The 68,058-nt window shown below is 39.0% G+C and overlaps 10 protein-coding genes across 18 annotated transcripts; 2 read left to right on the top strand and 8 right to left on the bottom strand.

Annotated features, from left to right (window-relative positions):
• Positions 1 to 13,556: 13,556 nt before the first annotated feature.
• LOC121050150 (glutamate receptor 2.1-like) lies at positions 13,557 to 15,788 on the bottom strand. Its single transcript, XM_040509322.1, has 3 exons — positions 15,348 to 15,788; positions 14,770 to 15,214; positions 13,557 to 14,647 (listed from the first exon to the last, which is right to left on the bottom strand). The coding sequence occupies exons 2-3, from the start codon at positions 14,930 to 14,932 to the stop codon at positions 14,226 to 14,228; spliced, it is 585 nt and encodes a 194-aa protein (XP_040365256.1). The 5' UTR covers positions 14,933 to 15,214; positions 15,348 to 15,788; the 3' UTR covers positions 13,557 to 14,225.
• A 4,359-nt stretch (positions 15,789 to 20,147) lies between these two features.
• Positions 20,148 to 22,686, bottom strand: LOC112171756. Its single transcript, XM_024308889.1, has 3 exons — positions 22,662 to 22,686; positions 20,442 to 21,075; positions 20,148 to 20,214 (listed from the first exon to the last, which is right to left on the bottom strand). Exons 1-3 carry the CDS (start codon positions 22,684 to 22,686, stop codon positions 20,148 to 20,150), a joined length of 726 nt encoding a protein of 241 aa, XP_024164657.1.
• An 879-nt stretch (positions 22,687 to 23,565) lies between these two features.
• On the bottom strand, positions 23,566 to 29,151 carry LOC112169397 (glutamate receptor 2.8). 2 transcript variants are annotated; one of them, XR_005801435.1, is made up of 6 exons: positions 28,792 to 29,151; positions 25,595 to 26,952; positions 25,192 to 25,504; positions 24,607 to 25,013; positions 23,915 to 24,497; positions 23,566 to 23,781 (listed from the first exon to the last, which is right to left on the bottom strand). XR_005801435.1 is itself a non-coding variant. In XM_024306420.2 (5 exons), exons 1-5 carry the CDS (start codon positions 29,066 to 29,068, stop codon positions 23,973 to 23,975), a joined length of 2,880 nt encoding a protein of 959 aa, XP_024162188.1. In that variant the 5' UTR covers positions 29,069 to 29,151; the 3' UTR covers positions 23,566 to 23,972. The 2 variants fall into 2 exon arrangements, 1 of the variants encoding a protein (XP_024162188.1); XM_024306420.2 differs by having other exon boundaries at positions 23,566 to 24,497.
• Positions 29,152 to 32,401: 3,250 nt separating this feature from the next.
• LOC112172826 (pheophytinase, chloroplastic) lies at positions 32,402 to 34,693 on the top strand. Of its 2 annotated transcripts, none has more exons than XM_024310316.2 (6): positions 32,402 to 32,999; positions 33,322 to 33,433; positions 33,579 to 33,672; positions 33,785 to 33,962; positions 34,039 to 34,108; positions 34,308 to 34,693. In XM_024310316.2, the coding sequence occupies exons 1-6, from the start codon at positions 32,524 to 32,526 to the stop codon at positions 34,629 to 34,631; spliced, it is 1,254 nt and encodes a 417-aa protein (XP_024166084.1). In that variant the 5' UTR covers positions 32,402 to 32,523; the 3' UTR covers positions 34,632 to 34,693. The 2 variants fall into 2 exon arrangements, with proteins under 2 accessions (XP_024166084.1, XP_024166085.1); XM_024310317.2 differs by having other exon boundaries at positions 32,785 to 32,999; positions 33,390 to 33,433.
• Positions 34,694 to 35,882: 1,189 nt separating this feature from the next.
• On the top strand, positions 35,883 to 39,884 carry LOC112172325. Of its 2 annotated transcripts, XM_024309618.2 has the most exons (10): positions 35,883 to 36,081; positions 36,591 to 36,700; positions 36,909 to 37,050; positions 37,248 to 37,325; positions 37,589 to 37,958; positions 38,123 to 38,235; positions 38,454 to 38,618; positions 38,729 to 38,868; positions 39,324 to 39,416; positions 39,505 to 39,884. In XM_024309618.2, the coding sequence occupies exons 2-10, from the start codon at positions 36,615 to 36,617 to the stop codon at positions 39,662 to 39,664; spliced, it is 1,347 nt and encodes a 448-aa protein (XP_024165386.1). In that variant the 5' UTR covers positions 35,883 to 36,081; positions 36,591 to 36,614; the 3' UTR covers positions 39,665 to 39,884. The 2 variants fall into 2 exon arrangements, with proteins under 2 accessions (XP_024165386.1, XP_024165387.1); XM_024309619.1 differs by lacking the exons at positions 35,883 to 36,081; positions 36,909 to 37,050 and having other exon boundaries at positions 36,088 to 36,700.
• A 398-nt stretch (positions 39,885 to 40,282) lies between these two features.
• Positions 40,283 to 46,645, bottom strand: LOC112172327 (mitochondrial pyruvate carrier 4). 4 transcript variants are annotated; one of them, XM_024309622.2, is made up of 6 exons: positions 45,551 to 46,645; positions 44,897 to 45,451; positions 44,008 to 44,106; positions 43,772 to 43,824; positions 43,099 to 43,172; positions 42,400 to 42,908 (listed from the first exon to the last, which is right to left on the bottom strand). In XM_024309622.2, the coding sequence occupies exons 2-6, from the start codon at positions 44,949 to 44,951 to the stop codon at positions 42,863 to 42,865; spliced, it is 327 nt and encodes a 108-aa protein (XP_024165390.1). In that variant the 5' UTR covers positions 44,952 to 45,451; positions 45,551 to 46,645; the 3' UTR covers positions 42,400 to 42,862. The 4 variants fall into 4 exon arrangements, with proteins under 4 accessions (XP_024165388.1, XP_024165390.1, XP_024165389.1 ...); XM_024309620.2 differs by lacking the exons at positions 43,099 to 43,172; positions 44,897 to 45,451; positions 45,551 to 46,645 and having other exon boundaries at positions 40,283 to 42,908; positions 44,008 to 44,092; XM_024309621.2 differs by lacking the exons at positions 42,400 to 42,908; positions 43,099 to 43,172; positions 43,772 to 43,824; positions 44,008 to 44,106 and having other exon boundaries at positions 44,947 to 45,451.
• Positions 46,646 to 46,792: 147 nt separating this feature from the next.
• Positions 46,793 to 49,564, bottom strand: LOC112172328 (mitochondrial pyruvate carrier 4). Its single transcript, XM_024309623.2, has 5 exons — positions 49,408 to 49,564; positions 48,622 to 48,720; positions 48,385 to 48,437; positions 47,295 to 47,368; positions 46,793 to 47,104 (listed from the first exon to the last, which is right to left on the bottom strand). The coding sequence occupies exons 1-5, from the start codon at positions 49,460 to 49,462 to the stop codon at positions 47,059 to 47,061; spliced, it is 327 nt and encodes a 108-aa protein (XP_024165391.1). The 5' UTR covers positions 49,463 to 49,564; the 3' UTR covers positions 46,793 to 47,058.
• Positions 49,565 to 49,694: 130 nt separating this feature from the next.
• LOC112172324 (protein root UVB sensitive 1, chloroplastic) lies at positions 49,695 to 53,902 on the bottom strand. The gene is made up of 7 exons (XM_024309616.2): positions 53,161 to 53,902; positions 52,786 to 53,061; positions 52,457 to 52,513; positions 52,177 to 52,375; positions 51,623 to 51,738; positions 50,935 to 51,111; positions 49,695 to 50,698 (listed from the first exon to the last, which is right to left on the bottom strand). The coding sequence occupies exons 1-7, from the start codon at positions 53,851 to 53,853 to the stop codon at positions 50,414 to 50,416; spliced, it is 1,803 nt and encodes a 600-aa protein (XP_024165384.1). The 5' UTR covers positions 53,854 to 53,902; the 3' UTR covers positions 49,695 to 50,413.
• Positions 53,903 to 56,504: 2,602 nt separating this feature from the next.
• On the bottom strand, positions 56,505 to 60,905 carry LOC112170003 (probable apyrase 7). 3 transcript variants are annotated; one of them, XM_024307147.2, is made up of 3 exons: positions 58,400 to 60,905; positions 57,579 to 57,913; positions 56,505 to 56,962 (listed from the first exon to the last, which is right to left on the bottom strand). In XM_024307147.2, exons 1-2 carry the CDS (start codon positions 60,384 to 60,386, stop codon positions 57,603 to 57,605), a joined length of 2,298 nt encoding a protein of 765 aa, XP_024162915.1. In that variant the 5' UTR covers positions 60,387 to 60,905; the 3' UTR covers positions 56,505 to 56,962; positions 57,579 to 57,602. The 3 variants fall into 3 exon arrangements, with proteins under 3 accessions (XP_024162915.1, XP_024162917.1, XP_040364113.1); XM_024307149.2 differs by having other exon boundaries at positions 56,505 to 56,950; XM_040508179.1 differs by lacking the exon at positions 56,505 to 56,962 and adding an exon at positions 57,013 to 57,462.
• Positions 60,906 to 65,756: 4,851 nt separating this feature from the next.
• Positions 65,757 to 66,446, bottom strand: LOC112171755. The gene has a single exon (XM_024308888.1). The coding sequence runs from the start codon at positions 66,444 to 66,446 to the stop codon at positions 65,757 to 65,759; it is 690 nt and encodes a 229-aa protein (XP_024164656.1).
• Positions 66,447 to 68,058: the final 1,612 nt, after the last annotated feature.

The following is a 68,058-nucleotide window of genomic DNA, read 5'->3' as shown; positions in this document are numbered from 1 at the left end:
TACAACCACCATAAAACATTACAATCTCTCCATCGAGCGGTTGGTTTCTCCGAATTCATTTTCCACTTCATGGTTGCTTTAGAATGAACTTAAACAATTTAAATGCAATATATAAGTCATACAACTTTAGGAATAAAATTGGTATATACCAATGTGTTTGTAACAAAAATTAATTTTTTTTATCTTATGTCCACGCACATCCATCGATTGAATATATACAAACGTGATGTGAAAAAATAAGCACGTTTTGCGGTTGTCAAGCCATCGGTCAACCAATAAAACATATAAGTGACTACGGTTGACCAATCCGATCGGATTTGAAAATATGGTGAAATTGGCTAAATTTTTTACCACACTCATAATTTATTGTAATAAACTCATCCAACGGTCGGTTTTTCCATTTTCTTTGAATTGATAGGGGTTGCTCTTTGGAGTGTATGATATATAAATATAGGTTTATAAGAGTAACTACATTTGACCTAGTTGATCGAATTCGAAACGAGAACCAAATTCGTTGGATTTTCTACAACCACCATAAAACATTAAAATCTCTCCATCGAGCGGTTGGTTTCTCCGAATTCATTTTCCACTTCATGGTTGCTTTAGAATGAACTTAAACAATTTAAATGCAATGTACAAGTTATACGACTCTAGCAATAAAATTGGTATAGTCCAATGTATTTGTAATTAAAATTAATTTTTTTTATCTTTTGTCCACGCACATCCATCGATGGAATATATACAAATGTGATGTGAAAAAATAAGCACGTTTTGCGGTTGTCACGCCATCGGTCAACCAATAAAACATATAAGTGGTTACGGTTGACCAATCCGATCGGATTCGAAAATATGGTGAAATTGGCTAAATTTTTTCCCACACTCATAATTTATTGTAATAAACTCATCCAACGGTCGGTTTTTCCATTTTCTTTGAATTGATAGGGGTTGCTCTTTGGAGTGTATGATATATAAATATAGGTTTATAAGAGTAACTACGTTTGACCTAGTTGATCGAATTCGAAACGAGAACCAAATTGGCTGGATTTTCTACAACCACCATAAAACATTAAAATCTCTCCATCGAGCGGTTGGTTTCTCCGAATTCATTTTCCATTTCATGGTTGCTTTAGAATGAACTTAAACAATTTAAATGCAATGTACAAGTCATACAACTTTAGGAATAAAATTGGTATAGTCCAATGTGTTTGTAATTAAAATTAATTTTTTTTATCTTATGTCCAGCACATCCATCGATTGAATATATACAAACGTGATGTGAAAAAATAAGCACGTTTCGCGGTTGCCATACCATCGGTCAACCAATAAAACATATAAGTGACTACGGTTGACCAATCCGATCGGATTCGAAAATACGGTGAAATTGGCTAAATTTTTTACCACACTCATAATTTATTGTAATAAACTCATCCAACGGTCGGTTTTTACATTTTCTTTGAATTGATAGGGGTTGCTCTTTGAAGTGTATGATATATAAATATAGATTTATAAAAAATTAGTGTCTTTAAAAATTTATTTATCAATAAATTAGTATCTATATATAAATATAGATTTTTTTTGGTACAATATAGTTATATAGATCTATTATCTTTGGTTGTATTTGATCATTATCCATTGAATTTCCAAAGCTTGATTAAAAAAAAAAATACTTGTGTCTTTAAATATTTATTTATAAATAAAGCCCGCAAGGCCCGACCCAAAAAAGCCCGCAAGGCCAAGCCCGGCCCGGCCCGAAAAAGCCCGCAAGGCCCGCTTTATATGGACAGGCTTGGATCCTTTGATTTTTAATAAAGTCCGGCCCGGCCCGGCCCGCAATTATTTAAAAATATAGCAAGGCCCGGCTCAGCCTGGCCCAAGCCCGCTATGGTGCTACCTTGACGGCTGGTGTTGCCGTATCCACCTCTCCCACGTGTGGCGTTGCCATCACGTGTGCCCGCTCTAAAGTTACGGTTTCCTTCCTTATTGGGGCGGTTATATGGACCCATACGTCCCTCAAGTCCCCCTTTTTTTGGGTACACATGTCCCCTATTATTAGGGTACTGCTCCTTGCGCCCTCTTTTGGGTGCATTATAATTCGCCTCATGAACGCTTTTAGTTCCAATGGGCCTTGAATTATAATTCTTCACGAGGATGTTGTCATGTTTTTCAGCTACAGACATAACATTGATGAGCTGATTAAACCTCGTAATTCGTCCAGCATTGACTTCAGTAATTCGTCCAGCATTGACTTCAGTAAGATATTGCTTTGATAGCAAAAGTGCTGCGACGGGGAAGGTGGAGAGAGTCTTCTCAATTAGCTCTTGATCTGTGAGAGGTTTTCACAAAACCTCAACATGGATTTGAGGCGAAGAGCTTCTGAATTATATTCAGCAACAGACTTGAAGTCGGCGAAGCGTATATTGTTCCATTGAACCTTCAAGTCAGGGAGGAGGGAATCTTCGATATTGCCAAAGCGCTCTTCTAGCGCTACCCATAGGTCTCTTGCATCCTTGATCGACATGTACTCCAATCTGAGTGATTTATCCATGTGGCATCGCATCAAGATAAGTGCTTGAGCATGCTTTGTAGGTGTTCGTTGGAACACAAAACCCTGGTTAGGTGCTTGGATTATGGGTAATATCCCTTTTGAAGTGAGATGGTTCTCAACGTCAGTTATCTAGCTATGGTATTCCGAGCCTGTTGAGTCAAGCATGGGAAAGTCGAGTCTTGGTTCATTCGACATCCTGAAGATAACAAGAGAAGATATATTAGTTTCGGAGTTTAAACTTCCACGAAAACTAAAATAATAAGATTTCCCAGCTATGCTACCAAGAAATCAATTTCCAAGAATATTTAGATTAGACCGAAACAATGATGTTTAATATGGTCATAAATTGATGCTTGTGGACGCTCTTAGTCCGAATATTATGAACACTCTTAGTTCATTGATTACTAACGCTCTTAGTTCGTTTAGCGTAAATTCCTATAATTCCGCTTTTTGATTGCAAGTCCCCGAGAAAAAGAAGAAAAAGGAATAAAAACTCAAAAACGGGAACTTTAATCTTTAAAACTTACTTGTTGAAATTCGAAGCAAATTCGCTTCTGAACATATCCCACTTCAAATGGTGTACAAGTCTCAAAACGACTCCAACAGGGCTGAAATTTGGAGGTCAGATAGAAGAGACAGAGATGAACAACTTTGATGAAGAAAGGATTTTGATTAGAGGTCCCTAAAAAGTCGTTTCTCGGCTTGCAAGAAGGCTGATATGCACAGGAACTAGCGTGCTGAACAGCTCCCACTTCGAATAGTGTACAGGTCTCAAAAGGACTCCAACAGGGCCAAAATTTGGAGGTTAGATAAAAGAGACAGAGATGAACAACTTTTATGAAGAAAGTATTTTGATTAGAGGTCCCAAAAAATGTCGTTTCTCGGCTTGCAAGAAGGCTGATATGCACAGAAAAGAGCGTGCTGAACAGCTCCCACTTTAAATAGTGTACAGGTCTCAAAAGGACTCCAACGGGGCTGAAATTTGGAGGTCAGATAGAAGAGACAGAGATGAACAACTTTGATGAATAAATGATTTTGATCAAAGGTCCTAAACAAGATGTTTCGGGGTGTGCAAGCAGGCTGATTTGCACAGGAACGAGCGCAGGGGCAGCGCACGGTATGGCTAGCAAGAGCTAGGAGCTCGTGCTGATAATGTGTTGTAGAATGAACATAAATTAACAGAGAGAGGGAGGGAGTTTAGATGCAGAGAATAGAGTATATTGTATGTTATTCTTCTCTCAAAGGAGGGTTTATATAGGAGTACAAGATAGTGTGAATGCTATAGGAATAAGTCCATTGTTGTGGCTACATTAATTACAGCTGTAACTCCCCATGGTGACTGCAATGGTGGTTGCTGCCATGCTTGTTGCTTCCCCATATGTTTTATGCCACACAAGTCTTCATACCTATATCTATACACTCATGTATCTATTTACATGATATAGCCATTATACTACAACAAAACAAATGCACTAGAAGAGACTAGGTCTTACAAAGGCAAGACCATCAGTTTTAAACAACGGTCTAGTACTCATTGCATATTTGTTGCAGTATTTTGCAAGGAAAAGCTTCATGCTGGGAGTTTCATCCACAACAACAGCAACTCCGCCATTTGCACTCCCTTTTGAAAGAGCATCATCAATTTCTTCCATGGTTTTAAGATGCTGAAGTTTGGACTCATGAAAACCTGCTTGTATCAGGACATCGCGAAGATAATTCCTTACATGCATGGCCGATGTTATGCCCACTTGTTAATAGATCGTTTAGAACTGTAACAATTGGCCCGACTTGTTCGATTGTATATGTTGTAAATATTAATGTGGCTATTCATGTAATAACAATTAGTGTTGCGTGATATACGCCAATTAAGATTGATTGGTGATTAACAGAATATAATTAGCGATTGATTGATTGTAATCAGACGAGTGATTGATGTAATCGTTAAATAGTTACATTTTGTAAACCTGAGGTACTCCTATATAAACCTCATTGTGAGATGAATAGAATCACTTCATTTCTCATACTTCATTCTTGGTGCCTAAACTCTCGCTCTCTCAAATTCTTTTACTATCGTTTTACAACACGTTATCAGCACGAAGCTCTAACCCAACCCCTAGCCAGAGAAAAAAAACCCCCCCTGCTGCAGCCTGTTTGCACCCCCCGAAACCTCTTGATCAAAACCTCAGATCAAAATCTTTCCTTCATCAAAGTTGTTCGTCTCTGCCTCTTCTATTTGCCCTCCAAATTTCAGCCTTATTGGAGTCATTTTGAGACCAGTACACCATTCAAAGTGGGAGCTGTTCAGAAGAGAATCTGCTCCGTGTTCATGACTAGCTCTAAGATTTGGATCAAATAGCTTTGAGATTCGGGATTTCCTACCAAAAGAGGCGAATAGCTCTTGGATTGGCTGAGAAGACAACCTTCTAAGTTCTGCACAAATAAGATAAAGATTCATCCGTTCTACATTGAGTTAAGTTCTCCAAATTCTAATTTTAATTCATGTTTTCAAACTTGATTATATGAACAATCACCATGATGCATGAACCCCCAAATTTACTTTATTAATTTATTTGGTTGATTCATATATATCTGTCGTATATATTTGTTCATGTTTTTGGATTTGATTGACATATACCATGACACATTCACATGTAGGATTCCTATTTAATATTACTATAATGCCAGAAGCGTTTATTCAAATCATTGCCATAATAATGTGCATCATTTCCTGTTAATGCCGTATATTACGCTCATCACCATAATGATTTCATTATTGACTTTATGATATTTATTTACTTCATTACAATTTCTTAATGCTGTACATTAAGTTTATTGCCATAATGATTATGTAATATTTATGGGGTTAATGAAGCGTTAATGCTAAAAGCATTTAAGAAAAAAAAGAAGACAGGTTAATGGTGAATATTAAATGAGGCTGAGTCAGAAGCTCAAATCAAGCCCAAAGTCATAACAACAAATTCGAGCCAGAAGCTCAGGCCCAAGTTGCAAGGCCAGAATAGAAGCTCACTACATGTTACTATGACAAAAGTTATGAATCTTCTCAAACTAGGCTCATCCAGTTGGATGCGATGTCTAGAAAAGGTTCAGATGAGGCCGTGTACTTAAGCGAACCTCGCTCCACCTAAACCTCATCTTTCCTTACCTGGTCGTATTCAATTGGAGTTACCGAAAGGGTTGAGTATTAACTTTTCATTCCTTGGTAGACTAGCCTGAGCCCAGCAGGCCCACTCTCCCTCTGCAGGACCTAGCAGCCCAGTAGGCCTCACATACTCTTTGACTTACGCATGAAAGCCCGGGTCACAAGCCCGCAGACTAAGCCCGATAGGTTTCACTATCAAGCCCACTCCTTCTTTGGTCCAGCAGAATCAAAAATAAAAGGAAAAATGATTTCATATTGTAAATAGATTCACCATATTTAATATGTGTAATTAATTGCCAGAAGCATTTATTCACATAATTGTGTGATAATTAATCTGTTAAATTAGTAGCATGCAATTAATATCTCAATTGATTTGTGATTTTTATTTATCCAAATTTGTGAGATTATTTCAATTTGCTCAATTCAATATTATTGTGTTACTTGTCTAAATTTTCGCACTAGAATATATGTGTACAAAATACAGGTAACTAATGAACTAGAAGTTCTAAATAAACCAGTAGTTCATATATAAATCGAACTTGTAGTTTCGATAATGTCATTTAAGAAACTTGAAGTTTCCTTCATAAATTTACCACACATGATAAAACTAGTAGCTTTTACATGTCTAATCCGATTTTTCATACCATATTATAGAACCTGAAGTTCTCATTACTTGCTTATGGATGATATTACCCAAAGCAGTAATATTATTTGTTCCTTTCCTATAAGAAATGTCAAATCTCAACATGTTTGACTTTGTTGCTTTGGAGGTCTCAAGAAGAAACTATCTAAAGTGAACTCAAGATGTGAAAATTCATCTGACTACCAAGAAGATGAGATCAACAATCGATACTCATGACAATGTCATCACTGAGGCTTTTAAGGCGAGTGCCATAATGTTCATAAATAAACATATGAAGAAAGCACTCCAAGTTGAGTATCCGATGAAGAGGATCCACAGACTCTTTGGGTCGCTCTGGAAGAGTACTTTAACCACCAAATGACCATTTTCTTGCCTGAAACAAGACATGATTAGCAAGATATTGAACAAGCCCATCTGCCCAAAAGAATATAAGGAGAGGCACTTTATTAATTCTCAGAATTGATCACTATCTTGTTGTTCACTGAAATGAACAACAACCTCCTGTTGAGGAATGATCAAGCCAAGCCCATCGGTACCTGAGCAGCACTTTTGCTTGAAGGAATTGATGTTGCTCATCGCAAACCTAATCTCGAAAGGAGAGATTGTGACCGTGGAAGGGACAAAGAGTCTGTTCTTTTTAGACAAGTAAAGAGAGGTGGGCCCATACATGGGCCATATAACCGGCCCAAAACATGGTCCCATGTTATAGTGCCCCTGCCTAACAAGTCAGAGTGGAAAGGAATACTGGTTCGGCCCGCCTCCACCAAAATCAGCATGATCTTTGTTATCGATGTGGAGGAATTAATTGTTGGTGCCGCACCTGCTGTGCGATAGCCGAAGCAGTAGATGAGTATTACGCTGGTCGCGGAACTCGAAATACCAACTTTGTTGAAGGGTCATTTTCCATCGATTCCACACTAGAGATCATGGATTTTCAGGCAGTTACTAAACATACCGAGAATTAGAACTCGAAGACATGGGTATAATTTGTCCCTTGTGTCATATCTATTTCATCTTAATGAATGAAACATCTTCGGATTATTTTTAGTGATTTATGTTTTCAATCATTTTGGATTATGAAAATGTGGTTGTGTTCGAATATATTTAATTCAATAAAATTATTTATACATGTGATCCATTGAATTAAATAAATGAATAGGCATATTTTGTGGGGAAGTTTGTTGTCTGGTTAAAAGTGCTATTACACACACCATACTCCCAGATCGGAGATATTTTTCAAACTTATTGTCTATTCATACCTCTGTGACAACCGTATCAGGGCAATCCAACCTGATAGAGGGCTATGGCAACGCCTACTCTATGTTGTCCAATGGTACTGAACTTACCATTAATGAGGCCTTATATTCTCCACGTTCCAGAAGAACGTTATTGAGTGTTAAGGATATTCGAACCAACAGTTACCACATTAAAACCACTGAGAAAAAAGAGTGGAATATCTTTGCATAACCTCTGAGTGTGCGGCCAGAAGCGTACATTGGAGAAATTGAAATCTGTTAGCGAGAAGATAACTAATTCAAGCAAATACTTGCTATGGCATGACCGTTTGGGACACCTAGGTCACAGTATGATGCACTGTATCCTCAACTCATCGCAGGTGCATCCCCTTCTGAATAAGGGTCCTGTATATAATGACACACTATGCCATACTCGTTAAGAATATTTAATACTAGACCATCATATTCAAAGACTAGTACATACACCACCATTTTTCTGCACAGAATGCAAGGGAAATTTGTGGACATATCCAACCAACATGTGGACCAGTTAAATATTAATGGTTTTGGTTGATGTATCGACAAAGTGATCACATGTAACACTATTGTCCACAAGAAAACGCTGCTTTTGCTAAACTCTCGCCCAGATCATGAAATTAAGGGCTCACCACTCGGATTATCTTATAAAGTCCATAAGACTTGATAATACCGGAGAGTTTACATCGAAGTCTTTCGATGATTATTGCATATCCTTTGGGATTGATGTTGAACATTTAGTTCCCTATGTTCACACCCAAGATGGTCTCGCAAATAGAATCTTGGTAATGCGCACCAAGCTTCTAATTTCTGCATGGAGCTATGCAATCTTGCATGCAGTTATGTTGGTCCCTTTGAGGCCCACTGCTACCAACCTTACTCCGCATTACAGCTGGTGACTGGGTACGAACCTGATGTTTCGCACTTACACACATTTGGGTATGCAGTCCTCGTGCCAATTGTGCCGTCACAACGTACAAAATTGGGTCCTCAACAAAGGATGGGCATACATGTCGATTATGAATCTCATCCATTATGTGCTCTTTCGAGCCCTTGACAGGCGATCTCTTTACCGCTAGATTTGCGGATTGTCACTTTGATGAGACAGTCTTCCCACCGTTAGGGGGAGATAAGAACGTTACCATTCCTGATGAACGACGTGAATTGACGTGGAATGTCCCCACTATGTCTCATCTTGATCCCCGAACCGCACAATGTGATAATGAAGTGCGGAGAATTATAGATCTACAGAGTGTAGCCCAAAATATGCCAGACGCTTTCTCTGATCTAGCTAAAGTGACGAGATCATATATACCTGCTGCAAATGTGCCTGCAATGATAGACGTCCCTGTAGGATGTGTCGTCCCAGATGGACGAGGTAGGACTATGGCGGCTAACCAGTCATATGTCCCTGCCCTGAAGTGAGGTAGACCATTAGGTTCGAAGGATTCTTATCCCTAGAAGAGGATAAACTTGGCACAAACAAATCCTCTTGACATCGCAATCTCAAACTGATTCATCTCACGAGATAAATCCGGATTATGGGTACATCCTAGAAGAGACTATGTTGGGGGACGCTCCAACATTTGAACCCACTCCCGAGAATAGAGAAATCTTGGTAAATTTAGTGAAATTTGGAATCGGGTTGAGATTATCATCGATGATATATTAGTATTTGCGGTGGCCACCGAAACTATAATATGCGATGACCTCGAACCTTGCTTTGTTGATCAATATCAATGAAGAGACGACTGGCTAAAAAGGGAAATAAGCAATCCAGGTCGAATTATATTCCTTGACAAAGAGAAAGGTGTTTGGACCTGTTGTTCCCACACCTCCCCATGTTAAACCCGTAGAATTTAAATGGGTATTTGTAAGGAATCGTAATGAGAAAAACGAGATTGTGATACACAAGGCTCGTCTAGTTGCGCAAGAATTTTCTCAACGCTCTGTGATTGATTACGAGGAGGCGTATTCTCCCGTAATGGACGTCATAACGTTCCGCTACCTTATCAGTTTGGTAGTTTCCGAAAAACTGAATATGCAGCTTATGAATGTGGTCGTAACTTATCTCTATGGGGATCACGATACAGAGATATACATGAAAGTTCCTGAAGGACTTATGATACCCGATGCAAATAGTTCTAGACCACAGAACACGCTCTCCATTAGTTTTGAGGCGTTCACTTTATGGATTGAAACAATCCAGACGGAGGTGGTATAACAGTCTAAGTGAATAATTAATCGGGATGGGATATGTGAATAATAAACTATGCCCATGCGTGTTTATTAAGGAAACAAGTTCCTAATTTGGAATTGTGGCGGTCTATGTCAATGACATGAATTTGATTGATACTCCAGAAGAGATCAAGGAAATCGCAAAGCACCTGAAGTTGGAATTTGAGGTGAAAGGCCTTGGGAGAATAAATTATTGTCTCGACCTGGAGCCCGAGCACAGTGCAGATGAAATTTTGGTCCATCAACCAAATTACAAATCCAGAAGATGTTAAGATGCTTTAATGAGGACAAAAGCAAGCACACCCATGGTAGTCTGAAGTCTAGAGAGAATCGTATCGTCCTGCAGATGATAATGAAGAGATATTGATGCCAGAAGTCCCATATCTAAGTGCAATAGGCGCATTATTGTACTTGGCTCAATGCCCTAAATAGGACATCTCATTCGATGTGAACTTGTTAGCTAGATATGGCTCTGCGCCAACACGTTGCCACTGGAATGGCATAAAAGACATTTTTCGCTACCTTAGAGGTACAGCGGATATGGGCTTATTCTATCCCTACGCATCAAGGAATGGATCAAACCCCCTTGATCCTCAGAATGATGCTCGCCTTGTTGGATATGCTGATATAGACTATCTATCAGACCCGCACAAGGCACGTTCCCAAACTGGTTATGTCTTTACCATTGGGAATACTACAATTTCTTGGAGGTATACGAAATAGACACTTGTTGCTACCTCTTCAAATCATGCTGAGATACTAGCTCTTCACGAAGCAGTATGTGAATGTACATAGCTAAAAGCCTTTACAAAGCATGTTCGAAGCACATGTGGACTGCATTCCACCACTGATGAACCAACCATTATCTACGAGGATAGTGCTGCTTACATAGAGCAGATAAAGACGAGTTTTATCAAAGGAGACAACACCAAACATATTGTACAGAAGTTCTCCTTCAATTAGCAACAACAGGAGCATTAGAAGATTGAAGTTAAGCAGATTTGATTTGAAGACAATCGTGCAGACCTCTTCACCAAGTCACTACCAAAGTCTACATTCCAAAAGCATGTCCAAGGTATTGGTCTACGTAAACTATTTGAATTACCTAACATGTAATTTTCAGGGGGAGTCGAAATCAGGGGGAGTATCCTGAAGCATACTCGTTTGACCATGTGTACTCTTTTTGTCCTTCGTCCAGGGTTATTTTGTCCCACTGGGTTTTGTTACCTGGCAAGGTTTTAACGAGGCACATCTTTAGCATGGTCACCCCAATTATAGTACATCCTGAAGATGCTTTGATTCGACATATATATGCATTTGCTCATCTTTTTCCTTCGACCACGGGTTTCTCCCACTGGGTTTACCGGGCAAGGTTTTGGTGTAGTAATTCTAATGCATCCCTCTCATAGACATACTACCTACTTATGGTGCTGATAAGAAGACTCCACCTATCTTTGAACCTGTGATACTGCTACTCCACACTCAAGCGCGTTGTGCTCTTTTTCTCCTTCGACCAAGGTTGTCTTTTCCCACAGGGTTTTTATTACTTGGCAAGGTTTTTGACGAGGCAACTTAGAAGCGCATAGCATGGGCAACACTATTGACATGTAATATCCAAGGGGGAGTGTTGTAAATATTAATGTGGCTATTCATGTAATAACAATTAGTGTTGCGTGATATACGCCAATTAAGATTGATTGGTGATTAACAGAATATAATTAGCGATTGATTGATTGTAATCAGACGAATGATATATTGATGTAATCGTTAAATAGTTACCTTTTGTAAACATGAGGTACTCCTATATAAACCTCATTGTGAGATGAATAGAATCACTCCATTTCTCATACTTCATTCTTGGTGCCTAAACTCTCCCTCTCTCAAATTCTTTTACTATCGTTTTACAACAGTTTATAATATATATTGATGTTAGACTGGCTGTATAACTTACTGTCAATAAGAGTACAGCAAATATCCATAAAGCCATCTCAAATTTTGTCCAATTGCTAAGTACTCTTTCAGCTGCATGTTCAAGGAACAAGGAAGTACTGTAAATTAAATATAAACAATAATAATAAATATATAATTGAAATACGAGTCAACTTATACAAACAATATCTAAAGATCTAATGGTTTGAGAATTATCGAAATTACTCTCTGAAAAAACCAAGGTTGAGAAGGAGAACCAGACACTGGTTTCAACTTGACGTGAGGGAGAGCCCTGAAAATGCTTATTTTTTCGATGTTCAAGAACCCAAACCACAAAACTCATAAGAGGAAGAAACAACCAATTGTAAGTAGGGGTGAGCACTTGAACCCGGAAAACCGAACCCGACCCGGACCCGTCCCGAAAATTGCCGGGACGGGACGGTTTCAAAACTTAATTTTTCACTGTTTGGGCCCGTCCCGTCCCGTCCCGTTTTAACGGGACGGGCTTCGGTTTGGGTCGCTGGAATCCCTCAACGTCCCGACCCGTCCCGATGTATTAAAACTCATTTTGTTTCTTTGTTTTTTAGTTTGACACTTTGACCTAGCAGATAAGCAAATAACTCTCGACCTCTCATTCATTCCTCTCGACCTCTCGTTCTGTCGTTCACAAGCTAGTGAGACACCGATCAACAATAACCGAGTGAGACACCGATCAATTCACCTCCATCAAGGCACAAGGCCGAGTGATCTGCAATTCACCTCTATCAATTCAGCTCATAAGCATCACCGACACCGAGAGTCTGAGAGTGAAGCTGTGGTGGCGGACGCACCGATCGATTGCAATTTCCCAAAGTTCCTGGTCATCAATTTCAGTTCACCGATCGAATTTCTGGGTTCGATTGCTCTCCAGCCTCTCCTTTGCACTCCAGCCTCTCCTCCTTTGCTCTCTTCCATATTCTGGCCTTCTGGGTTCGATTCTTCAACCTTCAGTCGAAGTCTTGCTTGGACGCTTGGTAAGTTGCTGCTTTGCTGGGTATTCAATTATTCTGGGTTGCTCTTGTTTTGCCGTTTTGGATGATAATTTACCAGTGATCTAACTCTCAAGGTCATAACTGAAACCAATGAATCATGGGCTAAACTCGTCAAGAGATCAATTCTTGATGGATGGGTGGTGATCAAGTATGTCCAGCAAAACCACTGTATGTCCAGCTCCAAATCCAAGAGCAAAAGGCAAGGGAAAGCTTGGGGCAGCTAGTAATGTGATAGATGTTTGAACTTTGTTCAATTCATTTAGTAGTGTGCACATTTTCAATGAAGTGTCAAATTGTGAACTGTAATGGATTATTAAATTATGCAGATTTGGTCTTCTTTCAGTTCTTTGAGTTGCAGTTTGCTTATTATATCATGTTTTTCTTCTTGTTTAGGTTTAGTTGCAGCTTGCTTTAATGGAAATGTAGAAATGCATTAGCTTTAGTTGCAACTTGCTTTGATACTTCGGTCTTCTTTGAGTTGTAGCTTGCTTTAATGGAAATGTAGAAATGCAAAACAGGGAAATTGATGAAATTGTAGGAGATTTTTTTTTTTTTTTCCCTTTCGGGATGTCCCGGTCCCGTCCCGATCCCGTCCCGGTCCCGTTCGGGTTCGGGATGGTCGGGATCAATTCTCAAAAAGTGCCAAACCGTCCCGTCCCGTCCCGAGTTTTATTTCCGGGTCCGGGACAGTGATTACCAGAATTTCGTCCCGTCCCGTCCCATGCCCAGCCCTAATTGTAAGCCAAAGGTCCCATCTCCAAGGCTTGGAGAAATCCCATGGGCTTTTTTTTTTGGTGTCTTTGACAACCGGCATTACCATGACTATATATACGGGCTTCTGTGTAGGGCATTGTAAACTCGACATACAAGGACCTATTTGCTGTAATTGTTAGGTTATTTGTTTTCAGTACCTGATCAGCAAAGAAATTAAACATGCATGGATGCCGTCTTATATTTGTCACGGAATAAGTCAACAATTTATATCAAATTAAGAATATCGTAAATATGAGTTACTAAATTCTGTTGAAGCTGTAGCATAAAGAACTTTTGTACCCCACGATAGAGTTGATAGCATAAATCATTATTCGTGCCAGCACTAGAGCCATCAGACTTAGCAAAAGGAATGAACTCATAAGGAAGAGCATATGGTAACATTTCCAATGCAGCCTCACAGACATCAATACTGAAACCAGTGGCAACTGTTCTTTTAGTGCTTGGATCTTTCGTGATCTTAACAAACTCAGTAAAACCAACTTTGACAGGAACTGCTATTTTCATTTTTGTACCGTTTGCTGGGATCTCCCATCCCTTGGGAACAGAGAGAGTCTCCTGGCCATATAATTGATAGAAGATTGCAGTTGGAGTTTAAAATTTTGCCCGAGTTTGTTGAAGATCGAACCCAACTCTTTCACTTGTCCATTTTGTGGTTCCAGTATCCAATTGCCCTTGGTCTACCACCAATGACATTATCAATCTGGAAAGTCGATGATTGAAGTTCCCCATCAACAAGGCTGAAATTTCCAGCTATGCCTTGAAATCTAACACTAGACAAGGCTTTGAGCAGTTTTGAACCATATTGAGAGACAGGAAGATTAGAAAGATCTGTTGAGTTGATAACAGCATCTGACTTTTGGAGGCCATAACTACTTGTACTCCCAATTACTCCTTCAACAGCTATGGCTAGTACAATAGCAGCATCATGAGCCCAAAGTCCAAAAGCATCCAAGTTAGCAGCAAAGATGGCGGTTGCAGCGTCTTCATGGGACTGCCTCTTCCACCGTGGTAAGAACTCTTGAAGCTCTTTTGTCAACGGGACATAAGTTTCCACACCTAATACCCCGTCCATGTAGAACCGGTGTTTCATAGACTTCAAATTATTAGTTATCCAAGAAGTCATGATCCAAACATAGCCTTCACTCATCATCCCAATCGCTCTTGCCTTATGAACTAACCTGGAGCTAAGATGGGGTGTCGTGGAGAACGAAGACTGTTTTGCATTGTCATTAACTTGTAAAGCTCGCTTTGAATTTGGTCATCAGTGGCATATGGGGAAATGACACTCCGGTAGGGAATATAGGCCTCAGCCTCTTGTAAGGCATCAGTTAAATATGGCATGAATCCCTCTCCCTACTCACTGTCGATGTAGATGGGCACAACTTGTCTCCACCCAAAAGCTTTTACCATGGAACTAATGGCTTTCACTTAATTGGGATGAGTCATTCTGTGCAAATTGGAAAAAGTAAGGGCTGCGGACGGAAGTACGAGAAGAGCTTGTGGCAGAAAATGAGATAATGGGGACAAAAGCTTGCTTTCCAAGATTAATGACAAAGCTCGTCTCCATTGATGTCACTGGCCCCATGATGGCTTGCACTTGTTCATTCTTAATCAGATCTAGAGCTGCTAATATTTTCTTAATTAATTAGAATACGAATCAGGAAAAAAAAAAAAAAGAAGAAGAAGAAGAAGAAGATAGAAATGGATATTAAAAAGGTCTACAATTCATATATAGACAGCAAATGCTATAATTAACCTGCAGCAGCTGCACCAACGATCTCCTTTTTGCAGTCCCTAATGTTCAAAACCAGCCCCGTTCTGTAGTGAGCATGAGAAGCATAAAAGTCCTTGAGGGCCATTTCGATGCAGCACAACCAAATATTCTCAGTTTGAGAATGAAGGTCATCAAGAATCACTCCTACATTCACTGGCATGGGATGGTTTTGTTATGTGGCATGGCCAAGCAAATCCATGAAGAAGAAAAACAAGACAACGATACAAAAAGCAAGCTTACTAAGGTTAGAAGGGTGGTTTTTTTGGATCATATTTCAATCTTTGAAGCTGTTTTGTCTGACCCTATATTCAATTCTACTTTCCATTTAAGAATTCAGAAGTCCTTATATGCTAAACGATCCTTATTCTTTTATATTCCATATTAGGTAAGAACAAACAAACCTGTGATTAGTTCGATGCTGTCTTATGTTGCCACAGAACATAGAATCAATCATTATCATCACAAACACATTCAAACATGTCATTTACATATCAATGAGCACACACCAGAACATATCATATACACATTGATATAAGCATGATAAGAGACTTGGAAAACCAACCTTTCTCGGTTGCTTGGAGAGCCATCTTGAAATGAGAAGAGTGCAGCTGGAAATTGATGGCAGGAGCTGTAATGAGGAACTCAACAAAAGCCTTCTGTGAAGCACTCAATATGTGAAAAGCTAGATGGTATTACTGCTGTATTTTCAACGTATCTTGAGTGTACACAGGGACTCCTATTTATACAGAGAAGTAGATCACTCTAAGCTCAGTCCCATCAAGGAGTTAGAGTTTCAATCCAACTCTACTGCATATGCATATCTTCTGTTATCTAGATATATAAGATAACAACATTAACCTCTTGTATTTATCTAATCAGAATGCTTAGATAAATATTACCAAGTTTAAATTAAATTGTTTATCTCTTGTTGAATGTCCTACTTTAATACAACAGCTGTTATGCTTAACGAAACTATCTTCAGTCCACTCTAACATTCTCCCACTTGGACTGGAAATAGTTTCTATAACAAGAAGTCATATGGATTTAGGTGTAACAACAATTCTTTATTGCGCATTGAGATAAACAACAATTAATAGGCTAATAACATGATCTGTCAAAATGTTAGAATGATACAGAATTAAGAAACAAGCTGTGTTAATGAAGGCACAGCAGTTGCAGAACTACTTGTATCATTTTCACACCCCACATGAATCACTGAAGATATCAGAACTTGCAAAAGTTACCTGATCATTCTGAAGATTTAACATCAATGCAAGATGGTCCTCTTTTTGGGTTCTGTATGCATGAACCCGAATACATAATTTTCAGTCTGGAAATTTTTCCTTCATGTACTCACTTTAACAACCTGTAAACACTATAAAACAGGTATATATATTGCAGCAACATATCAAAGCAAAAGCTACAGCTGTCATATCATATTCAATCAATCAAAATATGAATCTCTATATGTAAAACAATATGTAGAGCTGCAACTCAAAACTGAAAATTCAATTTCATTCAATTCCAAAATTCTCAATCAAACTTAAAATTCAATACAATGAGAAAATTCCAGAAAACAAACTATCTTATTCAAAAACAAAGCACTCCCACTGATCTCAAGCATCCAAGTTTGGCAAAATGCCAATTTCAGTAGCGTGTTGCTTGAAAGCAGCTACTGTCATGGCCTTTGTAAAGGGATCAGCCAACTGAAAATCAGTACCAATCTTCAAAACTTCAATTTCCCTATGCTTGACTCTTTCTCTCACACTGTAATATTTAAGGTCTATGTGTTTGGAGTTAGTAGACCTCTTATTGTTCCTGGTAAAGAACACTGCAGCTGAATTGTCACAGTAAAATTTCAAAGGTTTTGAAACAATGCTGTCAACTGCCTTGGTTTGAACCAGAAAATTTTTCAACCAAAGTCCTTCACAAACAGCCTCATAAATAGCTATAAACTCAGCCTGCATTGTAGAAGTGGCAATCAAGGTTTGCTTGACACTTCTCCAAGCAATGGCTCCTCCTGCAAGTGTAAAAACATAACCTGAGGTAGACTTTTTGGAGGAAGGAAAGTGACTAGCAAAATCTGAATCACAGTAGCCTACAACCTCAAGTTCCTTGACTCTTCTATAAACTAACAGATGGTCTTTGGTTCTCTGAAGGTACCTCAAAATCTTCTTGCCTGCTATCCAATGCTCAGGACCCGGATTGGACTGAAATCTTGACAAAATGCCTACTGCATAGGCTAGGTCAGGTCTAGTGCACACTTGCGCATACATCAAACTACCTACAAGCTGTGCATAAGGCTTAGTCTTCATATTCTCTCTTTCTATATCATTTTGAGGGCATTGTTCCTTAGTCAATTTGTCACCCTTTGACATGGGAACCTCTCCATTTGCACAACTCTGCATGTCAAATCTCTTCAGAACCTTATTAATATAACCTTGTTGTGATAGCCCCAACAAACACTTTGTTCTATCCCTCTTGATCTCAATCCCCAAGACATAGCTGGCCTCACCTAAATCTTTCATGTCAAATTTCTTTGACAAGAAATCCTTAGTAGCTTTCAACAACTTCAAGCTGGTACTAGCAAGCAGGATATCATCAACGTACAATATTAGAAAAATAAAATTTTTCCCTTCTATCTTCATATACACACATTCATCCACCTGATTTTCTTTAAAGCCGAAATTACTAACCACTGCATCAAACTTCAAGTACCACTGTCTTGAAGCCTGTTTCAAACCATAGATGGATCTATTCAACTTACATACTAACTTTTCAGTTCCAGGTTCAATGAAGCCCTCAGGTTGCTTCATGTAAATCTCTTCCTCAAGCTCACCATTCAAGAAAGCTGTCTTGACATCCATTTGGTGCAGCTCCATGTCATAATGAGCAACTAAGGCCATGACCACTCTAAAAGCATCCTTTGTTGAAACAGGAGAAAATGTTTCATTAAAGTCAATGCCTTCTTGCTGTGTGAAGCCTTTAGCCACTAGCCTGGCTTTAAACCTCTCTATACTCCCATCAGATTTGGTTTTGGTTTTAAATACCCATTTACAACCTATAGCTTTGTGATTTTCTGGCAGCTCAACAAGTGTCCACACCTTGTTAATATGCATAGACTTTAGCTCAGAGACCATTGCCTCCTCCCATTGGTGAGATCTTTCACTTTCAATGGCCTGTTTGAAAGTTAAGGGATCATTAATCTCACCAATGTCAAAATCTGCCTCTTGTAAATAAATCTGAAAATCTGCAGCTAAAGCATCTAAGGCTGATCTTCTATCTCTTTGTGATCTTCTAAGAACAGGTTGTGGTGGTGGCTGTGCATTTGCTGGTTCTTGAACTAATGGTGCATCCACAACATCAGTTTGAGCATGGTTTTGAGTTACAGGTGCAGGTTGAGTACCAAAATCAGATAAAACAACTATTGGTTCTGAAATAGGAGCATCTACAACATCTGACTCAATCTCAGGTAATTCATCAAACTCAAAATCCTCAAACTTATCTGTAAAGTTTACCTCATCAATGAATACTGCCTTATTGGTTTCGATGACTCTGGATGTATGTGTAGGACAATAAAACTTAAAGCCTTTAGAATTCTCTGGATAGCCAATAAAAAATGCAGAAACAGTCTTGGAATCAAGTTTAGACTCTTGAGGATTATAAGGTCTAGCTTCTGCCTTGCAACCCCAAACATGAGTATGCAGCACACTAGGTTTTCTGTTTTTCCAAAGCTCAAAAGGTGTTTTGCTCACTGCTTTGCTAGGTGTCCTGTTGGTCAAATAATTGGCTGTTTTAAGTGCCTCTCCCCACAACATCCCAGGAAGACCTGAAGTGCACATCATGCACCTCACCATATTCATAAAAGTCCTGTTTCTCCTCTCTGCAACCCCATTTTGCTCTGGAGTTCCAGGTGTAGTGTAATGCGCCTGGATGCCTTGTTCTTGCAGAAACAAGGCAAAAGGCCCTTTGTGCTGGCCAAGCTCAGTGTACCTCCCATAGAACTCACCCCCTCTATCTGATCTGACTGTTTTAATGACGGTGTTCAACTCTTTCTCTACTTCAGCTTTATAAATCTTAAATTTCTCTAAGGCTTGTGCCTTTTCTGAGATGAGATAAACATGGCAAAATCTTGTGTAGTCATCTATGAATGTGATAAAGTATTTATTACCACATAAAGTCTGAGTCGCAAAAGGTCCACAAATGTCTGTGTGAACCAGTTGCAACACACTTGTGCTTCTAGTTGCTGTTTTCTTTTTCTGTTTGGCATACTTGCCCTTAACACACTCAATGCAATCAGTCAAGTCAGAGAAATCAAGTTTAGGAAGAATTCCCTGTTTAACTAGAAGAAGTAGTCTCTCTTTAGAAACATGGCCTAACCGTCTGTGCCACAAATAAGCAGAATTTTCTGAAAACTTTCTTTTAGAACCAATAGCAGAATCAATACAACCATCAACCACACCATTCACATTTTCAAGCAAAAGCACTTGTTTAGAAGCTGAAGATGCAATAGAAGATGAAGCAGGAAGCACCCAATAATCATTAATGAAAGAAGCATGTCCAACAAACTGAGATCCGAGGGTAATTTTTATTCCAGAAAAATCTACTAAAAAACTGAACTGTTTCTTGACCAAAACACTAACTGAAATGAGATTCCTTCTCATCGAAGGAATATAATAAACATCTTCTAAATAATAGAAAACACCAGGCCTAAACTCTAGCTTCACTGTCCCAACTGCCTTGACAGCTACCCTCATCCCATTTCCTACATGGATACTGACTTCATTTGGCCTTGGCTGCCTCTGGCTTTGGAACCCCTGCAAGGAATTTGTAATATGGATCGGTGAGGCTGTATCAAAACACCAACAACTAGAACTAGTGTTAACTAAATTAACTTCAATGGAAAAAGCTAATTTGTTACCTCCTTTCTTAGCCTTCCAGGTCTTATAGGCCTCACAGTCTCTCTTCATGTGACCCTCTCTCTTGCAGAAAAAACATTTGAAGCCCCCCTTCTTCTTTTTCAGGTTTTCTGGTTTCTTATGCAGGTGGTGATTTGCCTTTGACTGATTCCCAGACTTTCCCTTTTTCCACTGAGGTTTAGCAACCAAATTCACAGTCACCTCTTTCCCTTTCTTAATCCTCTCATGTTCTTGCACACAAACTGCAATTAATTCATTTAGGTTCCACTTATCCTTCTGAGCGTTGTAGGTGGTTTTCAGACTCTCAAAGTGTTGGTCAGGCAGGGATTTGAAGGCAAGCTGAATAAAGAACCCCTCATCTACTCTCATGTCAAGGTTGGCTAGCTGACCTTGAATGTTCATCATCTCCATAAGGTGCTCTCTCATGTTCTGATTCATGCTAAACTTCATGCTGGTCAGTTTGTCTAGCAGCATACTAGCCTCTATTTTGTCATTGGTAGTGAACTTCTCAGCTATGCTTTGAAGGTACTCTGAAGCTAAGGCTTTCTCAGGAATGGCACCCCTCACTGTGTCAGACAAAGTTTTCATAATAGTCAATCTACAGATTCTATTTGCCCTGGCCCAATCTTTGTGAAGTTCCTTTTCTTGGTCTGTACTATCATTGGTTACTACAGGTTCAGCCACAGTTAAGCACCAGTCCACACTTTGGTCAAGCAAATAAAGGTCTAGGTCAGTCCTCCACTTCTTGTAATTACTACCATTCAGCTGAACTATGGTGTTGATGCTCAAAACTGAAAATAAAGAAAACAGGGAGGTCTAAGTCTCATTTCTAGTTAAAATTCAAAACAAGAAAATAACCAGAAACCTTAATAATCTCAAGGTCACAAGCAATGAAATTATAACCTGTAAACAAGACATTCAGAGTCCCACACCATATCAATACCATCAACCATCAGCAGCATATATACCATATCAATACCATCAACCATCAGCAGCATATATAACATTAAGTTACAATATGCATATCAGAAACATTGATATATAAATCTAGGCATACTGAAATCGTTTTCAATAGCAAGAGTACCTGTGTGGCAAAATACATGCTATTCTTGATTTTCTTTTAATTGTACCACATTGAAAACAAACACGATATAAATAGACAAATCAATACCTGTTTGGCAAAAAGAAAGTGTCTAATTATGCTTTATATGTCTGAATACAATATGTACAAAAGCCACAGTTTGTGTTTAAATGATGTAGAGTTAATAGCCATCTGTGGATGATACAATCATTATCTAAACACAATCTATGCAATGTTCCAGTTTTAATATCTTCACAATCAACAAAATTTTTCCAAAATTCTTTGCTGTGTGCAATATGAAAATTAAAAAGACTTAAGTTGATATTCAAATGAAAACTGGTATCCATATGCTCCAGACCATAAACAAATGTTTACTAGGAACTCTCTTTTACTTGCAATAAACAATTGACAATCAAACTTGCAACAGGGAGATAGTCACAATCATTTAAAGGTCAAAAAATTCTCACAAGTGGATTTTACAATCATGTCATCAAGCAATTATACAATCTGCAGTCTACAACATTAAGCAATTATATAATCATACAATTTCATTGAAAGCAACTTTGAAAGAATCATTCAAGTCGTTCAATATATATAAGCAAAGCTAATCAACCAATAACATGAAAACAATCATCAAGTACAATTCGAAATTTAAATTTCATCTGGGCACCAACCTAGTAGCTTAAATGCCCCCCAGGAGAGCTCTAGGGTTCTTAACATGTAATTCAAAAGAAATTAACAGAAATTTCAATTTTCACAGAAAACATACCCGGATGCTTTCCAGCGCTGCATAACAAGTGTGAGCGGAAGCAATTCTTATACCAGCATGATATCAAACCAGTTTGAACAAGTATCATCAATCAATTTGAGCTTTTAAAGAAAACCCTTAGCCCCAATTCTGTGCATCTTTCTCAGTTGAACGAAAAGAAAAGGAACAGTCACCCAAAAAACCAAAAAGGAGTCTGATTGCACTTTTTGTTTTGTTCCCTTTTTTTTTTTTTTTTTTTTTTTTTATGTTTGGGTCATGCTCTTTGGGTCCAGAAACGGGTCTAAGCCCAAAAATTTGCTTAATTTCATTTTCAACAAAAGAAACATTTCTGAAAATAACATAACATGTTAACAACGATTTGTGCAAAATGATTTGTGGCTCTGATACCACTTGTTGCCACAGAACATAGAATCAATCATTATCATCACAAACACATTCAAACATGTCATTTACATATCAATGAGCACACACCAGAACATATCATATACACATTGATATAAGCATGATAAGAGACTTGGAAAACCAACCTTTCTCGGTTGCTTGGAGAGCCATCTTGAAATGAGAAGAGTGCAGCTGGAAATTGATGGCAGGAGCTGTAATGAGGAACTCAACAAAAGCCTTCTGTGAAGCACTCAATATGTGAAAAGCTAGATGGTATTACTGCTGTATTTTCAACGTATCTTGAGTGTACACAGGGACTACTATTTATACAGAGAAGTAGATCACTCTAAGCTCAGTCCCATCAAGGAGTTAGAGTTTCAATCCAACTCTACTGCATATGCATATCTTCTGTTATCTAGATATATAAGATAACAACATTAACCTCTTGTATTTATCTAATCAGAATGCTTAGATAAATATTACCAAGTTTAAATTAAATTGTTTATCTCTTGTTGAATGTCCTACTTTAATACAACAGCTGTTATGCTTAACGAAACTATCTTCAGTCCACTCTAACATCTTAATCACTAAATCTGGTCAGATCGAACCAAGTCATATTCACTAAAAAGCCAAACACAACAATCCACAAAACTAGTTGACTTTGCTGACGAGAATTTAAGCAAAGAGTCTCAAAAAGTATATAAACATTATCAACAATATTCAGAACTCATGTAAACCCATATAATTTTGACTCAAATGCACTAAAATTTAACAGGTAGTCGACTAGATATCACTGAAAAGATAAACTTGGAGGAACCTTCTATCAAAATTTCACACCATGTGTGGTTGGATCAATGGAAGAGATAGAGACATAACTTGTTACTTGTCCTATGTTTTTTTAAGTATTAAATGGTAATAATTGTAGAATAACATTTCTAGCCGATGTCTCAAGCATATTGGAAGAATATTTTACAGACTTAGAATCAAGTTCATACCAATCAGAGTGCACATCTGGCAACCGTTCAAGTTTACCAAATCGACATCAAATTCTAAGGTTAAATATTGTTCAAGAACAAGAACAAGATTAATGTTACAAGTGCACTCTTATTGGCCACCAGCACCCTAGGATTGCTCAATTCCAAAATCAAGTGTTGTTGAAGAGAACAAGATCAAGCTGTGGCTTAGTTGAGCCACACAACCTTCTAATAACCGAAGCAGAGTGTCACCAATTGTTTTTACTTACAGATATCACTCGTCATTCTATTCCTGAATCAATTTACAATTTGAGATCAAATATTACAATGATATAACTACATACATAATTAATTACATATACCATTAAGGAAGATTAATATGCAGTGCTACTTCTATCAATTAATATACAATCATGTGTAACTACCTGAGAAATCATATCAATTACTAAATTGGGGAGCCTAGCTAGGAGTATCTCTTTGTCTCTAAGGATGCTCAATAGCTAATTCAATCTCTCTGGTTGATTGACCATTAGTGGGACTCAAATCACCATGCTCAGGAGAAGATGTTGACTGCTCCGAAAACACGTTGTGTGCTTCAGTGTGGTTTGAATAGCTTGATGGAGTCGAGGGATAGTTGGTGTGAAATTGCAGTCCACTCTTCTTAAAAGTATGGCTGCTGAGGTCTTTTTGGTCATAAATTCTTAACATGACAAAAACTTTTCTCCAAAATGAAGATTCTGAATCCAAGCGAATGTCCTTGTGTTCATACAAGAACATGGCAACAAATATGAGGAGAGCCAATGATGAAGCAACCCCGGCAATGAGGAAGAGGCCCCAAAAACTCTCGAGGCTAAGACTGTTGGACGAGACATTGTTGTTGCTTGTGTTTTGACAACTCTGTTGTTTTTTGAACCATCTATCCTCAATCTTGTCCATTTCACCTCCCTCATTCACATTTAAGATTGCCCTTGAAACATCGCGAGCAAGAGGTGAGTCTTTTGGGAAGACCTGTCAAGTTCAAAAATTAAAGAAAACAAGTCAGAGAGAGATCACAAAGGAAAAAACATGTATACTCGGACAGAGATCACATAGGCGAGAAAATAAGTAAGTTACTTACAAAGGCAAAACCATCAGCTTTGAACGTTGGCTCAACCATGGTGTATTTCGAGCAATAAGTTGCAAGAAACAATTTCATATAGGGGGTCTCGTCGAATGCAGCCGCTATCCCATTATTTGCAGTCCCATTATGAAAAAGTTCGTTCAATTGTTCAACAGTATCATAGGTCCTGAGCTTATTATCCTGAAATCCTAGCTGTTTCAAAATCCCATAAACAAACGAACCTGATTGGTAGCCAACATTGTCCCCATTCTTCAGAAGCAAGTTTACGTCAGTAACAGTTGGTTGGAGCTGTTGAACTGTTAATAGTGATGTTAAACTGGCGGTGTAACTTTGAGTCAATATGAGGACGACGAAACACCATATGATCACTACAAACCTAGCCAAGTTGCTCACTACTCTTTCCCCTGTGACAAAAGATAAAAAAGAAACAATGGAATGAACAGTTAATAATGAGTCATAGAAAGTTGAATGACAAAAAGTAGTGTAATATTCAAGGGAAAGGAATGTTGCTATGGTTAGTAGAGTGAATCAATGTTTTACAAAGCATTAACCATCACTACGGATTAAGATAAAGGAACTCACTGTGTGCGAAAACCATGGTTGAGAAGGAGAACCAAAAGCTTGTGCCAATCTGGTGAAGTGGAGGCCCTCGGAAGTCTTCGTTAATCCGATGTTCTAGAACCCATACCACAAAACCAATGAATATGAAAAAACAACCACTTGTTAGCCAAAGGTCCCAAGTCAAAGGCTTCAAGAACACCCATGCATTTTTATTTTTGTCATCTTTTATGGGCACAATCATGGATACCCCAGATTCTGTGAATGGTAATGTAAAATCAATATACAAGGACCGGTTTGCTCGAATGGTTAGATCTCCCACAGCAGCATCATATTTCTGTCAAGTAAAAAGTGCCATTGTTTCAGTGAATAAATTGCCTAATCTGCTAGGCATAAATTGAAATAAAGAAATATACAAGAGTCTTACCCCAAGAAACACTTCATTGACCAAATCATTGTAATTACCAGCAGGACTCTCACCATCAGGCTTTGCAAAAGGGATTAACTCATAATCTATATCATAAGGTAATGCATTTTTTACAGCTTCGAAGACATCTATGCAGTATCCACCCACCTTGTTTGTGTTACTGCTCGAATCATGTGTGACATTCACAAACTCCTTGAACCCACTCTTAATTGGAACTAAAATCTTCAACTTCTTCCCACTTGTAGGAATCTGCCAACCTTTTGGGGCAGAGATGGAGTCTCCAGGCCATATAATAGACCCAAGACTAGTATTCGAGGTAGAGTATGAGCTGTTCACAGTGGTTTTGGAATTCAAGCTTCTCACAAGTCCATTTTCGAGTGTCCAATACCCTATCACCTTCTCTCCTTTACCAATCACGTTAACAATCTGAAGAGTTGATGATTGTAGCTGCCCATTTAGGAGGCTAAAACGCCCTGAAAGCCCTATGAAATTAGTCCTTGACAGTGCTTCCACTAGTCGAAGACCAATTTCCGACACTCCAATCCTCTCCAAATCATTAGAACTACCAGAAGAATTCACCTTCTGAAAGCCGAAGCTTTCATTACTACTCGTCACTACCTCCTCAACTGCCATGGCCAATGCCTTGGCAGCATCATGAGCCCAAAGTCCAAACACACCCAAATCCACATCATCAACACCTGGATTGTCTTGCTGGAACTTCCTCTTCCACCTAACCCTAAAATCCTCGAGCTCATTTGTACTTGGCACATAGGGTTTCAAACCCAAAGCCCCTTGCATATTTTCCACCACGGAACCGAAACTAATATAGCTAAACATGTTGAACATTCCATCGGTCATTATCCAAACATAACCTTCATCCATCATCCCAATCTCCTTAGCCCTCTCGAAAACCCTAGTACCAAGTTCAGGCAACATGTGGACGATGAAGACCCTTGTCTGCATGGCCATCAATTTCAAAAGCTCCGTTTCGATCTGTTCATCGTCGGCCCTTGACGAAAGTACGGCCCGGTAAGGGATTCGGACGTCGACTTGTTGTAGAGCATCGGAGAGGTAGGGGATGACCCCCTCGCCGAACTCGTTGTCTACGTAGATGGGGACGACTTGTCGCCAACCGAAAGCTTGGATTAGGGCGCTAATGGCTTTGACCTGCGACGAGTCGTTTTGAGTGGCGCGGATGAAGTACGGGGTGCGGATTGAAGTGAGAGATGGGCTTGTGGCGGAAAATGAGATAATAGGGACATGGGATTTGTTTCCGAGGCTTATAACGAAGTTGGCCTGCATTGAAGATTCTGGGCCTATGATGGCTTGCACTTCAACATTATTTATTAGGTCCAGAGCTGGTGATAAAATTTAAAAAACTGTGTTAGATCTTTTGAAAATCTAGATACACATTCATCATTAATTCATGCATCAAATATTTGTGCGTCTTACATATTATATTTTTATTTAAATTAATAAAATATTTTTTAATTTTGTATTAATATTATATACTAATAATTAGGTCAATTTCAAAAATATTTAAAAATATTAGGTCAAGTTATACTTTTAAAGATTTTATATTTACTTTTCAACTTGAGAAAGGATCATTTTTGTTATTATTAAGATTTACTAACTAGAGTCTAATTAATAGACTAAAAAATTAAAAATTTAGGATAAAATTAATGGCTAGAATAATGTTATGTAACTTAGAGAAGAACTTAGAGAAGAATAATTTTTGAGATTTTAAGGCAAATTAATCTAATAAAAATTATACTTAATTATAAATAATTAATACTGATGAAACCTATTTGTATCAAAGGATAGGTAGGGATGGTGTGTTTCTAGTTTCTTACGTTTTGTTTCCCTATATAGCAACTCAACATTTTTCAAAAGCATTAATTAAAAAACAAAATTCATAAATAGTATGTCACGGATCCAAAAAAATTAACAAACTTAGCAACTAACTTTTTATCACATCTATGCGACACGATACAATTAGTTATAATAGCTCTTCAGCTAAATGAAAATTTCTAATTCCAAAAAAGAGAAAAAAAATCTAGCATTTTTAATTTGTAAGCAGTGGCGGAGGCAGGAGTGTATATAAATGGGGGCAAAAAAATTTCTTTCTTTCTGCCTCTCCTCTACTCGATAGAGCTTCGGGCCTCTTTTGAACATGCAGACTACCAGAACCGGCCTAAGGCCAAACCCGAACCCGAACCCTAATAAAATAAATCAATTTTCTCCACTTGGTCGGTGCCGTTAGAAGCGTGGCTGATGTGGAGGAGATCAAGACCCATTAGGGGAAGAAGGCTCGGTGCACTGAGGAACTGAGGGAGAGGAATTGAGGGAGTGCCGAACCGAGGGAAGAGGAAGAATATGAAGAAGAATCTGAAGAAAAAGGGAGAGAAAAAAAAAACTGAAGAAGAATGAGATAGAAAGGAGAACAAGAGTTGAGAAAGATTGATTAAAAAAAAAAAAAAAAACACAGAGAGAGTAAAGATGATGATGGGGAGATGATCGATCTCTAGTTTTTGGAGGAGAAGCAGAGTTGGGGTTGACTGGCTGAGGAAGAAGAAGAAGAACTGAAGAAGAGAGAGAAGGAAATGAATCGTTTTGCTGAGGTAGAGGAATATTAATGGAATATTTATATTGCCACTTGGAGAAGTAGTGGAGTACCCATGCAAGTTATTATTAATATGCATGTATTAACATGATCAGTGAAGCATGGGGGCGAGTCAAAAGAAGAATGGGAGGAAAAAGATGATTAATGAACAAATATATGATTTCACTGGGGGCCACTGCCCCCACTCGGCCTGAATTGGCTCCGCCCCTGTTTGTAAGTCAACTGTAGGACATATCGTTGTATATATACGTAATATAGACGAAGAACCATGGAGTTCAAACTTTCTAAAACTTCTACAAAAATCCAGACGGATTCATTACTAAAGTCAAGATCGATATTGTACTGGACAGCTGGTATGACTAATTATACCAATTTCATCCAATATTTGTGGTGCGTGTTGAATTCGATCCTGAAAACCCTTAAAAATCGATCAACGTCCTATACATTGAAGAACAAATTACGAAAATGATGGAAGAGTAATATGGCAGTGAAAGAATTAATGGAATGAGGGAAGAACTCGATAAGAATTAATTCACAGATCGAAAAACACCAGAGAGAGAAAAATAGAACTAACCTGCAGCAGCTGTAAGAACAACGTCTGTGGGTGAGTTCCTCTGGTGCAGAAGCAGCCTGGTGGTGTAATTGGGATGAGAGGCATAGAAGTCAGAGAGAGACATTTTGATGCAGCTCAGCCCCATCTTCCCAAACCCCTTATCGAAATCAAGAACCACCCCGACTTCCACATTCACCGGATTATTCTGTGCCGTCACGGCCGCGAAAATACTAGAGAAGACTAAAAAGATAGAATAAGAAAGAGAGATGATATGAATATTCTTGATCATCTTCATCATGTCTGAATATTCTCTCCGTCGGAAAGTCTCAGCAGTTATATGTAGCACTTATAAAATACTTGTTGGAGGGTACGTAAGGTATCGGTTAGTGTATTATTGAAAGCGCTTGTCGATCTGGGTTTTATATATATAGACTTTTATATAGGAAGAAGTGCAGAACTAAACTAGGTGATAGAAGATATACAATTCATTATTGGCTGCTTGAGAGTATATGTAATTTTCACGCTGTTAAACTGTCAGCAATCAACGAGTCAATGGCAATATTAACTTTTTGGCTCATGATAGAATCGACCCTTATGGACAGCTGTGTGCATCCTTTTGACCTTTTCTTCCCGGTGAAGGAAATATGTTCGTGTTAGTTTGCCACATCATTGGAATGGGATGTGTTTGGACTTTGAACTCTGAAGTCTGGTCGAATTGAAGAGAGAATTTTGCATATGTCAGCCGCTCTGTCACCTGGTTGGAATGGGATGTGTTTGGAAGTCTGGTCGAATTAAAGAGAGAATTTTGCCTATGTCGGCCGCACCGCCATCTTACATATATGTCAGTCGCACCACATGACGGTGCGGCTGACCAATCAAGCATCAATACCGAAGGTATTTTAGGTATTGCACTTTTAAAAATCAGGGACAATTTCAGAAAATAGAAAAAAGTTTATTTTGTCTGATTGGCTTACTCTAAAGCCACGTGGGAAACCCCTGCCAAAGAATTTCTCCGATTTGAAACATTCAAAGTCACTGTTTGTGTCTTGCATATATAATATCTTATAGCTACTAGGCTAGCTAGTCTAAATTAAAAGTCCACATATATGTGAGTTATATATTTCGATATAACTCATAATAAAATCAACCCTAGCTAGGTGTATGGACTATCTGTGCATCCCTTCCTTCCTGGTAAAGAAAATATATTCGTATTAGTTTGCATATCGTACGTTCCTATGGGATGTGTCTGAACTCTGAAGTCTAGTCGAATTGAAACATTCAAAGTAACTGTACTGTCTCTTGCATATATAATATCTTCTAGCTACTAGTTTAGCTATTGTCCAAATTCTAAGTCCATATATATACATACCCTCTGACCAATTCAAAGTCTAAATTGTACCAAATAATGAAACAAATGCTAGCTAGATCAGTAGATTGCTCGCCTGTCTCTCTTCTTGGTCTTAGTCTTTGATTTACTATTTGGATCGAAGATCATATATATATATGGTGTTCGTTATAACTAAACCCTAGAAATACCATTCACTCATTCAGGTTATCTATACAAGTATGCAGTGACGCAATTACTTAAGTTCCTGCATGCGCGAGCGAGTGAATTAAGGGAGTGGAGGAGAGTAAATAATGTTTGGAAAACGGGGGGAGTTTTAACCATTAAGATCAACCGAGATTGGTTTCCCAATCCAACAAGTTATTTTCGATGTTTTTCATGCGATTGGTCATTTTTTCACATTTCTGCCTTTGCACCGGATTCAAATTTGCTCACCACTTTTATTTTGTGGTGATATCATCACCCTATTAAAACTTGTCATGTCATATAAAATTAATTGAATACTTAAAATATAATTTTTTAATAAAACATCATGATTAACTATAATTGTGTTTTATAACACATGACAGTTTTGTATTGAGTGGTAGTATTACCACCAAAGTATTGGTGGTGAGCAAATTTGAATCCCTTTTCACTTTATGTATTCATATTAAAACCTTCAATACAGCCATTCTTTTGGTTGACCACGACATTTAATATGGAACTCCAAAGGTTTGGAGTAGTTAGTATAGGAAATGAAATCACACCTATATATATATTAGCCATACAGAGGATTCTGAACAGTGGTCTTGGTCTTGTCATGGTCGCAAAATTTCGAGAATATGATTTCGTATCGGAATTTGAATTATTTAATTAATTAATTAGTAGAAAAAAAAAAAACCAAAACAAAAAGGTAAGCCGAGACAATATATTTCTAAATTACACCCATAATTAGTTGACTAATGTGAAAATTAGACAGTGATCTAGACATATATCAATGAGATATAGAGCAAAATTAAGAATGGCTCGGATTTGAGAAAGGGCCGGGGCGGCTATTGCCACCCTACCATTTTCTTAGTTCATCCTACAAATATTTGAATTACTGAAAGACTATATTACTCAAGTCCAAAATGACTAATAAGTACACTAATTTTCTAAAATCCAAAAATGTGAGGAAAAATAAATACATAAGTAATTAATTAAATACGAAGATTACTTAATTTCTCATTGGTTAACATTAATCTTTATTTTCTCCGCCCAAATTTGAATTTATTACTTTTTTTTTTTTGTCTTTTTGTTGCCACCTCATCGTTAATTCGTTATTCAATTCACAAAGTCATTAGTGTTAACTTTATCAAAATCTTTGTAATACCATTCGTGAACACCGAAAGTAAAAATTTAAAACACAAAAAAAATAAAATCAATCTCATCTTCATTGCTCATAGTTCTAGACTTACTTTTTTTTTTTTTTTTTTTGAAGAAACGTACTAATCTTTTTACATGGATTGAAATAGAGAATGCTAAAATTGAAAAAAAAATTAGAAAAATGAAGGTAAATTAGATTATGATTAATTTTTTGAAATAGATTATGATTTTATTCTGAAATTTTAATATATTTTAGTTTTTTTATTGGTATAAATTAAATGAGAGATTTTCGTTAAAAACATTTTTTTTAATTGGATATGTCATATAAGGATATTCTTGGAAAGAGAAATGGGTTAGATAAGTAAATTTAATAATTGAAATTAAAATGTAAGGTATAATAAGTCAATAGGGTTAGCTCAGTGGTTAGAGCACCAACTACCAAATGACGAAGTCATAGGTTCAAGTCACCATAGGGATATGAGTGAAATCCTTTGATCATCTTTTTTAGTAGGTTATTTTTTTTAAAAAAAAAGCCAGTAAGGTGAATAAAGAAAATGGTAGGGTGGCAATAGTTGCACAAAAAAAGTGAGCATGTAGAAAGTGAGCATTTTCCACAATAATATACTAATAAATGATGACTTCAACTAAATAGAGTATTTTAGAAGATATGCTAAACAAAAGACTTGACTTCCGGGTTAATAATAAATTAATCAACTACAAGCTAAGTTTGGAGCTCAAGGCAGCCTTAAGATTATTCCAAGAAGTCGGTGATCTAGATGCAGTCTTGTATAGATATACCTGAGCATAGATACAATAAAGGAAAATTTCCAAAGTAATTTATCATGTTTCGAGTCATGTAATATTCTAGATGTTTCAATTGTGCGTTTTGTCAAGGCTCGAGAGAAAGGGACTGGCCAGTGGCCGGGATATATCCTGACTGGGGTTGTTAATTCCAAAACCGGCCATTAGATTTGGTGAGTGGCTATGATCTCGTCAAATAGATTTGTATAGCTAGGCAAAGACACAGCTGGGGTTGGCCATATATAAAAGAAAGAAGTAAATACATGCCATCTAAGAGTGAGAATTCAGATAGAAACCATAGGATGGGGGTGACGGTAATATCTCCCCATTCATTGCCACAATATTTGCATTTACAGCAGTCGATACCAAACCAGAAAGCAGTAAAAACTAGTTGTTTGCTTAGCTATGGTAGACGAGGAGGAGTCTTGCTTGGTCAAAACAACCATCCAGACCCGACCACCGTTAATAGTATCACTACTGTTCCCGCCATGAAACTTAACTCATCATCATCTAGTATTGCAGCAGAGGCAACTAGTACTGGTGCCGCGGCCGCCGCCGACGATGTAGTGTTGGAATTGGAGCTGGGAGAGATTAAGGACAAGTACGTGAAGTGGAAGTGGAAGGGTCAGTACGCCATCAACTACATTGTTTCACATCCAGAAGATGCAAATCCGAATCCAAATGCTCCTCCTATTCTTCTTGTTCACGGCTTCGGCGCCTCCGTTCCTCACTGGCGCAGGTTTGTCTTTGGTCCTATTCTGATGATTGATCTGCATCCACATCTACTGCATTGCATACTAGCCACTTATCTCCTTATCTACTTGTATTATTAATGTAATTTCCAACTCATATATTATTATTTGCTTTTAGAAAAATATTTCTTTTGCTTAATTTGTTCCCCGGATTGCACTATGTTACGGTCAAGTAAATGAAATTCAAAATCAACAGATAGAAACTTGAATAAATGAATCATTGCGTACACTTTGATTATGTTTTTATTTTGATGAATAAAATTAGTGAGTAAATTTGGTAATATATATACTTGCATGAAATTCTCACAGAAATATTAAGACATTGGCGAAGCATTATACAGTTTATGCTATTGACCTGATTGGCTTTGGTGCCTCAGATAAGCCGATAGGCTTTTCATACACCATGGAGAAATGGGCTGAGGTATGTAACATGTTTGTTTGCTTAGTTTGAACATAAGTTTTTTGAAGTAGAAAATTAGAAAAAATTTACCAATGTTTTGAAGTATCACAGCTCCGAATTTTTAAGATTAATCTTACACTAATAAAATTGCATTGTGTGTAAACAGTTAATCTTGGATTTTTTGGATGAAGTTGTTCAGAAGCCTACTGTTTTAATAGGCAACTCTGTGGGAAGCCTTGCATGTGTAATCTCTGCCTCAGGTGCAGCTTAATTCAAGCCTCAATTAGTTAACCTGATTAATATATTCTAAACATCTTAATTATCTGTGTATACTAATTAGTTAATTTTGCATGTTTTGGTCCAACGTATTAGAATCTAAAAAGGGACTGGTTCGAGGGCTAGTGCTTTTGAATTGCTCTGGTGGGATGAATAACAAGGCCATTGTTGATGATTGGAGGATCAAGCTGCTCTTCCCTTTGCTCATGCTAATTGATTTCTTGTTGAAGCAACGACCTATTGCTTCCTTCATTTTTGAGCGTGTTAGACAGAGGTATGGTAAAACCTTTTAAGTGTAATAAAAGTTATTTGCATGGTTATGATCTAATGATTTTGAATGCTCAATGCAGGGAAAGTTTAAGAAATATCTTATCATCTGTTTACGCCAACAAAGAATCTGTGGATGAAGAATTAGTAGAGGTAAAGTGATGTTGTGAATATCTAACTATATTTTCGTATATGACACGAATTGTATCATCGAATCATATGAGAAAACCATATCAGTGGACAAAAGAATGAAATAGAATTTCATTATTAAGAGTTTCATCTAATCCAACAAAATGTCACCAGCTGGTTGGAGTAAGTTGTGATTGTCTGATTATTATGATTAATTTTGTAGATCATAATGGAACCAACAAGTGACCCAGGTGCACTGGACGCTTTTGTCTCGATCGTAACAGGCCCACCAGGACCAAACCCGGTCCAGTTAATGCCAGGCCTCTCCCTACCGATTCTAGTCCTATGGGGAGATGAAGACCCGTTCACTCCACTCGATGGGCCTGTTGGCAAATACTTCACTTCCTTACCTTCTCAGAAATCGAATGTGAGCCTCTCCATTTTACAAGGAGTTGGGCACTGCCCCCACGATGACAGGCCTAAGTTGGTCCACGACAAACTTCTTCCCTGGTTGGATAATCTTTCTATAGAAAATTCAGTTGTATGATTGAGACTTGCTCTTCACCAAACATATATAGAAACGTTTTGCTAATACGATTAATTAAAAAACCGATGGTACTATGTAATAACCTCACACAGTTTATTTAACATGGGCTCTTAAAAACCCTAAGGTTGAGAAACCGTGCCGCACGCGCCCAATCTTAACCTAAATTTTGACAAGCTTTCTCTCATCCAGTGGCGCTCCAGCGTCAGTGTTGGCATTGGCTCGGAGGCGGTCGGACGGATGATGGTAGACTATAGTCATCTGGCTTCGGGATCACTTGAAGTTTTGGTAGTGGAGATGTGGGGGCATTAGAGTTGGGCGGGGCTGCTGCTTGGCCTCAGGCTGCCTTTTTCCTTGGGGTCTTTAGGGCTTTTAATTAGTTAGTTGTTTTCTTTCTAATAACTTCCTACTTTTTTAAGGAGTTTTATGTACTTTTCTATTTTGTACCGTGCCTATTTACTATGTCGTAGTCTATAAAACTTGCATTTCGTTGGTGAACACTAAATGTTTTTAACGAGTGGCTATATCCTTATGTACTACCGTGGCACCACCACAACTTTTTATATGACCATAGATGACAGATGAAGGATATGTAATGGTCATTATGGCTTGAGTATCAATGACAAGTCAATTTGACTTTATTATAAAAAAAATAGTTTATTTAACATGTAATTGAACGAAAATTTGTAATGTGTTTGAATGATATATTTTTTTAACACATTTAAGATTTATTACAAATGTGTACTCAGTCGTATTTTGACACACACACTTATATAACTATACTCATACATATTTAAAACCAGGAGCATGTGATTTATAAAGGCTCTCTCCAATAAACACCTTATAATAAAAACTCACTGAGAACTTTCAAGTTCAACCGTTGCGTAAGTATGTTGATCTTTTAAATATCTAATCCATTTTAACAGTTAAACTTGAAAGTCTTCAGTAAATCCTTATTATAAGATATTAAGTAGAGATTCTTCCAGATGAGACCTAAAGAAAACCGAAGTCTATCTTTTTGAGTTTTGACCAGATGATGACCATGTTAAATGATAACCGAGGATATTTGTAAAGAAAGAAGAAACTGTTTATTCTTTATAGAAAGGTTGAATCCATTGAACATGAACATTTAGCTAGTGACTTTTGTGGTAACTTGCTATTTTTCTATGATTAACTCAAAAATATCTACCTGCAATTCTGCATCTATGGAGCATATACTCCATCATAGTATTAAACAGCTAAAAAAACACAATTGGCTTGGAAAAATAAGAAAATGATTACCCCCGCCCCATTAAAATAGGTGTGAAGAGAAGAGAAGAATTGAGCCGCCCACGTCAATTATAACGGCTGGGCTGGGCTTGGGCTTGGGCTCTGGCTCTGGCTCTGGCTCTGGCTCTGGCTCTTTCAGGACAGCTCCGCCACCTCCACCTTTCGGCAGTAACAGTCACAGTAGGTAGGTAAGGGTAGCTGGCTCCAACCTCCTCCGGCGTAGCCAGCTCTCTCTCTCTCTCTCTCTCTCCAAAATCTGTGATCGGTGAATAAAGTAGTAGTATATAAAAACAAGATAAGCTGTTTGTCTGGTGCTGACATAAATTAATGCCGTGGTGGAATCCCATCATCATCATACCCATCGTCATCCCCATTATCATCATCCATCCATCTCCGATTTGTTTTTTTTTAAAGTCATAAGCTACATGTGTACGGACGTCTTCCATACCAGTGGCGTCCTCATAGTTATGGAAATTTCACCGTGCAAAATTTGCTTCAATTGTTTGTTTTCTGGTTACTATTTTTGTGATCACTATTCTAATACTACTGGGGTTTTTGACTGTCATCATCATCCTGAGCTCAATTCCATGGACTCTTCTTCTCCTTCTTCTTCAAGTTCTGATCTTTGCTTCTCTGCGGTGTTTGATTTGTAGAAAGTTCGTTTCTTTTTGACTGTTTTTGACACTGTTTTAGTCTCAATTGGAAGAGCTAATTTCAATGGCGTGTCTGCCGCCACTGATGACTAGTTCAACTGCCATCTGCTCCGCTGACTGTGACGATCGGCGGCCGTACCGGTCCCTGAGGTAAAACCTATACATTAATCTTGCTTAACACTACTGATTTATGTTGCTCTGTGAGTTCTTGATTGGACTTGGAATTAGAATTAGAATTGGAATTGGAATTAGAATTAGATGTGTGTTGTGGTTAGAGGAGTGGAAGATGGATTTTTGTGATGTGTGTGTTAGGAAAACTCGCAATACCCTTTGTTCTTGACCAATGACCGTCATATAGGTATGATCGTTGGAATGGTTGTGATGAGAAGAACACGAAATCGACAGGAAGCAAGTACCAGAGGAGGAGGAGGAGGAGGAGCCTTGTTCTTGGCTCTGCTTCTTCTGCTTCTGCTTCCCCTCGTTCCCATATTTATCAGCAGGTTCCTATAATTTGCTCATCACCTGTCATAACTAGGCCGTCGTTTCGTATATTTACCAGACCTATCATCACCTCCCCTATGTTGTCTTCACTTGTCCAGTTCCTAGATTTGTACTTGCCATCTGTTTATTTTCAGTTGATTATTTCATCATTGATCCCCAATTTCAAAGTTGAAAGTACTGTTTTGAACAATGCTAGGTTCTTAAGGCTGCCAGACAAAAGTTTACTCAGGAGATCTCCTTCCAGTCTAAAGACAAGGACGTCTCTCTTGCAAAGGTATGATATGTCTTTCCTACTGAAATTGTACTGATAGCTGCTAAAGAATGGCTTTCTTTTATAGGTTAACACACTTGGCACCGTTTCAGATGATCTCATAACTTGTTCATGTATTCCGCTTAAGATGTAAATCATTGCCTTGCATATGTAGTTACCTTGTTGGAAGGACCTTTATGCCATTTCATCTTGCATACTAGAAGTGCTTTTAGTCTCAGTTAAATGCTTGGAGATTCTATGTTGTTCAGTACTACTTGATGCTGCAGGCTTTGCTCTACATAGCAGCTGAAGATGAGGCATTTATGGCTTTTAATCGAGAGATGGATGCTTTCTCAATTCATAATGAAAGAAAAGGTGTTTCTGGCTCATCTACTCCCCAAGACCTAGCGTGGAATACTGTGGAGGGAATGCAATTGGCCGGAAAAAATATACACGAGTGGCAAGCTGAACTGGATGCTATTGCCAAAGAAGTTGAAGCAGAGCTAATTTCAAAAGACATAGGTTGTCATTTGGCTCAAGTTTTGGAGGCAGTGAATGTGGTTCTTTTCGAGTCAAGAGGCTTCAGAAGGTCACCCGTTCTTGGAGATGCAAAGAATTCATACTTGCACTTAGTTCTAAGCTCTGGAAGTGGAATTGGTGAAGTTTGACCCTTGCTTCCTTTATACATATTTAGTCACTGATTAAAGGCATATTTCTTGCTGATCTTAGTTTTTAAGGCTTTTGGAAAATTCTTCTGTGATATGATTCTTTGGATATATTGATGTACCATGATGGCTGAATATATGTTTCCTTGTTGACAGCAATTATGCTTAGCATTATATACATTGAGGTTTGCCGAAGACTTAGTCTGACCATAGTGGGATCTCGAGTTGGGGAAGAATTTTTGATCTGGCCGCAAACTGGATATCCAGAGGTTTGTTATTATTGTCACTTTCTACTTTCTCATGGGTTCTTTCAAATGATTTAGTTTGGTACTCAGTAGCTTATGATGCATAGTTTTTATTTGCTGATGCATCAAAAATTCATAATATCTACTTTCTGGAATCATTATCATGTATCCTTACGTGAAGTCAAGTTCGTTTGGTCGAACTTAGAAACTGATAGCCTATCATTGTTCTTGTTTTTGTCTAGGAGCTGTTCAAGGTAACTTCAGGACACAGTCTGTTTGCAATTGTCAATGGAAGGTGTGTCGAAGACCCTAGATCAAAGGCATCGGATTTAACAAGCAATTCACTGTCAGGGCTTGAGATAGCTACAAACCGAGACATTATTGGGATTGCTTTAGCCAATCTTGTTGTAAGTTCTAAAATCACATCATGACAAAACATTTTATGTATTTTCATGAGCTATAATTGTCTTCACTTGCCATTAACTTTTAATTAACAAATAAATATCAAATATTGCAGAGGCTTCACTGGAAACATGCTTCAAGATCAACTCATGGACTGATGCTGACTTCTCCACTCAGGCACGTTCACAATGCTCATGATAAACTTTACAAAATCACTGATTCAAAGGCTCCTCTGTTACGACCCCGAGAACTCAGGTAATGTTTCTTTTGCCTCCTACGGAAACTGTATATTTTTTTAATGTCACAAGTGTAAAGGCATCAATTTTCATAGTCCTAATTAGTTTGAGGAATGAATATTCTTGTGTTATGGTTTGGCAGCTTGACATACATGACTAGCAAGTTCCTGTCGGTTTCTATATTAGAAATGCCATAATGTGATTTTACTTGGCAATAAAATAAAAGTTAGTTTCTTTGTGAAAAATAACAATGCAAGTGATAGGGTTTATGGTTCAATGATAGAAATGTAGCTTCTCAGAGTTTGCTTATTGAATTTATTCTGAGGCACCACTTTCTTTTTTACATTGTTTGTTCCATTACCATTGTTCTTTAATGGAAATGTAATTACACAGTGGTCAATTTCTTCTGTATGTTCCTTGGCCACTTATTGGTTTCTCCCATTTAATACGTATTAAAGCAAGACTCCTTTACAGGTTGGCCATCATGGCTTCAGAAAGATTGTTGATTCTGCAACCACATAATTGGGCTTCGAGGAGAGACCATGGCATGATGTTATACTACAATAGGTATGTCTATTATAGATTTTCCCAAATTGATTTCGAAATTTCTAAATTCAATTGACTGGTCCGAAGTTAACATAATGGTGAATGCCAGGGAGTACGGGAAGGCTGTCCAAGAGCTTAGCATATGCATGGCTTTTGCCCCAGAAGAAGAGGCAGAAGTTCTTGAACCATTTGTTGAAAAATTACATCTGCTGCGGCTTGAATCATCATGGAAATCTTTAGAGCACTCAAGTCAACTGAAAGTCTCTTAACATTTGTGTACATAACCAGCGATCTCTCGGTTTACTTGACTGCATCTGCTACTGTTAATCTGTCCCAGAATTCTTGCCCTCAAATATGTATAATAGCATGAATTGGAAGACCAAACTAGGGTTGATCATAAGATCTCAGGGAAACATTGAAGTAAGCATTACTTTGAGATTTTTCCTTATGGAAAGAAAGGAAGTATAAAAAGGAAAGAAACTTGGTGAAGGCGTGGTTTTTCATCGGCAAAGCAAAACTAGTCCCATGCTTAAATCAAAAACTGACATAAAACATGATCTAGTATAGCGACAAATTTCGTCCATAAAAGTATGCCGAGAAAAGTTTGTCGGTAAAACGTGGTGACAAATTTTGTCGGCAGACCTGTAGAAGTGGCAACAATAAAAAGGGACAACGAAATTTCATTGGCAACATGCAAATTTCGTCAGCCAGCAAAAGTACTCCTATGGTTAAATTTAGGAACTAAATTAAACATAACCTTTGCCGTGAAAATATTGTCTACAGAAGTGTCGGCAACAGTAACTGGAAGTGGATGAAGATGGTGCCTTTTTGTTATGAACATGCTACTGGAAGTTGGTGCGGTTATTTGTTACCCTCAAATTTCGAAGTTATCTTCGTCAATTTACAAATTCTTGATTATGAAACCAGACAAGAACCTGTATATGATGTAGCCGAGTTTCTCTACATCCACATGCAAAGTATGCTGTACAAAATTACAAACTATATATGACATACAAAGCGTTGCAAGTTGAGTGCAACCCAATCTGCTAAACCAAGGTTTAGGCATTACAGCCTTTGAGCTTTAGTATAGTGCTGTCACTCGACTCCATCAATCTTTCTAAACCTGGATCAGGATCAAGCAAAACTGGCAGTCTCTAGATCACTGGTTTAATGTCTGCTGATTCGATTAGCATATCCCTTCACGATTAAATATCTTGTATAATTCATTGTTGCTGTTGCACTCTGCATATTCATGCTTTATAGACCATTACTAGCGCAAGCAATCCTCACTTGATCCAGCAGATATTCTTGAGGCTGCAACCCATCTGCCTTCATCTGATAGAGAAACTGAAGGGCTTCGATGTGTAACCCATTCCGCAAGTAACTTGTAAGCATGGCATTCCAACACGCAGTAGATGTTGTATCGTTGACCGTCTGAAACACCAGTTTCGCATCTCTAAGTAGCCCGTTTCTTCCATACATATCCACCAACCCACAGTGCACGAAAGAATGGGATTCCACTCCAAGTTTGATGGCATTGGCATGAACTTGTCTGCCGCTGAAGCCATCATCATGCATCCTAGCACACGCCCTGAGGACACAAGAGATGATACAAGTGTTCTTCTTTATCCCAGCCCTCCCTATTTCCTTAAAGTCACTGATCAAGTCGAAAAACCTCTCTCCTCTAGAGTTATTGATCATTATAGCCGTCCATGTGAGGGCATTAGGCTGCGAGAGTCCAATAGAAGCGCGGTGTGCAGCTTCGTGGCACCTCAATCTGCCGTAAAAGTTGATCAAGGAGGTGGCAACAAACATATCATGATTACCATGACCCAACTTTAGGCAGCAGCCATGGAGTTGCTCCCCTAATCTCATATCCATCGTGCAGGCACAAGCGTCGACAACGCAAGCCATGATCCATGGAGGAAACTCAAACATATCGACATGATATTCCTGCCGGTATAGCATGGTCAGAAACAATCTCAAAGCTTCCGGGTAGTCACCATTGTGAGCATAAGCAACTATCAAGGTGGCCCAGGAGTTGAAGTCCTTCAGCGGCATTTCATCGAACAGGTGGTGAGCATTGTCTAAACGACCGTTAGTGACGTGACGGAGAAGCAGGCGGTTGAGCAAGTGTAGAGGCGGTGGTGGGTTACGGCGGCCCTTCCTAGTAAGGTGGGCCTGTAAGTCGAGAGCTGCGCCGGAGTCCGAGCAATCGTTGATGAGAGAAGCATACATGCCATTGTCAGCTGGGGCTGCTGCTGCTGCTACGGGGACTCGGAGCCCATCCATCAGCCGCAGAATATCGGAGGTGCTGCAGCTGGACCCACATCCATTCTTCTTCTTCTTCTTGTACTTCCTCTTCCTAATATCATCATTATTATTATTCCTATTCCGGTGGGGTTTAACCGGCGGCGTTGGAATTGGATGAATTGTAGTATTGTTGGAGGCAAGAGTGTTTGATTTTGAGCTGCGCGGGAGGGGTAACCTGACTTTGGATATGGACGGGTTGTTGTGGTTGGTAGCTGAGAATCTAGAGTGGCATTGCCACTGGTATGTGTATTGTTGAGGTGCTGCAGTTCCCATGTTGTGATCGGCTCTTCTAATTTGTTTCTGGTCTGAAAATAGATTGTTCTGGTTACAAGGAGAAATAGGATGCCATGAAACAAGTCTTAAGCTTTTTGTGAAGGTTTACTTTAGTACCCGGATGTTTTGGCGGACATATAACTGTGAAAAACAATAGACGCCTTTTATCAGTATTTGTAGCTGAACAGAGACAGATTTTTGTGATGAATGGAAAATTCTCTAACGGTCATAATTGGGTCATTTCCGATTAGTTCAGGTAACATTTGTCGTAAAAGGCAAAAAGCTGAAAGATGACGGTATTTCCTCATGCAAGTGCAGAGTCATAAGTATGTAACCCAATTGTTTCAACAGGTAATCCAGTAACGAGCCCCTGGTGAAGAACTGGGAGTTTGGGGGTTATGCTAGCTAGTTCAATGAGTTTAAGATAAACCCACCCCTTGATTTATTTACTTCACCATAATCAACGTTATGAACAACAATGTATTAGTAAACATCTACAGCATCAAGCAAGCAAATTTCAACATCTGTTATGGCTAAACACAGAATCTCCCCATGGATTCAAATTATGGTGATATGGGGAGCAGGTATTATGAACCCTGCATGAGAGCTTTAATATGTACTCTGGATGAGAAGGAAACTGATAATTAAGAAATTTAGAGGAACAGATTATTTGTCAATCATGAACTTTTGGCTCTTCAACTGTTCCCTATCAGTTAATTAACGAGCATGCATGATCACAATCTTCCCACTCTACATCAAACTTTCCTATCAAGACCCTCCAAAGAAAGGAATCGCAGGAAAGAAATCAAATCCAATATAACGGAAAGAGGCAACATAATCCTTGCACCCATGACGAGATATGGTTCAAACAATTTCTGTCATCATTGTTCTGCAACACCTGGTTCTGCCTCAGAGAAATAGTCCTGCCTGTAATTGAAAAGATCGTCATGGAGGTGACACATTCAAGGAGAATTTAGATTTATGTGAAACATTATGAAAGAGTGACGAAAGAAAAATTAGGAAAATATCATTCTGTTTACTGAATTATTTAGTTTTAGTACGAGCCATGCCTTCCTTCATCACATTTTCAAATCAAAACGACATGAAATTCATTTACCGTATTTTCCGTGAGAGTTGGTAGAGGCCTGTCCCGGCCATTGCTACGTTGACACTAAAAAGATTCCAGTTCTTCTACAATTACGAATTACAGAGACCAATAATCAAAATCAAGCGAAAAATCCATCCAGAAAAGTCGCAAAAAAAAAAACAGAATCAGTAAGGAAAACAAAAGACTATCCGTAATGTCTACATAATACTAAGAAGGAGATAATGGGGGATGAAGGCAAGCACTTTTTCCTCTTCAACAACATGTGACAAGTACCCTTTCATTGGCCAAAGAAACAGGAAGGAAAGTTCCTTCTGTGACATTGTTCCACCTAAGCACATGTACATCTATGAATGTTTGTTGTTATGGTATGATTAGAATTCAAATGCATGCCATTAGTATTAAGGAGTTCAAGAGTTCACTGTGAACAGGTTATTAAGGGACCTCCCATGTTGTTGTAAACATCCTCTCTTTTTTGTTTTCATAAGTGACAAACACAAAGCCGAATTCTCAAAAAGTAGAAACGTGAGTTGTAGATGCATGCATCACCAAAGTATGAAACACTAGTCAGTGTTAAGTAACTTAAAAAAGAAAAGTAGCCATGTGACACTATCAGAGTCGGAGCAGTTATAAGCAATCTCGGATCTTCTCGAGGCAGGACCATTATACTCATGGTGATACTTACAGGAGTGATAACAGTACAATAGCGTGACCAGATAATTCCAGTGCATGCAACGGCTGGGTAATATCAAACAAAAAAGAGTGAGAAAGAAATAACTCAAGGTGACTAAATAATATGAAAAATGACTGTGTTTCTTTACAGCAACACTAGTTTACATTTAAAAATCAATGTGTATATGGTGTGTGCGCTCAGACATATTTGTAACTTCGATAAACATAAAACAGCATCATTGAACAAACCTATTTGCTGAGGATATGGAAGATTTTCAGGTGGTTTAGAGAAGTCAGCAATATTAGCTGTGATGATGCCCCATTTAAAAGTCGGTGCCCAAAAATGAACTGCAACAACAGAGTGGTGTAAGGTTCTCCGACAGAACAATAACAGACAATAAACAACAAATGGAATTAGATTGAATAATCTGTATGTCAAACTATAAATCACAATGCAGCAAGAAAAATCATGGGGTGCTCTTAACTCACCGAACTGATTAAAGAGTGGTTTTACTTTTTAGGCGGCCTTAAGGGTAACAAAAATTTTGCAATCGATTAATTTATAAAGTAGCCCAACTTGTTTCCAAGTTTCAACCAATGCTTTGTCGTAACAACAAATTTAAATACAAACAGTACAAGTACAAATCTAAATACAAACAGAACAAGTGGTAAACTAGAGGCTCTGAAACTCTGAAAGCAACATTCTGTCTCATTTGAGGTCATTTCCATTCTTATTTTATGCTCTGCAACTTATTAACCCCTAATTTACTTTCACATTTGTCAACCCTAGTTTCTAAATTTGCAGTGAACCTGATAAAATTAAACTGCAAAAAACTAATCTTGATCAAAAAAATTTGTAGTTTAACAAATTCGGTATGTTGTAGTGCAAAAAGATGATTCATTTTGGGTTTTCAAACAAATCCCAATTCCTAGAAACAAAGTTTTAGTCTTTGATCAATCTTTTTTCTACGAAAATGATCCATCAAAGAAACGAAACGAGACAAGCAATTCAATTCAATCCAAAATGAAAGACCTAATTCGCCAAAAGGGCAAACAGAATCAAAGATAGAAACTTTGATAATTTTGATGAAATTAATCGAATAATCGGAGAATTGGGATAGTTAGAGAGTGAGCTCACTGGTTTTAGGGCCGGCCGGGTGGTTCCACAGCGCTTGGAGCTTTGAAGACGCCATGAATCTTCTCTCTGTAACTCTCTCTAGCTCCTCCCTCAAAACCTCAATATCTGCTCGACTTTGTCTCTAAGCCAATTATATGGTGCCAAAAACTAGCAATGTACAACTTTTTGGGCCCTCTACAGCTCTACTAAGACATTTATGAGTCTTTATTTGCCTAAATATACTGCCAAGAACTTGAAATTCCATTCACAAAGCTCCATAGGGGTCATTCTCGGTTTAATTACAGATTTAAAGACTACAAAGACTTTTCGGATCCTATTTAATAACTAATCAAATTAAACTACAATTTTCTACCATACAACTCTCACTAAAAGGATGTCTTAAAACCAAATAGAAGAACCTGATAAACTTCGCCCTTTCAGATTGACATCAAAATGCCTCCCATATTTCAAGAGCATAATCTTGCTCAGGTATCCAATCCCAACCTTAAGCTCCCAATTCACTGCCGCAGCTGTAGGAATAGCTCCTTTCCCCAATCCAACAGCATAAAGCAAAGCCTTTCAAAAAAAAACCAAAACACAAATTCATCATCAATTCAACACTATAAAATACACGAAGGCGTGCTGCCGAAAGAGACTACAAAACTAGCTGGCTACCTGTGTGGCAACTTGGCAAGCACACCACTGACTTGGCTAGCGACGCCCTGAACTGCTCTCCAGAGAGAGTAGTCCAGATAATCACTAGTAACACTATGAGGAAAGCCTTCTGGAAGCATCAATTGCACAAACAGATTCTTGCATTGCAGCCAAAGACTCCCAAAGCTTATTGAAGCCAAGCCACCGCCATTGGCAGCAACAAAGCCGTCCCTCACAAATTCAGGAACGAGCTTTGTCCACTTGCCTCCCTTCACTTCCCACACAGACTCAACATCCTCCTCCTCCGACGCTAGGGCATACGCCAGCCTGAGCTGGCACACGCAACACGCCACGGAGGCCAACAATATAGACGAGAACAAAATGAGGTTATGAGATCCACCACCGTTGTCGTCATGCCACCACCATGAGGATGATGAGTCGAATGGATTATTCCAACCGCCGCCGCCGCCGGCATTGTTGTTGTCTCCGGCGTCGGAGCCGCCGCTGGCCGGCAGGAAAGCAGGTGCGGTGAGTAAATGTGTTAAAGGCGGCAGGAGGTGAGCGCGAAACTGTGGCGGTGAAGTGAAAGAGAAGAGTGGAGTGGATTTTAGAGGAGAGGAGCATGGCGCGGCGGCGTAGGGACGCGGTGGAGGTGGGAAATGGATAGTGCTTCCTTGGGTGAACAAGGACTTGGAAGCGCAACCCATCTCTCTCCCTCCTTTCTCACTTATGTTGCTGCTTCCTTATTTGACCAAACAAACGTTTTCCCTTTCACAGGGTATATGTATGAGGTACCGTTTTGCGCCTTATAAATTTCGGTACCTCAAGTTTTGATCCCAAAAGTTAGCCATTTCCAATAAATTCAGGTAACATCAAAGCGAGATGACAAGGTAAGATAACAGGGTATTTCCTCCCAATCGGGATCAGGACTGGTTTCCTGCTCCAGTTTCACGCAGTGTAGTCATAAGTCTGCAACCCAATTGTTTCGACAGTAACCCAGTAACGAGCCCCTGGTGAAGAACTGGGCAGTTTGGGCTATGCTGGCTAGTTCAATAAGTTTAAGATAAACCCACCCCTTTGTTTATTTACTTCCCCATAATCAATGTAATTAACAACGTATTAGTAAAAATCTAGAGCATCAAGCAAGCAAATTTCAACATCTTAAGTGGCTAAACACAGAATCTCCCCATGGATTCAAATTATGGTGATATGGGGAGCTGGTATTATGAACCCTGCAATGAGAGCTTTAATATGTACTATGGATGAGGAGGAAACTGATAATTAAGAAATTTTGAGGAACAGATTATTTGTCAATCATGAACTTTTGGCTCTTCAACTGTTCCCTATCAGTTAATTAACGAGCATGCATGATCATAATCAGAAGTACAAAAACCCACACTACATCAAACTTTCCTATCAAGACCCTCCAAAGAAAGGAATCGCATGTAAGAAATCAAATCCAATACAACGGACAGAGGCAACATAATCCTTGCACGCATGACGAGATGTGGCTCAAACAATTTTCGTCATCATTGTTCTGCAACAGCTGGTTCTGCCTCAGAGAAATAGTCATGCCTGTAATTGAAAAGATTGTCATGGAGGTGACACATTCAAGGTGAATTTAGATTTATGTGAAACATTATGAAAGAGTGACGAAAGAAAAATTAGGAAAATATCATTCTGTTTACTGAATTATTTAGTTTCAGTACGAGCTATGCCTTTCTTCATCACACTTACAAATCAAAATGACATGAAATCCACTCACCGTATTTTCCGTGAGAGTTGGTAGAGGCCTGTCCCGGCCATTGCTACGTTGACACTAAAAAGATTCCAGTTCTTCTGCAATTACAAATTACAGAGACCAATAATCAAAATCAAGCGAAAAATCCATCCGGAAAGACCGCAAAATAAACAGAATCAGTAGGAAAACAAAAGACTATCCGTAATGTCTAACATAATACTACAAAGGAGACAATGGGGGATGAAGGCAAGCACTTTTTCCTCTTCTTCAACATGTAACAAGTACCCTTTCATTGGCCAAATAAACAGGAAGGAAAGTTTCTTCTGTGACATTGTTCCACCTAAGTACATGTACATCTATGAATGTTTGTTGTTATGGTATGACCAGAATTCAAATGCATGCCATCAGTATATTAAGGAGTTCAAGAGTTCACCGTGAACAACCAAAGAGTTGTTGGTCTAGCGGTCAGGCCCTTGGTTTGCTCCCAAGTGGTCTGGGGTTCGACCCTCTCCCAAGGTACCCACCTAGCAATTGCTAGAGTTTCCAGTTCCCCAAATGTTGTGGGGTCAGGCGGGGGACCTAGGGATTAGTCGGGTCAAAGACTTGGATACCCTAGTCTAAAAAAAAAAAAAAAAAAAGAGTTCACTGTGAACAGGTTATTAAGAGACCTCCCATGTTGTTGAAAACATCCTCTCTTTTTGTTTTCGAAAGTGACAAACATAAAGCCGAATTCTCAAAAAGTAAAGGACCATTCTTTTTAATTTTGAGAAGAAAATAATTAAGTAAAGCTTATCAACTATGTTTACTACTTGGCTTTTTGTTCAGTGAGTCGAGATTAAAAATATAAATCAATCAACTCCCTTCGAAGGAAAAAGGATATGTAGGGTCCCAATTGACACCACAAATTTCATAATAATGAACAAGAGAACAAGAGAACAATAGAAAGTAGAAACGTGAGTTGTAGATGCATGCATCACCAAAGTATGAAACACTAGTCAGTGTTAAGTAACTTAAAAAAGAAAAGTAGCTATGTGACACTATCAGAGTCGGAGCAGTTATAAGCAATCTCGGGATCTTCTAGAGGCAGGACCATTATACTCATGGTGATACTTACAGGAGTGATAACAGTACTATAGCGTGACCAGACAATTCCAGTGCATGCAACGGCTGGGTAATATCAAACAAAAAAGAGTGAGAAAGAAATAACCCAAGGTGACTAAATAATATGAAAAATGACTGTGATTCTTTACAGCAACACTAGTTTACAATTAAAATCAAAGTGTATATGGTGTGTGCGCTCAGACACATGTTTGTAACTTTGATAAACATAAAACAGCATCATTGAACAAACCTATTTGCTGAGGATATGAAAGATTTTCAGGTGGTTTAGAGAAGTCAGCAATATTAGCTATGCTGATGCCCCATTTAAAAGTTGGTGCCCAAAAATGAACTGCAACAACAGAGTGGTGTAAGGTTATCAGACAGTACAATAACAGACAATAAACAACAAATGGAATTAGATTGAATAATCTGTTTGCCAAACTATAAATCACAATGCAGCAAGAAAAATCATGGGGTGCTCTCAACTCAGCGAACTGATTAAAGAGTGATTTTAGGCGGCCTTAATGGTAACCAAATTTTTGCAATTAATTAAAATTAGCCCAATCCTTTGTCGTAACAACTAAATTTAAATACAAACAGTACAAGTAAAAATTTAAATACAAACAGAACAAGTGGTAAACTATAAGCTTTGAAAGCCACTTTCTCATCTGATCATTTCCATTCATTTTTTTTATGCTCTACAACTTTAATAACCCCTAATTTACTCTCACATTTGTCAAACCCTAGTTTCTAAACTTGCAGTGAACTGGATCAAAATTAAACTACAAAAAACTAATTGGGTATGTTGTAGTGCAAAAAGTGATTCATTTTGGGTTTTCGTTTGAGTCTTTGATCAATCTTTTTTCTACGAAAATGATCCATCAAAGAAACGAAACGAGACAAGTTCAATTCAATCCAAAATGAAAGACCTAATTCGCCCAAAAGGGCAAACAGAATTAAAGATAGAAACTTTGATAATTTTGATGAAACTAAATCGAATAATCGGAGAAGTGGGATAGTGAGGACGGAGACTCACTGGTTTTAGGGCCGGCCGGGTGGTTCCACAGCGCTTGGATCTTTGAAGACGCCATGAATTAGACTCTCTCTGGCTCTTCCTCTCTCAAAAGCTCAACATCTGCTCGACTTTATTCTCTAAGCCAATTATATGGCGCCACGTGTACGGTTAGAGTTGTATGTTGTTTGCTGAAACGGTGGCGTTTTGGTCAACTCGCCTCCAGTTCTTTTCAACAATGGTGTACCAGGTCACTATTATTATTACTCCCAAATTGAAAAAAGAAGAAAAATAATTTAGCAACGCCAAACTTTTTGTTTAAGGAGGCCCTCTTTCAAGACATTTTATGAGTTTTCATTTCAGTCTAAATATGCTGCCTAAACCCTAAAATCCACTCACAAAGTTCCCTTGTCAATCTCTGTATAATTACAGATTTATAGACTACAAAGACTTGGGATCCTATTCTCTCAAAAAAAAAAAAACCTTGGGATCCTATATCATCACTAATCAAATTAAACTACAACTTTCTACCATACAACTCTGACTAAAAGGATGTCCTAAACCAAATAGAAGAACCTGATTACCTTCACTACAATAATGAAACTACCGAGTACAATTCCGATTAAAGGGATGTCGTAATTTGCGACATCTGCCTGTAAAATTACCAGCACAATGACCTGTGTCAAGTATTTCAAGAACCCTCTTCTATGCGGTAAATCAGCATCCTGATAACCAAGGCCGACCAACCCATTTATATGAATCCAGGGTTTCAGACCACAACTTGGACGAAAGAAGGAGCTCATCTGCAGCAAGTGCCACACCCCAAAAATACTAGTCATCGCTCCACATAAGTGATAACTTGCGACCGTCCCTTCTCTTGTCACATCTTGTTGTCCTGTTAGTTAGTCTTTCCATTTGCAGCAAATAATGAATCAAGGGCAAAAGCATGAGATCCAATGATAATCCCAATGACGGTTTCTTTTCTCATTTCCTATGAGATGCCATCATGGAACACCATCCGTAGGTTATATCAGCAAGCAACTGATGAGGCCTCATAACCCGGACGAATTCTATTAGGTGCAGGTCTTGCAATAAGACCATCTGTAACCCAACCCGCTGATTCCCCATCAGTTTTGACGTGGTCGAACTCCCTCCGCACATAATCTAGAGACATTTCCAGTCTTCCACCTGGTCTGCAGTCAATGGAAGTTCCTTTTGCTTCATATCCGGCATTCTTCTCCAACCAATACAAATAATTGACATGGAACAGTGCTTTGAGCATGTCTTGTAGTGAAGATGTTTCTTTAAGAACCACCTGATTCACACCAATATTTAAGTCACAACCAAAAAGTATAAATGTACATGTGTATACGCAAACATGGTATAGAAAATGAAATTGCACTACGGTTTTCACTTTTAACAAAAGATACAAAGACATAATCTTGATTTTATATTTCTTATAGATCCCCTTTGTTTGGCTGTTTTCCCATCCCAAAAGATTGGTGAAATAAACAGGAGAACGAGGGATTAGAGGAAAAGATAATTACTCACACAGTATCTTCCCCTGTGTTCAGTCAAAATATAGCCTTCTTCTTTAAATAAACTGAACAGTGCAAGCACATCCTCCTTGTTGTTGATTAGATCACTGAGCTTGGATCCCAACTGCAGCCTTTGCTCAATTTCAGCAGCTGCATCCTTCGCTTCTGAAGATAATATTGTTGGCGGTGCCTAAAGATTCAAAGGAAACAATGCATGCAAATGAGACCACACAACCTTCAACATAAGCATTTATGAATAATTATCTGATTCTATCTAGTCTAGTATCATGAGGAACTACTAATCGTACAAATATTTCAAAACCTCCAAATCAATTTAAAAAGGCGACATCATAAAATATTTTAAGTCACACTCAGTAGTGTCGTGCTAGAAGCATCATGGCTCCGCAAGTTGAATAATTTCCTCAAGGAATGATTAATCAAAATTATATCTACTAGGCTTTGTTATCTCTCTCTATCCCTTTCTCAGCAGTGTGCTGCAATAACCTTAACCTCTGTTGCGTGGGGTTAGACTTTAAATCCTATGATGCCATTTATCAGATCTCCATTTCCTCAACAGTGATCTGTGACTCTGCTACCATCTTGCTCCCACAAGACACCACAAAGCCTTCAGATTGAAATCTCAAGGCTGTCTCACATCACTCGAGTTAATAAATCACATGAGGAGAACACGAATAACTCACTCTGTTTGCTGGCTTCCAGTTAAGAAACGGTACAGCTGGAAAAAGCGGTTCCTCCTCGTTCACCTCTTTGACAGGAGGTGCTTGGCCACTAAGCAGATATTCGCTGAAAACCAAACCTTTAAAACAACCAGGAACATATGTTTATTAAGTTTGTAAGTCAGATCACCAAGAACTAGTTATTATTTGATTTTCATATGAAGATAGGTATAAATAATGATGCCGCAGGTGATACAGATAGGTCTGGTCATCAAGGAAAAGTAATTATAGTATCACGACATAACCCATTTGAATGCTGATGTACAACTTCATATTCCACATGCTACGATTCCAATTTAAATACATAGGCCTATCAGTGTGCTGAAACTGAATCATCATGAATCCTTCTTTTCACATTTTTGGAAGGCGGTCATGCAACAGAACATTTGGAGTTCTTATTCAGTGAAAAGCATGTTTGGTAATTTTTTTCAGTGAGAAGAATATTTGGTATTTCATGCACAACAAGACTTGTGAATTATGATGAATGAAATGTGGATAAAAGGAGAAAGAGGAATTACTTGCACGATAAGGATTTAAAGTCCTTATTTGAATGGCTTGATACGATTTCAGATTGCAGAACATGTGGATGCAAGTGACCACACTAAAAGAAGCTAGGCCAAGAGACGTAGAAGAGCCTATCTGGTTAGCCAATGCTATACCAAGCATGATACCGATAAACTTGCTCACCATTCCCTGAGCTTCACCCTTAGCAATAACCTACATTTTATTAAGCATCCTTTCAGATTAGTACAACTAGGTAAAATAATAAACCAATCAAATTCTAGCGCCATTTGATACCTCAGCAAAGTTCCTCTGAGCAGCAAAACCAGCATAGAAACAGCTCCTGGTAGCAGCCTGTCAAATGATAATGGTACATCATTACATTGGTTCAAAGTGAGGAGGATGAAACTGTGGGTTCAGCATCCTAACATGATTATCTACTGAAATACCATAAAGGTTCATTCACCACAAGCTGTACTTTTATAAATGAGTATGCAATTAAACATAAAAAGCATAAGAGTATGTACTGAAATGATACACGGTATTATAATACGTTTCTGGACCATTTATCAAAAAGAAAAAACCACATGTCATTTCAAAGTTGGAAACTTGACATCGGAAATAACCTGGATAAGTGCAGCAGCTGAGCGCCCTGCGCCGGCAGCAGCACCAATCAAGAGAAAATAATTGGGAAATGCAGGAGTGAGCATTTCCATTCCAAAAGCAGCATTTTCCATAAGATCAGCAAACAGCCTCCACCCTTTCGGATTGACATCAAAATGCCTCCCATATTTCGAGAGCATAATCTTGCTCAGGTATCCAATCCCATCCTTAAGCACCCAATTCACTGCCGCAGCTGTAGGAATAGCTCCTTTTCCCAATCCAACAGCATAAAGCAAAGCCTTTCAAAAAAAAAACAAAACACAAATTCATCATCAATTCAACACTAAAAAATACACGAATGCGTGCGGCCGAAAGAGACTACAAAACTAGCTGGCTACCTGTGTGGCAAGCACACCACTGACTTGGCTAGCGACGCCCTGAACTGCTCTCCAGAGAGAGTAGTCCAGATAATCTCTAGTAACACTATGAGGAAAGCCTTCTGGAAGCATCAATTGCACAAACAGATCCTTGCATTGCAGCCAAAGACTCCCAAAGCTTATTGAAGCCAAGCCACCGCCATTGGCAGCAACAAAGCCGTCCCTCACAAAATCAGGAACGAGCTTTGTCCACTTGCCTCCCTTCACTTCCCACACAGACTCAACATCCTCCTCCTCCGACGCTAGGGCATACGCCAGCCTGAGCTGGCACAAGCAACACGCCACGGAGGCCAACAATATAGACGAGAACAAAATGAGGTTATGAGATCCACCACCGTTGTCGTTGTCGTCATGCCACCACCATGAGGATGATGAGTCGAATGGATTATTCCAACCGCCGCCGCCGGCATTGTTGTTGTCTCCGGCGTCGGAGCCGCCACTGGCCGGCAGGAGAGCTGGTGCGGTGAGCAAGTGTTTTAAAGGCGGCAGGACGTGAGAGCGAAACTGTGGCGGTGAAGTGAGACGGAGGGAAGAGAAGAGTGGAGTTGATTTTAGAGGAGAGGAGCATGGCGCGGCGGCGGCGTAGGGACGCGGTGGAGGTGGGAAATGGATAGTGCTTCCTTGGGTGAACAAGGACTTGGAAGCGCAACCCATCCCTCTCCCTCCTTTCTCACTTGTGTTGCTGCTTCCTTATTTGACCAAATAAACCTTTTCCCTTTCACAGGGGGTATGTATGAGGTAACGCTTTGCGAAATAATTTTTCGTTATTTAGACCGTAAAAATTAAAATTACTTTTTTTTTTAGGGGCTGTGACCACTTACCCAATTTCAATTTAAAATTTGCTCACTTGCTCCACTAAGTATTAATCAAACTAAAACTCACAGATCTCAATCCTCTCAGGAGTCCCGGACTCTCTCTCTCTCTCTCTCTCTCTCCAGCTGGCAGTGGTCACCACGCCTTCAACACCTTCTTCTTCGACCTCAATCCCAGCGCCGGCTAGCACATCCCAAGCCCCATCTTCGTCGACCTCTGCCAATCACCGAACACCGTTCTGGTGCCGATCACTGATCTGGTGCCGACCATCCTCAATCATGGATCACTGATCTGAAGCTCCCATCCCGCTGCGGTGCCGGAACCTCACCAAACTGAGACCAGTGGGAGATGGGCTGCAGGTGAGCAACTGGAGAAGAGGACCTGGGGAAGACGAAGGCGGAGATGGGACCGGTCGGAGATGGACTGCACGTGAGCGACTGGAGAAGGGCTGCGTCCGGGCTGGGACTGGTCGGAGATGGGCTGCAAGTGAGCGACTGGAGAAGAGGACCTAGAGAAGATTAAGGCGGTTCAGTCGGAATCGGGCTGGAGAAGCATGGGTGTCCACAGGGGAACTTTGGGTGGCCGGAGAAAAATTATGTTGTTTTTTTTTTTTTGATTTCGTTGGTTTTTTTTTTTTTTTTTCTGATTTCGCTGGTTTTTTTTTTCTGATCTCGATGGGAAGAGCTCCGAGAATGGGGAAGGAAAAAAAAAGAAAAAAGTGAACGTTTACAATTGAACATATAAATTGATCAATTGTGTCTGTATTGTATTCATTTTGGTTCACTTGAGGGCAATAATATGATTATTAGAGGGTAATAATATGATTATTGTGGCAATAATATGAGTATTGGGAGACAATAATACGAGTATTGGGGGGCAATAATATGATTACTAGGGGGCAATAATATGATCAATTGTGACCTATAGTGTATTCATTTTGGTTTTGGGAGTTTATACAATTCACTGGACGGAAATAATATGAATTTGGGATGCAATAATATGATTACTGGGGGGCAATAATATGGTTACTAGGTATTACTGGGGGCAATAATATGATCAATTGTGACCTATAGTGTATTCATTTTGGTTTTAGGAGTTTATACAATTCACTGGACGGAAATAATATGAATTTGGGAGGCAATAATATGATTACTGTGGGGTAATAATATGGTTACTAGGTATTATTAGGGGGCAATAAATTCAGATGCCTGAATCCGGACGCCAGTCCGGTAGCCGGATTCCTGATTCCGGTGACCGGTCGCCGGATCCTGGTCACGGTGGCCGGATTCAGGTCACCGATGACCGGAACGTCCGATAGCCGGATTCCTGATTCCGGTGACCGGAACGTCCGGTAGCCGGATTCCTGATTCCGGTGACCAGTCGCCGGATTCCGGTCATCGGTGGCCGGATCCCTGTCACGGTCGCCGGATTCTGGTCACCGGGGTCAGCGCCCAGCCACTAGTTACCGGAGGCCGGCAAGGTGGAGGATGACTTCTCCCTCTAAGTGAAAATGAAGGAGAGGGCAAAAAAGTCTCAAAAAAAAATATAAAAAGAATTAATTGGGTATTAGGGAAATAATCCCTTAGAGTGTTTTTGGTAAATGGGGTTAAAAAACAGTTGGTGGAGCAAGTGGGCAATTTTTAAGCTGAAATTGGGTAAATGATCATTTTCCCTTTTTTTTAATAGTGGACTACCCAAATCAATCCAACATGAACCACCCACGTACATAATGTGTTAATTCTTAATAACTTTCAATTTAACTGAAAATTTACACAAATAATTTTCTATGATGGGGTTGCGCCAGGCTTGGCTGGCTTCCCGTGGTCGTCCTCTCTCTTGGGTCAAGGCTCAGGCTTGGGCCCTCTTTTTAGGACAGGCCTGGGCTATTTGGTTATTTTATGCTTTCAGTTTTATTTTCACTAGTTACTTAGATTTGTCTCGCTGTTGGTGGGTAATAAATCCCTGCAAGTTTTTTGTAGGGCTAGTCAGGCTACATGTCTGTGTATGCACTCTAAGTGCCTTGTCTGACCTAGTGAGGCGACGATCATTGGTTAAATGGTTGCAACCTTCTAGTGGCAGGATGAAACTAAGTGTCGTCGGATTTATTTTCCGACGACAACATAGTAGGAAAGATGTGAAATTGATAATTTGTAATCGAGTTATCTTTCCATTATGTCACCACTTTACAAAAATAGAGTAACCAATATAGCACTCTTTGCTAGTTGGTGCGTGTTCGAATACAGTTATTTTGTACAGAGTCCTGATATCATTTCAGGATATCAATCAAGACTTGAGGACCGCCGCCCCCCCCCCCCCCCCCCCCCCAACTATTAATCAAGACTTGAGGACCGCCGCACCCGTCCTTTATTAAAAAAATAAATAAATTGTCACATAAACCAAAGTTTATATTTTTTTTTACATTAAGATCCTTTAAAATGACACAAAAAGAAAAATCCCTTGAAAGTGCCTTACATAATGTTTGTGTATGTGTGTTTTGAAAGTGAATGGTTCCTCCTGAAACCTGAAATGAATAGTATTATTTAAACACCGTCTGAATGTATAAGAGGCTGTTTGTACACCTTGCTATAATCGCTGCCTATAAATCATCTTTCATCATTTCTCATGTCAACATTTGCTAAAACTGCTAATGTGAATCAGAGACTCCGAAACATATATGTGTAGTGTTGAAAAGTTAAGATTGTTGGATTTCTGATCAGATCAGGCAGATTCATATCAAAAAGATAAGATCACGCGGACGCCTCATGTGTAGTGCTCAGCAGATCCGCAGCCCTGATTGAAAGTAAGCTTTGGAGATATAGGAAGGGGGTTGGGGGTCGAAATGATCTCGGCACCAGATTAATTTTATAATCAGTGAAGCATTGTTGTGCACATCCCCAAATCCCATGGACATGCAGCCTTGTTAACAAGGTCAATTCCCCTGCAAAACAATCTGTTGAAATTGATCAATTCGGCCAGCTCGACCCAAAACCACAATATTCCCACCCAAAAGAAAAGAGAAAAATCTGAAATGATTCATTATCTATGAACAAGAGGGAAAAGAATTTGAAATTCAACGGAACGCAATCAACTTGATGCAAAATTAGCATAGGTACAGGAGAGAAAATTTAAACTGGTGACAATAGGTATGCACTGGCTTTTTAAATAAGTGATGAATACGCACTGGTAAGAATAGGTTTACGATTCCAATAAAAACTAGAGGCACCATTAGGACAGACGCTCATGATAAGTTGAAATAGGATTCTTGGCCTTCCTGGCAAGTGTATTTCAGCTGGAAGATCGCTTTGATTGCAACCCCTTTTATCTTAAATATAGCCTTTGAAATGGGAGAAATATATGTGCACTTATCACTTTCTTCATAAATGTTCAGCAGGTGTACCATATTTGGTAAACTATTGTTTTGGGTAAGCAACAACATACGTCTTATCTGAACTGGAATACATGTTTGTAAATTGTAGGGCAATATCAGTACCCTAAGCTTGAATGGAGATTCTACTTTCTTCTTTCTCAAAAAATATAACTAGTTAAAAAGAAAGAAATGAACATACCAAAAATTTGCAGACAAACACGTCTTATACTTTTGCCATGTGTGCCTCAGTCAGAGAAGAATTGAGGTCTTCTCGAGACTGTGATCGCCTGCTTTGAAGACGCATCTGAGATCTGTGAGGAGACCAGAAGGAGCCCATGCTACTACTGTCAAATTGCATCTGGCCCAGGCTATTTGACGAATAACTATGGGAGATGCTGCTACTTGATGGGTACAAGGAAGACTCCATTAGTTGGATTCCACCACTGTTGTTGAGACCATGTCCCAATCCAAATGGTCTTTGTTGGACTCCACCTGCAATTGTTGGACTTAGAGGCGTCTTTACTCTTCCATCCCCTGAAATACAAAGTTGACATTGACTTCAAGGATTTAGAAATTCATAATACCATCCGAAAAAGGCTGTACACTATCGTCCCTCATATTGGGATCAAATCTTGGTCCTTTTTCTCAACTTTCTCAATATTCCCTAATAATTTCATAAGTCACATGTTGTAAAATATCCAAATCACCCCTTTTAGACTCTAGGCTCGTAGCCTTTCACATAAACCTTCACATGACTTTGCACTAGATTGGTTAAACTGTAAATGTACAAGGATAATTCACTAAAATAATCTGTACTCTCTTTTATTCTTGTACATTTATAGTTTAACCAATCAATATGCATTGAGGATATGATGAATAAATGAGTGACAAGAAGGATCCAGAGGAAACATCTTGGAAGGACAAGTGACACACAGTGAAGTTTAAATGTAAGAAACATTACAGTTGCTTATGCAAATCATTTCAGAACTAGCAAATCAAGAGTATTGAAGGAGAGCTCACCGGGAATAATAGGACTCCAGCGCTGGAACCGGAAAGGAGATGGAATACCAGATGCAGAAGAGGCATTATTGGTCCAAAACAGCGGGAGATATGGCCTCCAGAAAATTTTTGGCATCCAATTGGCAATACATGATAATGCACAAAGGAGTAAAATCAATGATATAAACAAAACTGAAAGAAGAAATAATGGGTTTATTTTCATCCGGAGTACTTCGTAACTGCGAAACCCCAGTCCGGTCGAGAGTGTCTTTCCAGCTTCCAGCAGAGCAACCCCCTGTGTCCACGTGATACTTCCAGAACCAATGGTGATTTGATTGTCTATAATGTGCAAGCCCTCCCTCAACAAGAATGCAATATATGGTGCCCTAAAACAGTACTGTTCAATGAAAGGCTGAGGAGCAACACTCTTCTTTGCAGCTTCCCAAGTTCTTTCACAAAACTGCCGACCCTTTTCCAAAACATCATCCAGTGACGACTCAGAAGTCAAATTGAAAAACCGATAAACCACAAAAAATCCTGAAATTGCATAAAAATTTCCATAAGGTCGGGGTAAACCATCTGGAAGAGCACAAGGTTGCACGTCACAATCGAGTGCAGGTGTTATATTGGACCATTCCGATAAATTAACAGCAACTCTTGCTAGTTTACCACACTCCTCCCAATTTGGAGCACCGATGAGCGTCAGAGAAACCCCTGATCTTCCTCCTTTGCCCAAACTCTTTTTTGCAATCACAGGGCTTCCACCTTCTTGGAATTTCGAAACACATTGAGAGCAAATGTATTGCTCCTTATACCCAGACTGCAGGCAAGGATGCTTAAGTTCTCCCTTCCCATTCACTAGTTCTGTCTTATTGACTTCTGGAAGCCTCTCGAAGAGACGACCCACAGACTTGTCAAACGCATCATTTAAACCATAACCAGGGAGAGAATACGCAGTGAGATGATGGTTCACAGCCCCAATTCTAATGTTTAAACCGGTGTCTTTTTGCACATGTTCATTACTCTCAAATGTAACCTGCAGTGATGAACCACCCAAGTCAAGCGAACCAAATGTTGGCTTTCTAGGTCCCGCCCCAAACATACCCCTATGATGGTTAAGGGCTATCCAGCCAAAGTAAGCTTCTTCCAGGCCACTGATAGTCCTAACCCAATCTCTTTGGCACAAGAAAGGTGAACTCTTGAGTATAGACCATGCATTATCTAGAAGCCATTTTGAATCATTACTCGGCAGCCTACGAACCCCTGCAGTTGCATAGAGGAAGAGTGAGGTTGTCTTGTGTGCATTCTTTGGGATTTGCTTCTCTGCCCATTGAACAAGTGGTTTTATTGCAACCTTCAACCCTGAGACATTGTGCACCAACTTGTCGAGCCCAGGCTCAGTTTCCATCCGATCATAAGCTCGCCCTGTGTGAGCCTTAGGTTTTCTTTGAAGACCTTCTGTTAATGACTTCATGACAATCGGAAAACTGTTATCTTTCTCGTTGTCCAAGGTTGCCTGATATACATAAACTCTAGTCCCAGTACTTCCACAATCCAGCACAATATAGAATTTGGGCTCTCCTTTAGACCAGTACGAATAAACCAACATGGAAACCAAATAAACTAGAAAACCAACCAACAAAACACAGCAAAGAAACATGAAGGCTCGTACCCACTTGTTGCGCGAAAATGGGGCTCCTCCTCCTCCTCCTCCTGGCAGTGATTTCTCCTTTGAAAAGCTGGAGGCAGCAGCAGTTTCTCTCTGCAATGAATGAGGAGGGGGTTTCGAATGTGTCACAGTTGCGATATTGGGATCTTCGATATCAAGCTGGCTATAAGATGAGAAATCCTGGAGAGACGATGAGAGTCTGAGAAGGTTCTTGTTGCGTGCGGTGTTTGCAAAGGCAAAAGCAGCAGATTTGGGAGGCGATACAGCGGAACCACCCTGAGGGCTAGACCAACGACTCGATAGAGAAGCAAAGAAATTGGCAATTCGATTAAACACCATGGTTGGTGTTTCTGATTCGAAATGTTGTGAAGAAAGAGATGAACTTTCAGCACACCCAACAATATGAATCGAGCAATCACATGATGATAGCAAATATGGAATTAAGTTAAGGTGAGTCTAGATCCGGAGTGACACTATAGTTGGGGAGTAAGAGCACAGAAAATTGACAAAAATTTGAAGGAATCGGACACAAATCCAAATGCCCATATTGGGGGGAAAAAGAGCGGGAGCAAGCTGTGGAGGATTTACCTAGAGTTGACGAAGAAGAGGATCACAAGAGGAGGAGGAAGACGACGACCATAACCATAGCCATGAAACTGAGTCATGGTTTGTAGCGAAATGGTTAGAAATGTTGAGGGGGGGGGGAATCAATATCAGTAAGTACAATAGACGTCGATTTCTCCTTGTTTCGTCTCTGTCTTCTTCTCTGTGGGTAGTTTCCGGGTTGTTCAGATCCAACCACAACCAGGAAGAACGACACGCTTCTCTCTCTCTCTCTCTAATTTTCTTTACGTAATTTCGTCTCCTTCCCTTTCCGTAAACTTCAGTATTGATGCCAGGTGGCGGAGAAGGGAGCTATCAGGCTTGGGCTTTTGGGCCGTACAGTCTTTATTGTCTTTCCTTCTTTGTGGCTGGGTTTGGACAGGGTCTTGGGTGAGAGGGAGTCGGTTATCAAATCTAAAATATTCGGTTGGCATTTAGTTGGTTTTGGCTAGGTCTCGGGTGAAATGCGAGACAAATTGAAGCTATAGGGTTCAATTTTTCAAAAGTCAATTTATTAAACCTAAAATATTCAGTTGGTATTTAGTAGATTTTGACTGCGTACTAGGTCAAATGTGAGACTAGAGGGAAGATATAATGCTCGGTTTATAGAAAGTTAATTTACGAAACTTCAAATGTTTGGTTAGTATTCATTCAGTCTAGTATTAATGTTAAAAAGTATTGACTTACTTTGTAGAGAGTAAGAAACGTATAAAAATAGAGAAGTGTGTTATTCAGTCTTAGAGGCCTCCCTTATATAGAGGTAGGGTTTACATAATAAGTGTTTAAACTATTGAGATATTACATGTAGGTCCCAAACTAATTACGTGGACAGCCACATAAGAAATAATATTTACAACACTCCCTCTTGGATATCCACCAATTGATGATGACATTGGACGCGCTTATTGTTGCCTCGTTAAAAACCTTACCAGGTAACAAAAACCCAGTGAGATAAAAATAACTCTGGTCGAAGGACAAAAAGAGCACAACGCGCATATGTCCTAGGTAGCATGTTTCCTGATGCTCCCTCTGATTGAAATCTCCCCCTGATCTTTGCATGCGTCGCTTGATAGCTTCGAGAGTCGTCTCAATCCGATCCCTTCCACTAACTTCTGGAAAGTACACTTAGGTAGAGATTTGGTGAATAAATCAGCCAAGTTTTCATCGGATCGAATTTGCTTCACTGCAATTTCTTGATTCTTTTGAAGCTCATGAGTGTGAAAGAACTTTGGTGCGATATGCTTAGTCTTGTCACCTCTGATGAATCCTTCTTTAATCTGAGCAATACAAGCAGTATTGTCTTCATACATGACTGTTGGTTTGTCAGTTACTGAACGTAAATCACAGGTGCTTCGAATGTGGCGAATCATGGATCTTAACCAAAAACATTCTCGATCAGCCTCATATAAAGCAATTATTTCTGAATGATTAGAGGAATTTGCCACGAGTGTTTGCTTAGATGATCGCCATGAAATTGCTGTGTCTCCACAAGTAAAAACATATCCTGTTTGAGAGCGACTTTTATGCGGATCAGAGAGATATCTTGCATCAGCATATCCAACAATCGTGGAATTATCAACAGATTTATTTGTATAAAATAAACCCATATCTGTTGTACCACGAAGGTAGCGTAAAATGTCTTTTACGCCTTTCCAATGGCGTGATGTTGGAGCAGAGCTATATCTTGCCAATACACTAACTGCAAATGCAATGTCTGGTCTTGTACATTGCGCCAAAGAAAGAAGGGCACCAATAGCACTAAGATATGGTACTTCTGGACCAAGGATAATTTCGTCATCTTGTCTTGGACGAAATGGATCTTTCATAGTGTCAAGACTCCGAACAACCATTGGGGTACTCAGTGGGTGAGCCTTTTCCATACCAAATCTCTTCAGAATTTTTTCTGTATAAGCAGATTGATGGACAAGAATCCCACTATCCAAATGCTCAATTTGCAGCCCAAGGCAATACCTTGTTTTTCCAAGGTCTTTCATTTCAAATTCTTTCTTTAAATATTCAGCAGTTTTTCCAAGTTCTGAAGAACTTCCAATCAGATTCATGTCATCGACATAAACTGCGACTATTGCAAAACCAGAATTTGATTTCTTAATGAACACGCAAGGACATATAGGATCATTGACATATCCTTCCTTAAGTAGATACTCACTGAGGCGGTTGTACCATATTCGTCCAGATTGCTTCAATCCATATAAGGATCGTCTCAATTTGATTGAGTACATATTACGTGGTTTTGTAGTTGCTTCAGGCAACCTAAGTCCTTCTGGGACTTTCATGTAGATATCAGTATCTAACTCACCGTATAGGTATGCAGTAACAACATCCATAAGACGCATATCAAGTTTTTCTGAAACTACTAAACTTATTAGATAGCGGAATGTGATAGCATCCATTACAGGAGAATATGTTTCCTCAAAATCTATCCCAGGCCTTTGTGAAAAACCTTGCGCAACAAGTCGCGCCTTATATCTTGCAATCTCATTTTTATCATTACGCTTTCTCACAAATACCCATTTATATCCAACCGGTTTGACATTGGGTGGTGTTTGGACAACAGGTCCGAAAACACTGCGTTTTTCTAGAGAATTTAATTCAGTTTGGATTGCATCTTTCCATTTGAGCTAGTCATGTCTCTGTCTACATTCATTAACAGAGCGAGGTTCAGTGTCATCACCTTTTATTATTTCAGTAGCTACTACGAATGAGAATATATTGTCTATGATCATATCTCTACGATCCCACAACTCATTGGTGTACACGTAGTTTACGGAAATTTCCTTATTTTCAGGTACCTGGGCCTCTTCATGGGCTGGTGTTTCACCGATGTCATTTTCCTCTTCTGTAGTCACAGAATCATGAATTGTGGATCAGACATTAATGTCTTGCCCAATATTCTCTTCAGGGGTGATTTCATTAGGATTCAGATGTGCCTTTGTTTTCCTCTTTCTAAGAACTGAATCTTTTGAACCTACAGGTCTGCGCGCTTCAGGCGTGCAGCAGATGGGTCATTGGCCGCCACATTATTTTGTCCAATTTGGACATTAATTCTTGCCGGTGCATTTATTGCTGGGATATGTGATCTTGTCACTTTTGCTGTGTCAGTGAATGCATCAGGCATTGTGTTAGTAATATTTTGAAGATGCAGAATCCTTCGTACTTCAATTTCACTTTCTTTAGTACGAGGGTCAAGATGAGATATAGTGGGTATAGTCCACATTAATTCATGATGTTCATTTGGAACAGTCTTATCTCCCCCTAACAGCGGGAATATTGTCTTATCAAAATGGAAATCTGCAAACCGTGCGGTGAAGGTATCACCCGTCATGGGTTCTAAATACCGAATAATAGATGGTGAATCAAAACCAATGTAGATTCCCAATCGACATTGAGGGCCCATTTTTGTTCGTTGTGGCGGTGCAATAGGCACATAAACAGTACAACCAAATGTTCGAAGATGAGAGATATTGGGCTGGCTCCCAGAAACAAGTTGTAATGGGGAATATTGATGGTTGGCTATGGACCTCAACCGAATTAAAGCTGCTGCATGCAAAATTGCATGTCCCCAAGCAGAAACTGGCATCTTTGATTTCATTAGCAAAGTGTGAGCTATTATTTGAAGTCTCTTAATAAGAGCTTCTGTCAAACCATTTTGTGTATGAACATGAGGAACCGAATGTTCAATTTCAATTCCCATAGACATGCAGTAATCATCAAAGGTTTGAGATGTAAATTCACCAGCATTGTCTAGACGAATGGACTTGATGGTGTAGTCCAGGAATCGAGCTCGTAATTTAATTATCTGAGCAAGTAGTTTGGCAAATGTCACATTACGGGTAGACAAGAGGCAAACGTGTGACCATCTTGTAGAGGCATCAACTAGGACCATAAAATATCGGAATGGTCCACAAGATGGGTTAATCGGTCCACAAATGTCCCCTTGAATTCTTTGTAGAAAAGATGGGGATTCGATATCTACCTTTGCATAAGATGGTTTAACCACCAATTTCCCTTATGAGCAAGCTTTGCAAGGGTTGCTTGGCAAAACAATATGTTTAGTAATCAATGGATGTCCATTGGAATTTGTAATAATCCTACGCATCATGGTGGATCCGGGGTGACCCAAACGGTCATGCCAAAGCATAAATGTATGTTGATTTTTGAACTGCTGATTCACAACATGGTATGCCTCAATTGGTTGAATGGTTGTGTAATACAACCCAGATGATAGGGCAACCAATTTTTCCAATATCTGCTTTTGGCAGTTTTTATCGGACGTAATGCAAAGATATTCCACATGATTATCATTCGTGGTCTCAATGTGGTATCCATTTAAACGGATATCTCTAAAACTGAGGAGATTTCTTCTGGATCTCGAAGAATATAAAGCCTCTTGAATGGACAATTGAGTTCCATTGGGTAGCCTAATGTGGGCTCTTCTGGAGCCTTCAATCAGGTCTGCAGGACCTGAGATAGTAGTCACATTGACTTTAGAAGGCGTTAAAGTGGAGAAATAGATCCGATCGCCAAGGATCGTATGTGTAGTGGCACTGTCAGCAAGACATATTTCTTCTCCATCCTTCATAAGTTGAGAGCATCCAAAATCCATGTTCATGCCTTCATAAAAAATAATAATAATAATAATTAATTAATTAGTCTGACTAAGGCAGTAAAACATGATATTATAGATCATTTATAGATAAAAACAATTTAGTCATTCATTTGGGTACGAGAGAAAAAAAATATATATATATACCCATCATAATTCCTTTTTGCAAACTGACGTCAAAAAAAATAAGGAGACTAGTTATATACCCATCATAATTACGAATGAATAATTATCCGTGAAGCAATTAAATTACTTAGACACATGAGTTGTATACGTGAGTAATGAAAAACATATGCAATTTAATTAGATGCATCGTAGACCACATGATATAGCAAAAAGTATCCAGAAAAAAAAAAAAACTTCTTTTTATTGCCTTGCAAAATAGCTAGGAACAAACCAAACTAAAAAAAATTCAGAGGCCTAAACAAAAGGTGACTAATGTAGAAAGAAAATTAAAAAAATGCCTAAACATAGGCTGACAACTAGTTGTCGTCAAGGATTCCACCACTGGTCATATCATCAAAATTGCTTCCATTATTCGCAAAAAAATCCGAGACATCAAGCGGAGTAATGTCCATAGGCTCAGATGAATCCCAAAGGTCAGAGTGGTCAATGTAGTTTGTCTCCACATTTTTCTTTTGCAAGGAAGCTTTGTAGAGTGCCACCAAATGGTCTTCTGCATGACAGGTGCCAGCCCAATGGCCTTTACCACCACATCTAAGACAAGCATTGTCTTTATTTTTATGAGTGTTGATCATCTGACCATTTCCTTTAGTAATCTTGACATTGTTCCTTGGGCCCAACTGCTGGTTGTAGCCCCCACGAGCTTGACCATTTTTTCGACCTTGACCACGTCTATGACCATGGTTACGGGCTTTGCCATGCCTTCCACCATGTCTATTGCCATGGCCACTAGTAAAAGTAGCATTCGCTTCAGGGAATGGTTGTGATCCTGTAGGGCGAGACTGATGGTTCTTCAATAAGAGCTCATTGTTTTGCTTAGCCACCAGAAGACAAGAGATGAGATCAAAGTATTTGGTGAATCCTCTTTCTTGGTATTGCTGCTGTAAGACCATATTTGAGGCATGAAAGGTGGAGAAGATCTTTTCAAGCATCATGGCCTGAGTTACAGTTTCTCCACAAAGATTCATTTGGGAGGTGATCCTGAACATGGCGGAATTATAATCTATCACAGAATTATAATCTTGAAGGCGCAGATGCGTCCATTCATAACGTACCCTAGGGAGCACAACGGTCTTTTGGTGAGCGAACCTATCTGCCAAGCCTGTCCATAGCTCAAGTGGGTCTTTGACAGTTAAGTACTCGTCCTTCAATCCCTGATGGAGATGGTGACGCAGAAAAATCATAACCTTAGCTTTATTATGCGGGGAAGCTGAGTTTCCTTCCTTGATTGTAGGCCCAAGGTTTTGGGCTTCGAGATGAATCTCTGCATCAAGGGCCTAAGACAGGTAGTTCTTGCCAGAGATGTCAAGGGCGACAAAATCCAATTTTGCCAAATTCGTCATCTTCCTGCCACAATGAAGATGAGGTATGTTAGGATCCATATATAGTGTTAGAACTACAGGTTCTTAACAAATAAGTAATCAATATCGAAACTTCAGGTTCGAAAAAAAAAATGAACATTGGATCGCAATTATATACACGAAGGTTCAGGTTCGTGGTCTTATGATTAGAACTTCAGGTTCTAAAATTCCGTATTTTTGAACTTCGGGTTCAAATGGATATGTACTCAAAACTTCTGGCTCGAGTAACAGTAGTGAAACTTCAGGTTCACTTGTATTATGAATATTAAGTATGCTTGATAAAACATATAAGGTAAATTTAATTAAATAAATATTAAATATATGATAAATAATGAAATAGCAGACACATATCCGTTATGTTAACAACATATATCTTAGATATATATATATACAAGGAACGTGTTAAAGCATACTTATTGTTCCGATCTTTGTGAAACAATATAGGAAACATGTTATTAAGTTATGAACCCAGAAATCCTTTTATGAAACTATTCCTATTTAATTGGCATTGATGGTGATATAATGCCCACCAAAGCTTAAGAAAAAAAACAAATACGAATTTCTGTGTTGATATCGTATTGGCAGACCAACATCAGTGCCTTATATCACCATCAATGAAGAACATAGATCGTATTAAACTATAAAAATATAGTGACAACATTGAGACAAATATGCAATAGAGATAATCATGCACATGTATCACAGCAAACATATATATCAATGAATACAAGGATACATAGGTTATCAGAAGATATGTTGATCAATTGAATCAAGATTGCATGGCATTAGTATGGTGATGACGTGAAAGATATTGGCAAAACTTGGTTCACCAATAAAGTAAACAAACGGGAGTTCTAAAGAGAATGAACTCATAGATCACGTTTTATAGTTCAAGGCAACGACGTTGCGCCATAAAACATCTGGATCATCATAGAGTAAAAATAGAAGAGCAATTCGTGCTGATAACGTGTTAAAAAGTATTGACTTACTTTGTAGAGAGTAAGAAACGTATAAAGAGAGATGAGGGGAAAATAGAGAAGTGTGTTATTCAGTCTTAGAGGCCTCCCTTATATAGAGGTAGGGTTTACATGATAAGTGTTTAAACTATTGAGATATTACATGTAGGTCCCAAACTAATTACCTGAACAGCCACATAAGAAATAATATTTACAACAATTAATACTTTATTGGCATGAATAGTATTGGCCTTGATGTACATAATATTTTAGTATTCAGTTGA

This window comes from Rosa chinensis, chromosome 6, assembly GCF_002994745.2.
Source record: "Rosa chinensis cultivar Old Blush chromosome 6, RchiOBHm-V2, whole genome shotgun sequence".
NCBI lineage: Eukaryota > Viridiplantae > Streptophyta > Magnoliopsida > Rosales > Rosaceae > Rosa > Rosa chinensis.
The sequence above is the reverse complement of the archived record's forward strand: the minus strand, read 5'-3'. Positions and strand labels throughout refer to the sequence as shown.

Bases quoted from the DNA above. Each gene is read 5' to 3' on its own strand.
- LOC121050150 (XM_040509322.1), bottom strand. From the start codon at position 14,932: ATGCCATATTTAACTGATGCCTTACAAGAGGCTGAGGCCTATATTCCC. The intron at 14,648-14,769 runs GTTAGTTCATAA...ACGGGGTATTAG, and splicing joins ACACCCCATCTTAGCTCCAG to GTGTGGAAACTTATGTCCCG.
- LOC112171756 (XM_024308889.1), bottom strand. From the start codon at position 22,686: ATGGCTCTCCAAGCAACCGAGAAAG. The intron at 21,076-22,661 runs GTTGGTTTTCCA...CTTTATTTTCAG, and splicing joins TCTCCAAGCAACCGAGAAAG to TTTTGAGCATCAACACCATA. The intron at 20,215-20,441 runs GTCTGGGAATCA...GTTTTGATACAG, and splicing joins CCTCAGTGGAAAAAGGGAAA to CCTCACCGATCCATATTACA.
- LOC112169397 (XM_024306420.2), bottom strand. From the start codon at position 29,068: ATGATGAAGATGATCAAGAATATTCATATCATCTCTCTTTCTTATTCT. The intron at 26,953-28,791 runs GTTAGTTCTATT...TTTTATCACCAG, and splicing joins TGTTCTTACAGCTGCTGCAG to CTCTGGACCTAATAAATAAT. The intron at 24,498-24,606 runs GTAAGTAACTTA...TGAACTTGACAG, and splicing joins AAGCTGATGGTTTTGCCTTT to GTCTTCCCAAAAGACTCACC.
- LOC112172826 (XM_024310316.2), top strand. From the start codon at position 32,524: ATGCCATCTAAGAGTGAGAATTCAGATAGAAACCATAGGATGGGGGTG. The intron at 33,963-34,038 runs GTATGGTAAAAC...TGCTCAATGCAG, and splicing joins TTTGAGCGTGTTAGACAGAG to GGAAAGTTTAAGAAATATCT. The intron at 34,109-34,307 runs GTAAAGTGATGT...TTAATTTTGTAG, and splicing joins TGGATGAAGAATTAGTAGAG to ATCATAATGGAACCAACAAG.
- LOC112172325 (XM_024309618.2), top strand. From the start codon at position 36,615: ATGGCGTGTCTGCCGCCACTGATGACTAGTTCAACTGCCATCTGCTCC. The intron at 37,051-37,247 runs GTTCCTATAATT...GAACAATGCTAG, and splicing joins GTTCCCATATTTATCAGCAG to GTTCTTAAGGCTGCCAGACA. The intron at 37,959-38,122 runs GTGAAGTTTGAC...CCTTGTTGACAG, and splicing joins AAGCTCTGGAAGTGGAATTG to CAATTATGCTTAGCATTATA.
- LOC112172327 (XM_024309620.2), bottom strand. From the start codon at position 41,981: ATGGGAACTGCAGCACCTCAACAATACACATACCAGTGGCAATGCCAC.
- LOC112172328 (XM_024309623.2), bottom strand. From the start codon at position 49,462: ATGGCGTCTTCAAAGATCCAAGCGCTGTGGAACCACCCGGCCGGCCCT. The intron at 47,369-48,384 runs GTAAGTATCACC...TTGTAATTGCAG, and splicing joins ATAGTACTGTTATCACTCCT to AAGAACTGGAATCTTTTTAG. The intron at 47,105-47,294 runs GTGAGTGGATTT...TTTCAATTACAG, and splicing joins CAACTCTCACGGAAAATACG to GCATGACTATTTCTCTGAGG.
- LOC112172324 (XM_024309616.2), bottom strand. From the start codon at position 53,853: ATGGGTTGCGCTTCCAAGTCCTTGTTCACCCAAGGAAGCACTATCCAT. The intron at 53,062-53,160 runs GTAGCCAGCTAG...TTTTTTTGAAAG, and splicing joins GTGGTGTGCTTGCCACACAG to GCTTTGCTTTATGCTGTTGG. The intron at 51,739-52,176 runs GTAATTCCTCTT...GTTGTTTTAAAG, and splicing joins TTTAAATCCTTATCGTGCAA to GTTTGGTTTTCAGCGAATAT.
- LOC112170003 (XM_024307147.2), bottom strand. From the start codon at position 60,386: ATGGTGTTTAATCGAATTGCCAATTTCTTTGCTTCTCTATCGAGTCGT. The intron at 57,914-58,399 runs GTGAGCTCTCCT...TTTGTATTTCAG, and splicing joins CTGGAGTCCTATTATTCCCG to GGGATGGAAGAGTAAAGACG.
- LOC112171755 (XM_024308888.1), bottom strand. From the start codon at position 66,446: ATGTTCAGGATCACCTCCCAAATGAATCTTTGTGGAGAAACTGTAACT.